Source organism: Papaver somniferum, chromosome 5 (genome assembly GCF_003573695.1).
Source record: "Papaver somniferum cultivar HN1 chromosome 5, ASM357369v1, whole genome shotgun sequence".
Classification (NCBI taxonomy): domain Eukaryota; kingdom Viridiplantae; phylum Streptophyta; class Magnoliopsida; order Ranunculales; family Papaveraceae; genus Papaver; species Papaver somniferum.
Window position 1 is genome coordinate 68,123,800 of NC_039362.1, and position 72,089 is coordinate 68,195,888.

General features: G+C 37.4%; 4 protein-coding genes and 1 non-coding gene across 6 annotated transcripts; 4 read left to right on the forward strand and 1 right to left on the reverse strand.

Annotated features, from left to right (window-relative positions):
- Window positions 1-10,207: 10,207 nt before the first annotated feature.
- On the forward strand, window positions 10,208-15,282 carry LOC113281823 (asparagine synthetase domain-containing protein 1-like). The gene is made up of 14 exons (XM_026530692.1): window positions 10,208-10,386; window positions 10,494-10,809; window positions 11,248-11,441; window positions 11,542-11,677; window positions 12,352-12,540; window positions 12,673-12,770; window positions 13,038-13,152; window positions 13,283-13,388; window positions 13,492-13,585; window positions 13,787-13,962; window positions 14,238-14,337; window positions 14,425-14,541; window positions 14,725-14,781; window positions 14,937-15,282. Exons 1-14 carry the CDS (start codon window positions 10,291-10,293, stop codon window positions 15,045-15,047), a joined length of 1,905 nt encoding a protein of 634 aa, XP_026386477.1. The 5' UTR covers window positions 10,208-10,290; the 3' UTR covers window positions 15,048-15,282.
- A 244-nt stretch (window positions 15,283-15,526) lies between these two features.
- LOC113281824 (cell division control protein 48 homolog B-like) lies at window positions 15,527-22,120 on the forward strand. Of its 2 annotated transcripts, none has more exons than XM_026530693.1 (14): window positions 15,527-15,797; window positions 16,358-16,497; window positions 17,680-17,838; window positions 17,950-17,994; window positions 18,076-18,131; window positions 18,231-18,380; window positions 18,485-18,592; window positions 18,838-18,937; window positions 19,095-19,379; window positions 19,468-19,637; window positions 20,298-20,426; window positions 20,839-20,926; window positions 21,078-21,155; window positions 21,392-22,120. In XM_026530693.1, the coding sequence occupies exons 3-14, from the start codon at window positions 17,686-17,688 to the stop codon at window positions 21,845-21,847; spliced, it is 1,818 nt and encodes a 605-aa protein (XP_026386478.1). In that variant the 5' UTR covers window positions 15,527-15,797; window positions 16,358-16,497; window positions 17,680-17,685; the 3' UTR covers window positions 21,848-22,120. The 2 variants fall into 2 exon arrangements, with proteins under 2 accessions (XP_026386478.1, XP_026386479.1); XM_026530694.1 differs by having other exon boundaries at window positions 16,409-16,497.
- Window positions 22,121-22,899: 779 nt separating this feature from the next.
- On the forward strand, window positions 22,900-24,892 carry LOC113281825 (transcription initiation factor TFIID subunit 8-like). The gene is made up of 2 exons (XM_026530696.1): window positions 22,900-23,126; window positions 23,304-24,892. Exon 2 carries the CDS (start codon window positions 23,393-23,395, stop codon window positions 24,500-24,502), a length of 1,110 nt encoding a protein of 369 aa, XP_026386481.1. The 5' UTR covers window positions 22,900-23,126; window positions 23,304-23,392; the 3' UTR covers window positions 24,503-24,892.
- Window positions 24,893-28,438: 3,546 nt separating this feature from the next.
- Window positions 28,439-28,545, forward strand: LOC113284757. The gene has a single exon (XR_003328373.1). It is a non-coding gene; the product is annotated as a U6 spliceosomal RNA (small nuclear RNA).
- LOC113277495 (p21-activated protein kinase-interacting protein 1-like) lies at window positions 28,462-29,688 on the reverse strand. The gene has a single exon (XM_026526575.1). It carries the CDS (start codon window positions 29,686-29,688, stop codon window positions 28,717-28,719), a length of 972 nt encoding a protein of 323 aa, XP_026382360.1. The 3' UTR covers window positions 28,462-28,716.
- Between the last annotated feature and the right edge of the window lie 42,401 nt (window positions 29,689-72,089).

A 72,089-nucleotide genomic window follows, 5' to 3' on the forward strand; every position in this document is an offset into this window, starting at 1 on the left:
AAAGGGGTCGACCGAAGATGGGGGAAAGCGGGACAAGTAGCGCACAAGCCAAGACAAATGTTTCAAACGTTCCTTCACACATTGATAATGAAGAGGCACCAACTAAGAGGAAAAGGGGTCGACCAAAGAAGGGAGAAAGCGGGGAAAGTATCGCACAAGAGAAGACAAATGTTTCAAACGTCCCTTCACAAATTGAAAATGAAGAGGCACCGGCTAAAAGGAAAAGGGGTCGACCAAAGAAGGGAGAAAGCGGGACAAGCGCTCCTTTGCAACATGAGGATCCAATCGCTCTTCGCAACATGTGGATCCAATCGATCCTTCTTAAGAGAGTCAAGCGCCAAACAATCTAATCGTTCATTCTCAAGAGATTCAAGCGAGTACAACACGAGTATCAAGGTTACGTGCATGGAAGTGACAAGCAAGACAAAAGGGTTCTACGGTGACTCTAAGGGACGCTCTTGGTGATGGAAGCACGCCTAGGGATGAACGAGGTAGACCCAATCGAACGTGTTACACCATAATCGAGGAGTATTACTCGAAACTTCCTGAAATCATTAAGCCATATGTGTTATCCACCGACGACGTGGATGCGGATGGGAATTGTGGTTATCACGTTGCGTCGGAACAAATATGCCATATAAGTTTGGCGGACGATGAGAACCTAACCCAATGTCAATACTTTAGAAAGATGATGGCCTTGCGCTTAGAAGAAGACAAGGAATTTTACATGTCGATGATGAAGGAAGGAAAAACAAGACAAGACAAAGAAGGGATTTTTGAAAAATTGGTTGCTAGAGTACAAGGGCCAATGGGGAATGGACCAATTACCCGATATCATTGGATGCGTATGCCTCTATGTGGTCATCTCTTGGCGGAAACGTGCAGTTGCGTTGTTCATCTATTTGGTAAGGGATCATGTTATACATACACACCAAAATACACCATTTGGGATGAACCGCTTAAAGATCGAAGAATTATTTTATTCAACCATAACAACATACATTATATCCTTCTTAGAGTACGTGATGATTGTCCATTACCACCGGTAGATAGGTTTCATGAGGTCTCGAAGGTCACCAAGGAGTGGATAAAAAAATACGATCCCAACATGAGGAGATGGGAGGAATTGATCGAGCCAGATCAATTCGATGGTCTCCATTTGTTGGAATGAGTATTTTCCTTATGTTAAAAACTTGATCTATCGGATGCTTATATTTTGTCGCTTTATTATATTATATTTTGCAAACTTGAACCAAGCTTAATGAATGAAAGTGGTTTTATTTTTTGGGTACCTTGGACTCATCAAATTTGTAACAGAATCGGACTTCTAACACATTTATAAAGTCTGATTCTGAAGGTAGTTTGCTGCAGATTTTTCAGAATCGGTTTATATGGATGATAATGTAGTCCGATTAATGGTACAGAGATTTTCAACTACACAATCAGAGTACACATGGTCCAAAATGATCCAATAATAATCCAGAATCGGTTGATGTGTGCACTAATGTAACCCGATTGTAGTTGATGTGCATCACATCAACCCAAAATCGGGTTATGTAGGTTCACAGTAAAACCCGATTACGAGTACAATCAGATTACTATGGTGAACATATAAACCGATTCTGGGTGGATTTTCAGAAAACTTGATGAGTGAATTTTAAAGATTTAGAGGTAAATCATTGTAGAGTATCTCTTAGATGGAATGGTTTAAAGAGATTTAACTCAATCACTTGAATTGTCTGTTTTTGGGGTTTCTTTTTATTTAACAAAAGGAAATTAGATTTTAATTGTTGTTTGTGATTGATTAGGATTTAGTTTTAATTTTGATGGAAACTGAAAAATAAACTGAGTTTTGATTAATGATTTTTGTATTTGTTGGTTAAGTTATGATTTAGTATTTGTATTTGTGTTAGAATAATTAAAGTTTCTTTAAGGGTTAATTTAGTATTTTTAAAATCTTTTAGACACCCCTTATCATTATGTATTGGGGGATGAAGTAATCTATAGGCCCCAATTAAGTGACATATGCCCCAATTTATCCAGGTAACAAAACTATAAAAGCCACTAAAAGAAGAAACTTTTGGAGTGATAATTAGGGGAAAGTAAAGAGGCTGAGAGGAGTTTTCATTAATCAGAATAATAGGGTTACATGGAATATTATCCTTATATACATGCGAAAGGTATAACGAAAAGGCTCCCGTTTTGGACCGCACATCCATGGGCATGGGCCCTTCGACACTCCCCCTTGTGAGGTTCAATAATGGAACTCCAGATGTAGTGCCACATATAGTGCTTTGAATGTAGTTCTTCAAATGTCGTTCTCTCCTTGATGACTTGTACCGAAATCAATTGCCTTACTAAAACTTTGACAAGGAAAAACCCAGTGGGATAAAACCTTGGTACAACTCTTCACATGTAGTACTTCACATGTTGTCTCGTACTTTACATGTAGTTCATCACATGCAATACGATCTTCAAAGATCGACGAGTCTAATTTAATTGTCTCGTTAAAACTTAGCCAGGGAAACCCAGAGGGACAAAACCTGAATTAAAGAAAAAAAAAGAGTACAATATTATGCAAACTTAGAACGTAGTTGGACTCGAATATGTTGCCTCATTAAAACCTTGATAAGGAAAACCCAGTGGGATAAAACCTTGACGAAGAGAAAAGAGTACAACGTGACAGATGCAAGTAAAGGTCATCTGTTGCAGATGATCACTTTGTTCCGTTGAAGTTGATTAGTTGCTTCACTACTCCTAAGGCAGAAAATCCTTGTGGGAAATACAATAGCCTTAGTTGGGAAATTACTTCCTGGTGTTTGTTGTTGTCTCATTAAAAACCTTGCCGAGCAACAAAAACCCTGTGGGAAAAAGTAACCTCGGTGAAGGAAAAGAGTTCAATACACAATTAGATGCTCCCCCTTATGTCAAACAATCTTCATTAGTCTAATGCATTCAAAAGGAGTTTATCACGCTTTACTTTGGTAACTTGAATATTTATAAGACCATGTTGTTGATTCTGGAAGCTACATTGCTTAACAAACTATCACTTTTCATTTCTTTGATTCAGATATTTTCAGTAATATCAACGCGATCTTTATGTCTTCAAAGTTCAACATACTTGATGTTTTTAGTATTGTCTCACTAAAAACCTTGTCGAGTAACAAAACCCTTTGGGAAAAACTATTCTCGATCGAAGGGAAAAAGAGTACAACACAGCTCCAATTTCGAGTAAAATATGTCGACATCATATCCTTGGATTCTCCCCCTGATGTCGGCATCTCCCCCTGATTACTTTTAGAGTTGTTCCAGACTGTTCCTTTAGTCATGTACTTTTCGAAACTGAATATCGGTAATGACTTAGAAAATAGTCTACCATATCTCCCCCTGATTACTTTCGCTGGAGAAGATATTATTGTTCCTTCATAATCAACAACCTTTGGATTGCAGTTCCTTTAGCATTCCTTTTCTATGTCTTTACAGGGATAAAGCAAACTCATTTCAATGGTTACTTTTAAGTATATGATTACATTCATTATACCATTCCAATGACGTTGCGTTGGCGCTGAGCTATATCTAGCTAACAAGTTCGCTGAGGATGTAACATTTGGTCAATTATATTATGCTAAGTATATGCGTCTATTGTACTAAGATAAGGGAAATTCATATCCCGACACATCTTCGTCATTTTCCTTTAGACGAATTGGCCATTTACTTACATTTGAACCTCGACTAATCATGTGAGTGCTATCAGGATGCATGTCTTTATTAAATTGCCTGAAAACTTTAGACGAATGTAAACTGGTGGAATAATATACCACAAGCTCGGCATTCGGTCGAGCTTTCCCCAGATTTTTCATCTCAAATTCGGATTTCAAATAGCTTTTAAGGTCTCTTATTACATCAAGAGTACCCATCATGTATGTACCATCGACATAGATAGCTACAATTCCAAATAAGGAACTTTCTTTTGAATACGCAATGAAAATAACTTACTTGTCTATCCCCTCCAAATCAAATAGTCACTTAGACGGGTATACCACATCCGCCTGATTGTTTATATTTGTAAGTGAGCGTTCTATCTAACTGTAAACGCACTTTGTGGTTTAGAGTCACTTGATTTGGGTAACAAAAGGCTATCAAGTACTTTTGTAAATATCTTCTATCTTTTTATTCTTTCAGAGATACGTAACAACCACATACATATGCTGCATTTCAAGTCCTTTTGAAATTACCAAGCTAACTGAGTAGCGAAACACTTTGAAGTTCATTACAAGAGAACAACTCCAGGGATTTGTGAGAAACCTCGCGCCACAAGGCGAGTCTTTATCCTTTAAGACTTCTTTCTTCCCATTATGCTTTCTGACAAATTAATCATGTATGTCCAATAGGATTTACACTTGGTTGGTTAGCACTACCACACCAAATACCTGTATATTTGTCAAAGAACCAAGTTTTACCTGGATTGTATAGGCCAACTATGCTATTTATTTGAAATTACTCAAAATAAAACATGGTTCGATCTCATTTTGCTCTACTTCTGGAGCAACTATTTATGAATTATATCATCATTGTGCACACATGATCCTTCCATTGACTCATATGCATTCTCATAATCCGTCAGGATTTCATTGTTCTCTAGAATCATTTAAAACTTCGGAGCGTCCTCCAGTTTGATTCATGGACATATTCAGAGACAATCTTATGAGATGATTTCTAATGATATAAATAAGTTGTGCCTTACTCACCTACTTCCTTTCTAGGTGAGGATTGATCGAACCAAGTGGTCTCTCCAACTTCCTTTATGGATCCACGGCCTTAACCACACTTCCACTGAGTGTAGTTGCAACACATTAGTCTATGGTGTATATCCCGTATTGAGGATTTGTAACTTTGCAGGTAGGTTTGCAGCCGGTATGTGTGATCTCATCACTTTAGCAACATCAGTGTACATTCTGAAAATCGAATATTCTTTATTACTTCATATTTACATTTGTGGAGTACAAGAATCAATATGAGACACAGTGGGAACACACCATGACAATTCCTTTCGTTCCCTTAGAAAATATTTTTTCTTATCTCCCCCTAACGACGGGAAGACTGTCTCATTAAAGTGATAACCCGCAAATCTAGCGGTAAGAGATCTCCTGCCAAAAGTTTTAAAATGCGGATAATTGTTAGGAACTCATTTCCAACATAACTACTTAACAGTTTTGAAGAACCATCATAGTACGATGTGGAGTCGTAATGGCACATATATAGTGCAACCAAAAATACGTAAGAACACGAATGTCAGGCTTAAATCCAATTACCAACTGGTACGCAGAAAAGGTTGACTAATATTGGGTTCTAAAAACGAATTAAGTAACACGCGTGTAATATTGCATATCCCCAAAGCAATAAAAGATAGGTTGGTATGCATAACCTATTCCTTAGGCACCATCTGTAACCTTTGATGGTAGCCTGTGCGAGACCATTGGGTATAAGATGCTTTATATTTATCCTATTAAACATGCAATATTCATCAAGTCCTTTTGATGTAAATTCTCTAGAATTAATAAGGGTGGTGAGCCTTTGCACTTTGTATTGTGTAATATGTGTTAGGAGTTTTCAAACGCAAATTTCTTGGGAACTATAACTAGTCCAAAATGTCAAAACATTCACCAGATCCATAATTCACTTTAATGGCCCGCATTCTGGATGAATATTTTTCTAAATTTCACCTTGTTATCTTTGTAATATGGTTTGTTTACCATTTGGATCTTAGGAAGGTCTCGATCCTGTTTTACTGAAGACTTTGTAAAATGAGTGATATGCTCTCTTACTTAAAAACATAATGGGAGGGAGGAGGGGGTTGTGCATCTGGTACTTTAGAAAACACTTATTGAGAGATATGTTGTTACTTCGCATTCTGTCAATCTTTTTCCCGTCGTCTCGTCCACTCAGACACAGCGATGTACGTATGATTCCTTTCAAAACGAAACATCATGTCACAACCAAAGTGCCTTTATGGTTATGTCAAAGTCTATATGAGTCAATTTCCAACATTTCATCGTCGGAGTCAATATGGATTCAATAATCCAAATATCATAGTGAATTGCATTTCACTAGGTTGACTCATTAGTTTCTCTAAAATATATTTCCTTCAAAATATATTAGAGACTATAAAATATGCAATCAATTACCTTCTCATCACTGTGAGGTTCCACATGATATCCATTTTCATGGATTTCTTTGGAATTTAACAAGGTGTGATTATCTCTCGGTACATGTAGAGATTTTGTGACGTCTTTGTTCTATCTCAAAAACAAATTTAGAGTAGTGCTGCTCTCGATGATCCAATCCCCGTAGTCATATTATAAGGAAATAGTTCAACAACTAGTTTAAATTCCTTAAGCTGGTGGGAGGGAAACCACTATCTGTTAGACATTGGGTCTTGAGATATTAAACAAGTGGTGTGACCTTATTAGTAACAAAAGTGAGATTCAACCCAATTACTTTAGAGAGAATGTATGTTACGTTTCATCCAGATATATCTCAAGTACTTTAGAGAATTTATGTTTCTTGGGAATGGTGTACTTTTCATTCCATAAGCGCACATATTGGATCTAGTTCAATAAAATAGTTGATTGGCCAGGCAAAGTTCTTCTTGTCATTAAATTTGATGTCTAAATTATGACCTTCCTATGAAAATTGGTTGCTACTATGGTACCCGCATTACATTGCTTGTACCAATACCAGTAAGAAGATTCATTCCCAACTCATTGGTGAGAGCTAGAATTACATCTTAGCTTCATCCCATGTTCAATTGATACCCGTACTTTGGTGTCATTACTGCTGAGAAAAAAATACATTTTTCTCTCATGATGTATATATGTCCCTTTCACATGCTTTATATGAGTCGGTACGTCTAACCCTCATTACTTCGGGGTTCTTTCCGTTTTCAATTTTGCTACATTTAGCTTAATTTGAGAAATTTCTTTATCTCAACAGGCCAAGAGAATCTCATTTTGCATGTCAACCACTTACTTTAGGTTGAATAGCTTACTAAAAATAGAGGATCTCTTGTTTGCATACTTTCACATATACTGGTTCCTTAGTATTATGAATGAAGTAGAAAAAATGGAAGAAAAATAAATCGGACTCACGTCACTTTCCGTGAGTCCTTCCACAAAAGTTGAGATTCATGTGCTTTTAACTACAACATAACTTTATTAAAGCAGCTACGGATTATAATATAATAATCTAATAAGTGGATTTCATCCCACTGGACATTCATGCTTCGGGGAATATCATGAATGTTTAAAATTTTCTTCATAACATAGGGACATATGGCTCCACCTTTTAAGCGGTACATTGTCATTGGTAGAGAGTTTATATACCTTTTCCATATTAAATAAATAACAGTTCAGGTACTTCTGACCCCTCCAATAAAATTAATTAGAAGGAGTTATATTTGAATCAAGTTGATTCGACCAATTAATAAAAAAATCAACAATCAACAATTCTTATTGGATGACCATTAATTGTTAGTGGATGACCTTTAATTTAGAAATGAAACGGCACTACTGTTTCACAAATTTAATAAAATTATTAAAACAGACGTTACAAACAACAAAATATTAACTAATATAGGCAAGCACATTAAACAAATAGAGCAAGGACACACATCTCGTACAAGTGAATATTTTAAAAGAAAAAAAATACAAGCTTGGAAAACGACGCAAGTTTGATCCTAGAAAAGGGAACTCCGAGCCCTAGTCAGCAATTCGTCATTCGGCAAACGTACGGAACGGCATACTTACGAGTATTATTCGGATTTATAAAAGTTGAGATCGGTTAAAAATCCGGTCAACGACTCGTGATTCGGCAGTAATACGGAACGACATACGTACGTGTATCATTCGTTTTAGAGATATGAATTCGTCGCACAAAATTCGTCCCATATATATAAAAATTGATTGATATTTGTTATCATAATATACTATTTTTTTTATATTTACATTGGTTCCAAGGTGAAAAATAAGTTGTAAATGTGTTATGTTCAAAACATGTACAAAAACAATCAAAACAAGTGCGTAGAACAGTTGGTTCTATGTACTTCTGGTGGAATTAGATTAGGCAGGTTCGAATCCCACCTTGGAATCATCTTTTTTCACCTAGGAGAAGAGGTGGAAGGGAAAGTCAACTCAACTGGTTAGTGAGTCAACTCGGAGAGAGAGTCAAGTCAGCTACAAAACACGTCCGAACGAACCTAGCGAATTATTCGCCATTTCGGAAAGTACGCGCATTATTCGGGAGACTGGTATTATACGCGTACTAGGTTCGGAGTTTGATCCAGACGCGAATAAAACGGGTAACGAATCAGTTCGGAATAATTCGCGAATAATTCGCGAATTATACGCTGAATTGCTAACTAGGCTCCGAGCCTTTCTAAAGTGTTAAAAAAAATTTGATCACAAACAGACAGAAAATTGTATGATGTCAAGAAATTAATTAAATATATCAAATACATAGCCCAACACCATAAACATAAAACACTAAAATATGGCTTCCCATGGCTTGTACAGTATGTAAAAAGAAATACAAAAACATGTGTTTTCAAGCAGTAATCCTACATGATCAAACATATCATGGCAAACAGTTCCCATGGATGAATCAGACAAATACTAGAACAAAAATGAAGAATATGGGTACACGAGAATCAACAAATAATAAAAAAAATATTATTCAATCAATCACAATTCACAAATCATAACACACAGACAACTATATTTTTAGCTTGCATATATGACAAAATAAGTATATACACATAACAATGAATCATACGTCACGTTCGAAAAGAGGGTAAATTCTTGTCCATTAGAGGACGCATGAGCCTAGTCAGCAATTCGTCATTCGGCAAACGTACGGAACGGCGTACTTACGAGTATTATTCGGATTTATAAAAGTTGAGATCGGTTAAAAATCCGGTCAACGACTCGTGATTCGGCAGTAATACGGAACGACATACGTACGTGTATCATTCGTTTTAGAGATATGAATTCGTCGCACAAAATTCGTCCCATATATATAAAAATTGATTGATATTTGTTATCATAATATACTATTTTTTTATATTTACATTGGTTCCAAGGTGAAAAATAAGTTGTAAATGTGTTATGTTCAAAACATGTACAAAAACAATCAAAACAAGTGCGTAGAACAGTTGGTTCTATGTACTTCTGGTGGAATTAGATTAGGCAGGTTCGAATCCCACCTTGGAATCATCTTTTTTCACCTAGGAGAAGAGGTGGAAGGGAAAGTCAACTCAACTGGTTAGTGAGTCAACCCGAATTGCTAACTAGGCGCATGAGACCAAATTAAACAGAAAACAGAGAGAAAAGAAAACAAATAATCACATCCATGCTTTTGATATCTAACCTAATATCATGTTATGTAACACACAAACTGAAAAGAAAAACGTTTAGGTATTACCTCCAACGTGTTTGATTAAAATTGAAATCCCAAGTAAGACGAAGATTCCTAGAAACGGTACCCGATGAAGGAGATCGGCAAAGTCAATAATCGAGAGCTTTTTGATATAGTACTACTCACTTCACGGATGGGGACAAACAAGATCTCGCGAACTCTTCTTTTCCCATGGATATCAACAACCAGCGGTAACCCATACAAATATATTAGCATTAGAAAATGTAAACACAATCTTGATTCCACGTGTACGATCAAATTAAAAGAAAATTCTTAATGATATTGGATATGCCAAACCAAAATCAAAAATAGGGGAAAAGAAAGAAAGATCATAGAGGAAAAAGTAGATGTAACTTAGTTGTGATTTGATTCCAGCGATTTCCACATTAGCTTGACGATAATTACATAGCCGCGTTGATGTAAATCATCCATGTAGAAAAAAAATCTTCCAAATCCAACCTAACTCTGCGGCATAGTATCGTGCATGATAACGTTTTGGAGTGATAATTAGGAGAAAGTAAAGAGGCTGAGAGGAATTTTCATTAATCAGAATAATAAGGTTACATGGAATATTATCCTTGTATACATGCGAAAGGTAGAACCAAAAGGGCTCCCGGTGAAGATCGAACTCACGACCTTTCCCTTAGGGAGGGAAGGCACTATCACTACGCTATGGAAGCGGTTGGTGTATCAGGCTAACTAAAATTAATTAGACTCTAAAATCTCAAAGGACTTCAGAGGAATAAAACCTTCAAGGGTTTCTTTTCAACTCAGCACAGACTTTCGCGTAAAATTACAGACCAAAGACTAGAGCCAGAGATGTGCGGAATCGCTCTCATCATATCTGGTGTCCGAATCGATTTGTCATCCTTACGTCCAGATGTTGCATCTCAACTTACTGAAGCTGTGAAACCAGTAAGTCAATTTTGCCTTCAGTTTTTTTTAGCTCTCTAATGAATTTAGGTAAACTTCATCTAATCTTCTTCATATGGTTAAAGCAAAGAACTTGATTATGCATGCAGGCGGAGCATTCAAAAATTTCAGTCGAGGGTCTTAAAGAAGCTCTTCAAAGAAGGGGTCCTGATCACTTAGGAAGCAAGAAGTTATTTCTTCAAATAAAAAATGAATCTTTTCTGAATGTAGAACAAGTAACTGAAATGGTTATGTCTACTGATACAATCATCACTTCATCGTATGATGTGAAACAAGATAATGGCATAGATGGGATCAATTCAGTGGCGGAGCTTGATTTTTTTGGGGCAGAATTGCAACTTAGAGGAATAAGTCCTGTTTTTCAGCCTTTGGTGGATGCTTCTGGAAATATCCTGGTATATAATGGTACTACTAAACATTACTTTTAATGTGGAATCATCTCTATTTGTTTCGTCTCCACGAATTTGTAACATTGTTACAGCCTTTTTTGATTGTCTTTTGTAATGTGGAGGTTGATTTGAATGTGAAAATCTTTTGAAATTGGCAATTTTCTTTCTTTTATGGTCACATTCATTAATGCAGTTGAGCTTCTACAGTGTTGCTTATTTAATCTTAGCTTTCCGTGGTGTTTGCTCGTTGAAGACTTGTGGATGATTTCGAAAGCTCAATATGGCTGAATCCTTTATGTTTAGTGTTACATATATGATTAGAAAATAAGTTATAGTAGCTTGCTTAGATAAACGGGATAATGTGCTCCAGTTTTTTGTCTTGGTAATGTAATTTGTTAAAATGCTCATAAAATTTGACACGAAACAGCATCTAATTTCGAAAATCTTATTGTAGGTGAAATATTTGGGGGGCTATATGTTGATAATGATTGCAATGATGCCGAGATTCTTGTTCGTGTTCTCGGGAAGTGCTGTTCCTGCACCTACCAGGAACGCAAGAGTGCATGCTGTTGTGTTGAGAAGGAAGAGATTTCCATACCGCAGCTTCTTTCAACAATAAGAGGGCCATGGGGATTAATCTATTGGCAGGTACATCTACTTGGTCAGATAAGTTTTTTCTTTGTTATGATATCAAATGATTTGAAAATTTCTATTCTAGAATATATCTCCATTAATTTATGGAACACAGGATAGATTAAAAACCTTATGGTTTGGTCGGGACGCATTTGGGAGGCGGAGTCTCCTTGTTCATTGGCCAACTTTGGATGACCCCCGGTTAATGTTATCTTCCGTATCTCCATCTTCTGATACTAATGAAAATTTTGGTAGGTGGTGGATGCTATTAACTCTAACTCCTCCTCGTACATTGTATTCTTTTATCTCCTCTATTTGTGCATTTCCTTGCCCATTTAGCTGTGTTACAACGATACGCCTAAAAAAAAAGTTCAGCCGTATCGATACGTATTTACACGGATACGCATACTAATACTCCCAATACTTCAAGATACAACTCAGTTAGAAAACTTTGACTAAATATTAGAAAATTTAGATATTTTACTAGATTCTATGAGAAGTTTTAACTATAGTGACAAGATATTAGTTCCAAATCTGTCCACTGATCTTGCTCTAGAGTTTCTTCCTTCTTATCCAGACTTTTTCTCTCTCCAGTGAGGTTAATCATACAAACTATATTTTGATCATGCAAACACATGTTTGTATTTTGTTAAGTTTCTATCTTATATATAATATATATCTATGTTAAACTACCGATCAATATTGAGTATGCCGTATCGCCGTATTTTAGTTTTTCAAGTTGGTGTATCATAGTAGCGTATTGGTATCTTGTATCCGATACCGTATCCGTATCGTTGCAACACAGCCATTTAGTTATACTGCAACATGTGTAACGATCATAAAATACTCATGGCAAGTTCTTACAAATGATAACTGGTAGTCTCATTTTGTTACTTTGTAAACTGATATCCTAAATTGGATGCAGATTCTGGAGCAGAAGATTTGGTGAGTGGCATTAACTTCTGGGAGGAGCTTTCTTGTGGGATATATAGCATATGCTTCAATGCTTCAGAAACAAAAGAATGCTTAGTTGGTGAAGTCAAGAAGCATGAATGGACTGACCCCCTTCTGAGTGAACTGATTAAGTGGGAGAGAAGTGATGTAGAACCCAAAGGTGCGTCCATACCTAGAAACTGGGAGATACCTTATTATTTAAGTAATTAAGTTTCAAGGTTCACCTTAAACTTGGGTTGAGAATTTGGAGAATCTAAGAGAATTGCCTGACTGTAGCTTTCGCTTTGTTCAGGGATCATTCCACCTTCAGTTTCACTGCCAGTGCAAAAGGTGCTTAATGTTCTCAGAGAGTCTGTCATGCGGCGTACCATTTTAAACACAGTGTTTCAGGTATGAAACATAACTCATTCGTATTTCTGATTTTGTTATCTGCTCTGTTTTATAGTTTAGTCATCTAATACTATATTTGTGTTCCCTGATGAGTGCCTAATTTCATTCAAATACTGTAGAAAAATTCCTATGTCTTATCCATGCATTTATGGAATACTTTGACAAAGAGTTGATGAGATTTACGATTTGTCGATTATCTTTTCTTTTTAATTTACTCTTAGAAGAAACTTTTGTGATAAAGACAACTGATTATGAATTAATGTGCAGGAAATTAAACATGAAACCCGAGTAGAGACCTTTGTTCCGATAGCAGTTCTGTTTTCTGGTGGAATAGATTCAATGATACTCGCAGCATTACTGGATCAATGCCTAGATCCCAGCTGTAGGTTAAAAAAATCCAACTAGATTATTGCAAGCAAGGCTTGTCATTTGATTTTTCTCCAAATTCATGTATCATGCTGTATGTGCATTTCTCTTCACTGCTATTGTAGTTAATGAAATTTTGTTGATAGATGACATCGATCTGCTAAACGTGAGCTTTGATGGCCAGTCTGCTCCAGATAGAATATCGTCCAGGGCAGGAGTGAAGGAACTTCAGAGAATTGCACCTTCCCGAAGGTTGTTTAATTGATTCCTCCCCTAATACTTACTTTGCCTTTTTGCATGGAACATTATTCTACCATTTCAGCGCGACAATTAAATTGCATGGTTGGCTTTTCAGGTGGAACCTTGTGGAGATAGATCATGCATTGTCAAACTTGATCTGCGAAACAAAGCATGTCATGTCACTCATATATCCGTCTAATACATACATGGTAGGATATATACAATCTTGTTTTTTTAATACATATACAATCAAGTACCATCTAAAGCAATCGTTTAATAAGTAAATAACAGTGTCTTGCTATTAATGAAGTGAAACTTTCAATCTTGATAATGCTTTAAGAACACACTTCAGACTGACACATTCTTTTATGAAAGTCAGCTTCAGCTAAACCTCACTCTTTATGTTGTAGGACCTGAACATCGGAATAGCATTATGGTTAGCAGCTGGTGGTGATGGTTGGGTAGAGAAAGACAACCATCAGCGTGTCAAGTACAAGTCTGAAGCCAAAATTCTCCTTGTTGGTTCTGGTGCTGACGAGCAATGTGCTGGGTATAGTAGATACAGGACTAAGTATCGATCAGGAGGGTATGCCTTTATTGAAAAATTGTATTTTTTAATTATTTCTTTTTTGTTTATTTTCCTTTGAACTTTAGTTTAGTAATTTCTCCAACATCGATGTTTGTTACCTGTATGGTTGGCGTTTATAGATTTTTGCGACATGCCTTTTCTACCCTTATGAACTGAAAAATTACTGTTACTTGTGATTGATTACCTTCTTTCATCAGTCGTTTATGGCACTTGTGTTTCTTGTTCAATGTAAAATGTTCTACTCATTCTGTTTGATTTATATAATACTGCAGCTGGCTTGGGTTGCACAAAGAAATGAAGTTAGATATGCAGAGAATTTGGAAAATAAATCTGGGAAGGGATGACAGATGCATTTCTGACAATGGAAAAGAGGTATTGTTAAAACACGTGTCACACCCGCCACCCGCAACTTGTTTTGAGATGTTTCATTTCCTGATTTTGCTTTTTATTCTTATCTAGGCTAGATTTCCGTTCTTGGACGAGGATGTTATCAAGACTCTTTTAGAAATTCCACTATGGGAAGTTGCTGATCTAGAACAGGCAGCTGGAAAAGGTGATAAGAAGATTCTAAGAGAGGTACATGTTCTCCCTCTGTTGGTTAGTGTTGAACATGCTTTTTTAGTTTCTTTCTCTTCATCCTTCTAGAACATTTCGTAGAAAGCTAGTGACCCTTCTCAAAATGAAGTGCATGTAAGAGGCTAGCTATCCTGGTTAACTCTTACACAGTGAATGATTTTCAATTAACTTGATTTTGTGAAGGTCGCACAGCTGTTGGGTTTAGAAGCAGCAGCATTTCTCCCCAAGAGAGCAATCCAGGTACATTTTCTCTTTCTGTATTAAACAACAATGAATAATAGAAGTTCTTATTCGCGGTCAAGAAAGATGATGAAAAAGAGTTGATCAAGTGGTTGTAAATATGTACCAGTACCGCAGTGTTGCTTATTGGCTTCTCTTTCTTTTCCTCTGTGCAGTTTGGCTCTAGAATAGCAAGGGAATCAAATAGGAAGAACTTTGGAAGCAACCATGCTGCAAATCAGGCATCTGCAGGGAGTGTTGTAGTCCACAATCCATCAACAAAATAGCATGAAAGTGGCGCTTCTCAGGATAGCAAAGTGGAGTATCTTGGGTTCGACTTCCCAAATGATGAAGATAAGACGTTTCGGTTTAACTTGTTCAAACATATGTATTCCTTGAACAGTCCTAAAAAGAGGATTGATGTAAACCATGGTATTCCAAGAGTTTATCTGTAGGATTGTTTATCAAACTGATTACCAGTTTAGAAACTAAACAAATTTCAGCCACCACTTCAAGAGTTCACTCAAGGTGGAATCTAGTGCAATTTTGTTTACACACCTTCACAGTGTGACCTCATTAATTTTCTTACTTCGTAGTAAAAACTGCGTCTCAGATGTTAGATTTGGCATCCATTTATGTGCATTTTTGTGATATGGGCTTGGAGGTGGGTGCTCATTGTGCCGTCACATCCATTTACGTGCATTTCAATTTTCAGAATATTGTGCGTGCGAGTGATAGTGTATTTTCAGTTTCACTACGAAAATTTTCCCTCCAATTCAACCTGGGATGAAATTCAACCAGGAATAGTCTCTCAGAAACGAAGTCAGAGATCTGAATCAACGCCGCTGGTAACTTTTTCCGACAGAGGGAAATGACATAAATACCCGCGTTTCTTTATAAAATGTTCGATTATAACTTGGGGGTTCCATTTCAAATTTTGCGGCGGTTTTTCGTACTACCAAACTCAGTTCAGCTGATTTGGATTCATAAGTTTCGAGGTTTTTAAAGCTCAAACCTTCAGTCAAAACTTCGGCAAGGTAAGTTGGATCATTTATGTTAAGTTGTACCTGTAATTTGTTTCTTGATGCACGTTTAATGTTTGGTTTTGGGACTCTAAATAAATAATTTCTGTCTCGACAGCGTGCTGCTTTGCTTCTTTTTGAACTTCAACTGTTTGACAATATACCCGAAAGAAACAATTTCTTTCTACTTTCAAAAGAAAAACTCATCTTTCGATCATTTTGGTTCTGTGGGTTACGATGTGCTGTAGAGTTAGACAAGACAAGTTCTGAATATTATTTTTGTGCTGTCTTAGTAATCTAGAGCAGTTTTTCTATATGAAATAACTTCAATCAATGAACACTTTTTATAGATATTTTTTGTTCCGTTCTCTTCCAGTGGAAATACTTATGTGGTTGATGGCACTCACTCTGGAGTCTAGATTACTCTGAAGAATAACACTGCGATGGAAATTAATCCCTACACACATATCATTAATAGATTTAAATGTCATCTCTGCATATAGTGATCAATTTTTCGAACTATATTATTCATTACCTATGAAGATTTCCAATGCTTTCACATATGTTGCGTCCAGGACATGTGTATCTCACCAATCAAAGTTTTTTTGTTGCCGCAATTTACTTAGTCAACGAGGTCACAGAAGCTTTCGCTTTAAGCTTGCATCGGATAAAGATACTGGCCCTGCTCGAGAACTTGTACATGAAAGTGTAGCTGGTAAGTTAATCCCTTGCCTCCAGAACTCCTTATGTTTGGCTGTTTATAAATATTTGTGTATCTGCATATATTTGTAGGGTAAAGTTATAATGAAGCATGTTTATGATCAGCTGAATAACCTTAGTTATTGTTGTTTTTGCAAAGAAAACATATATTTAGCACAGAAGACAGTTACACCATAGCATACTTACAGAAATGATACAGAAAATGAGGAGGATTATGCATCCAAATATTGAGATTACATCTCTTTGCAGCATGCATAGCGAAAGCGTAGGCAACCGCAACCCTATTATACCTTAACATGACTGCATTACCAGCTGTTTACATGACCTGGACAGATATTTTACAATAAATTCCTCCCACTTGGACATACAAAATGAAGGCATAGAATTTGATCTATTATAGTTTCTACAATTGCTACCGTTGTTTTATCACTTACAAGGGTAGCAGCGTTGAATTGATCAAGAATCATTTCACAGCTCCTAGTAAAACCGGGGGTTCTGCCTGCCCTACATATTAGGCTGATGCTCTATTAGCTCTTGCCCGTAGGTTTTTCATGTTCCATAAATGATGATTTTAAATTGCATACGTGGCGTTTCTATAAACAGAATATCAATACAAACAGTATAACAATTTATAGTAGGGCAATTTTAAGAACAATTAAGTTACTGCTTGTGTTGGTTTGATGATAGATTCCTGCTACTATTGCTACGTTTTATAAGATAATGTGGTGGATCTGTTGCAGGATTGCAATTTTTTTTTCATTTATTATTATTAATTATTTTTTTAATATCCAAGAGAAGTTGTTTTGTGGTCTGATGGTTGTCAATCCAATTCAGATGTTAGTTGTCTGTTTCTGAATAATGATTTGTGTGTAGCACTTGTCTGCGGCTAGTCAGTATATAGTCGTTAGGTGCATTTTAAATTCTACCGTCGGTTAAAAAAAAGATCATATAGCGGTTCCAATTTCTTTTCTTGATGGGATATAGTGGTTATACTTTAACAATTAGTAAAACGAAAAATCTTCCATCAATTGAACAAACGTTAGACTTCAAAAGTGTAACAAGTAAAATGTTTGGGTGTGAATAACCATCTAACTTTTTTCAGACTTTACGGGCTTTAGTGTGTTATGTTCTTCTAGATAGATGATCATTTCCCTTTCTATTGATTGTTGGATTTTAGGGTTCAATGGAAAGTACTAGCAGTAGTAGTAATGTCAGAAACAATCAATGGAAGGCTGAAGAAGCCATTGCTGGAAATGCTCAAGCACTTGAAGCTCTTAGAGAACTCATCATCTACCCAATGCATTATTCTGAGGAGGCTCAAAAACTCGGTCTTAAAGTAAGATATTCTTGTTCTCATGATGTCAACTCAAATTTCACAATCCAATCCCATTATTGAATAAAGAAGAACTTGATTCTTGAAAGATTGATTTCATTTTCTGAATTGCAGTGGCGGAGAGGATTACTCTTGTATGGTCCACCTGGTACCGGAAAGGTATTCAAATTCTGTGTTTACTATGAAACTGTGTTCGCCTATTAGGTAATTTTACGAATTCGGTTTTGTTCCTTGTTGCAGACAAGTTTGGTCCGTGCTGTTGTTAGAGAATGTGACGCTCATTTGGTTTTGATCAGGTACAGTATTTTAATGGTTGGGATTGATATTAACTGGGTTACAGTCAATTACTGTTGATGAATTGTGTTTGATGTGTTTTTTTGGTTGTGTATCTGCAGTCTTCACACTGTTCACAGACCATACGCTGGTGAAAGTGAGAAAATCCTGCATGAAGCTTTTGCAGAAGCATCATCTAAGGCAACTTTAGGCAAGCCATCAGTTATATTTATCGATGAGATTGATGCGCTGTGTCCTCGTCGTGACTCAAGGTATACTACAGGGTTTAGTTGTAGATTATAGAAACCTTAAGGGTGAAAAGGAATCATATTAATCTTTACATGGTATTGCACATTATAATAATTATTTTATGCAGGAGAGAGCAGGATGCCCGCTTAGCTTCTCAACTTTTTACATTGATGGATTCCCTTAAACCCTCACAAACATCTACTTCTCAAGTTTTTGTTGTGGCGTCAACAAACAGGTTAGATAGATAGTTCTACAACCAAAAACAGTTGTCTTGCATTTCTTCTGTAGTTCAGTTTGCACGGAATTTTCCTATATGCAAAATTGTTTAAGTTCATGCAAAATGGGTCATTTATGTGTGTTCCCATATGCCAAATTACCAAATTTTAGGGCTCATTTTGCCTGTTTCGTATATAATCTTCGAATTTGTTCGTCAAATAATTATGAAATGACTGATTAACGTTATCTGTTTTGGTACTTCAGAGTGGATGCAATTGATCCAGCACTAAGAAGGTCAGGGCGTTTTGATGCTGAAATTGAAGTTACAACACCTACCGAAGAGGAGCGCTTTCAAATCCTCCAGGTATGTAGATACTAAGGTCTAGTTAAATGATTTCTTAGTACCATGCTTGTTACTTAACATTAGGTTCACGCAAATGAAAATTTATGCCCTTGATCGATACTCTTATAGACTAGTATTTGTACGGACCCTGTAATAATGCTTTTGTAATACTATTCAGCTTTACTCAAAAAAGCTTCCACTGGACTCCAGTGTCGACCTGCAAGCCATAGCTGCATGGTGCAATGGATACGTTGGAGCAGATTTAGAAGCTTTGTGTTGGGAAGCTGCAATGTCTGCAGTTAGGAGATCTTCAGACACAAGTAAAGATGGTTCAATATCTAGCTTAACATTGGACGACTGGAACCATGCAAGATCAGTGGTTGGTCCAAGCATAACAAGAGGTGTTACAGTCGAAATCCCTAAGGTGTCGTGGGATGATATTGGAGGTCTAAACGATTTAAAGGTCTATTGTCACTATCTTTATTTGTCGCACTACTGAAAACCTAACTACCTGACTTCTAACTTCTTTCCAACAATTGCAATGAAAACAGAAAAAACTTCAGCAAGCGGTTGAGTGGCCTATTAAACATGCTGAGGCATTTGAGAGGTTGGCCATATCACCAGTACGTGGGGTTCTTCTACATGGACCTCCTGGATGCTCAAAGACTACCCTAGCCAAGGCTGCCGCACATGCTGCTCAAGCTTCATTTTTCTCTTTGAGGTTGATTTTCTTCCCCTTTGGCTTGATAAGATAAAATGGATGAGGATATAGGATATAGGATTGCATGTCTCATGGAATGCTAGGAGGATGGTTCACCAATGACTGATTGTTGCATGCCTTTAGACACTTAAGGAAGTCCAAACCGACACCACAACCCAGTGAGTCCCTAAAAAACATCCTAGGTCAAAGTATAAGTTTGTGAAAACTGTTATGTTGGAGCCACATTTGGTTCCGGGGTCCCTTTGTATATTAGTACTTTTTGTGTTGATCTACCTTTAGCTTTATAAAAGACGATTATCCACTATTAGTCGGTAAATATGGATTGGATTACTTTGTGTTGTGGACCGCCAAAGTTAAATTCCTTGCTTCGCCCTAACCCGAACTGTAAGAGATCTCCCAGAGGCAATATAACTTCAGTCTCAGCTCCGCACGTCATAAAACTTCAATTCCGCTGGGACCTCTTGAAATTGGACATCAGATATGTGATGATATTTTCTCAACCAAATTGTAGCATCGTTGTTTTTGAATCCTCTTAGAAGTAATATAGCTGAAAATATTATTTGCTGTACATTGCTTCCTTTGCTAACCTTGTATCTTTGTTGATTTATAATGCTTCATATAGAGATTTCATGTCCTTGATATAGATAAACTATGTCGCAGTGGTGCAGAATTGTATTCGATGTATGTTGGAGAAGGAGAAGCTTTATTACGGAATACATTTCAAAGGGCTAGACTTGCAGCACCTAGTATAATATTCTTTGATGAGGCTGATGTGGTTGCTAGCAAGCGGTAAGTATTTGACATTGTTTGGTTTAGCAAATCTTTTGAACTTTCTCAGCTGGTAAGACTTACCCGTGGCTATAGGTTTAGTCAAATTCGTAGGAGTGGTTGGATGACCAAGATTCAATCTGTCCCAGTACACGAAGAGCTCCACCTGTCCTTGCTAAAGCAGCTTTGACTCGTGGTCTCATGGTCAAATATTCATCTTTTACCATCAATAATTTCCTTATTTGTAGCTTCAATATATTCCAAAACTATTAGTATGGACAATTGGTGCTGTCAAATCTGTACTTTGTAGGTTTCTTTTGCGAAAATGTAATCTATCTTGCAGAAGTTCATTTCATCGCATGCTTTTGAGTTTCTTATCTATTACATCGTGTTTTCTGCTTAACCATTATGTTATGACTTCAACAAATGGCAGAAGTGATAGCTCAAGCAACAGTGCCGCTATTGGTGAGAGACTTCTATCTACTTTGCTAACTGAAATGGATGGCTTAGAACAGGCTAAGGTAAGTATTCAAGATCATATAACATACACTCCAGTGTAGGATACAGCTGGTAGAAAATCATATAAAGAGAGAAAATGTGTCAGTAACTTTAGCACTTCTGTATGCACCTCCCTCCTCTCTGATTTTTTCTCTCGCATCCCTCTGTCTACAGGGAATTCTTGTATTGGCTGCTACAAATCGTCCTCATGCTATTGATGCTGCACTTATGCGGCCTGGTCGCTTTGATTTGGTATGGTTGCCACGATTCTTTTTTCTCTGTAGCGAACTTTGTTGGCAAGAAAACTGGACAAAAAAACAAAAAACAAAGGCTAATTGTGTGGTTAACCAAATAAATACTCATTCTTCATTTTATGAATGAGTCCTAAAATCACAAAATGATCCACAGTATAAATAATAGCAAACAGGATCAGTTTCTGCTTCTGTTTACCCGACTTCTCATTTACGTTAGTTCATCTGAATCTGCAGGTTCTTTATGTACCACCACCTGATCTAGAAGCTCGCTATGAGATATTGCGTGTGCATACCTGTAATATGAAGGTTAGCGATGATGTTGATCTTAGGCAGGTTGCAGAAGAGACCGATCTTTTCACTGGTGCTGAACTAGAAGGTCTTTGTAGAGAAGCTGGAATGGTAGCTCTTAGGGAAGATATCACTGCAGCAGTAGTTCTCAATCGTCATTTCCAAACTGTGAAGGAATCATTAAAACCTGCCTTAATTAGAGAAGCAGTCGATAAGTACGCTTCTTTTAAGAAAAACCCTTATTCTCGGTCAACAAAGGAATGCAGACTGAACCAGAAGCAGCAGCAGACGAGCAAGTTTCCAGAAAACCTAATGAGTCATATAAAAGTTGGGGCAGTTACCTTTGTACTAGCCTATGTTGGTTGCCGTTTTTTGAAAAGCAGATCATACATGAAAATATAGTTCCCGTCAAATGAGCACCAGTGAAAAGATTATTGGCTGTATAGCTTGTACTCAAAAGTAATCTTTGTTTCAGGTCTGAGTGAGTGTGCGCACTTTTATTTGAATTAAAGGTCAATAGGAGCGTAATGTGGACAAGTTTCTAAAGTGCTCATGTGAAATTCAATCTTAGGTGGTATATAATATCGGCACACTTTAGGTGTGTCAATTGAAGTGAAGTCATGAACAGTGGTCTGGTTACTTTTGGCGACGGACAATGAAATGGGTACTTGGTGACGTTTTTGGGAGATTGACATGTGGAGGTTAGACTTTGATCTATCTGAAAACAGTAGCTTTTGACTTGGTAATGTGTCACTTTCCAGTTAAGTCCTAAATATAGGTTTTTACGACAGGCAGGCATTGATTCTGTTGAGTGGGATCTTCTAACTATTAAGGTTCCGTTAGCCTAGAAAGATTCTGCCGTATTTGAGTCCTTGAAAGGATGACAAAATCTAAAATTTTAACTAAATCCATAGTTTTACCTATTTTTAAATTGAAAGTAGACAATATCACCGATAGTATTCAATCAACATTTCTTTGATGGAGTCGGTAGTGTTCATCAAAATATATTATGAACTGAGCACTTCATCCTAACTTATGTATCTTTCGTTTCAAAATGATAGGCTGGTTTTATGTGATTTTTCTGGGTTCAAAAACATGTAGTATTGGAGATTAAACCTAATTACACATGTTTAACTACTCCTCCTACTATTAATTGAACTGATTTAGTTATGAAAATTCAGATTTATGAAGATAGTAGTACATAATTTCCCAACAAATTTATGGTTGGAAGTTTTGAAACTCGAAATACTCTGTCACAGCCAATTGTTTGGCGTGAGTATCTGTCCACGTGGTCATTCACTATACGTCAGCACAGAAACTATCCACGTCACATGGCAACACGGTAATAACTCGTGAGCAGGATAGCAATTCTGGAACGTCACCACAGGTAAGAAAATATTTTCCCCTAGAAATTCCCGATCTGTGTTAACTAGAAGCGCAGTTCTATAAATAAACACGAGACACAACCTCTAATGGATCTGCCTCTTCTCACCACCACCGCGACCACCACCACCGCCACCTCCTAAACCAGCTCCCTCTTTCATTTTCTTCTAGGGTTTAGTTAGGGTTTTAGATTTTCCCCAATTTTTCATCCCAATTATTCAATCAGAATACAAAGATTAGGGTTTCTTTGGTACGAAGGTGGTGATTCTTGGGTTTTTCGAAACCCTAACTACTACTGGTAAGACACTTCACCTCTAGAAATTTGTTTGAGTTTTCTCGTTTTTTGTTTCTGTTTGAAATGCAATATCAGTCTAGGGTTTATTCTTTGAATCTTATTGTCAGAGAGTTTTTGTTCTTGAATGAACGGATTATTTCTATAAAAAACCCTAAACGAAGATTTTGGTGAAAACCTTAGGGGAGGAGATTTGAGTGAAGAAGAGGACAGGAACAAAGAGAGATATGGTGTTGTTTCTTTGTGGTGAAGTGATATGAAGTGTATTGAATATGAATGATGGAGGTAAGGAGAGTGGAAGTCAGAACAGCAACAAGGGGAAGAAGAAATTATTGCTAAATAATGGTGGTGGTGGAGGAGATGATTTTGCTAGAGCAATTGCAAGAATTGCGGTGGCACAGATATGTGAAACTATGGGATTTGAGACCCTTCATGAGTCTGCTTTAGATGCTCTTTCTGACATTTTGATTCGTTACCTTTGTGATTTAGGGAAAACGGCTCAATTTTATGCTAATTTGGCTGGAAGAATGGATTCTAATATTTTTGATATAATTCAAGGATTGGAAGATTTGGGTTTCTCGCAGGGTTTTGTTAATGCATCAGATATGAATCGTTGTTTAGTTGAGTCGGGTATAGTTAGAGAGATAACAGATTATGTGAATTCAGCAAAAGATATTCCTTTTTCCAGAACTGTTCCACGGTTTCCTTTTGTTAGAGAATGGAAAGCTACACCGAGTTTTCTTCAAATTGGTGAAACACCAGCTGGTAAACATATTCCTGCTTGGTTACCTGCTTTTCCTGATCCTCATACTTATATTCATACTCCTGTATGGAATGAGAAAGTGAGGGATCCTAAAGCAGATAAAATCGAGCAAGCAAGACAGAGGAGAAAAGCAGAACGTTCATTGTTGAGTTTTCAGCAGAGGTTAGCTTCTAGTGGTTCGGAGTTACCCAGCTCAGTTGGAAAGGGTACTAACCAAGCAATAGATACTAATCCTTTTCTTGCTCCACCTGGTAATGAAGAAGAACCAGTACATGTTCATTCATCTAAGTTGCGGAAAGAATTGGTAGGGGAGAATCGGATCTCCGTGCTAGAGACGTTTGCACCAGCTATTGAAGCAGCAAGTAAGAGCGGGTCTTCTGAAGTGGGTGATGGTGTGAGTAAAGCTGTTCTTCCTCTAAACAAGAAACAGGCTGTTCATTTTAAATTTGGAATTGGGAGGAAATCCTTAGGAATGCCTGTAGATTTGACTCTTCAAAACAGCATTGGAAAGCCAATTGTTTGGTTCCGAAGGGATGAAGAGAAAGATGATAAGAAAAGGAGAGCAGAGCAAATTCTGAAGGAAGCTATTGAAAATCCGCAGGATCTTGCTCAGTTGTAAAGTAATTTTTTTACAGGGTTCGCTTGGTGGGAATTTGTATACTTGTTCCAACTTTCGTTGCAATTCATCGGTGAGGAACATTTTTCCCCCCAATCTTTTCAATGAAACACCCATTTAGGTTCTGATTATTTTGAGGAGGGTCATCTATCGCCCTGCTTTGTTTGGTTACAACTGAAACCCCGCGTCCTTGGTGGCTCACGTGGAGATGGTTCAGCTACTAATTTTAGATCAGAATGTTCTCCTTGTCTTTTTTAATGTAAAAGCATTTATATAGCAAGTCCCTGTGTGGGTACTACAAATTCTTTTAGTGGTTTTTGCAGCATGAGATTTAGATAAATATAAATTGCTTGTCTAATGGTATCTTCTTATTATTCATTGTTGGGTCTTAAACTTTTATGTCAAGATTGTGATGCTGTTCCCAAGCCATTTCTGGGCAGCTCAAGTAACCATTTTGCTGCCTTAAAAATCAGAGCTTGGTGCCTAGCTGTTTCTTTTTTCTTTTCCTTTTCTTTTTCCTTTTGAATTTATTATTAGGAAACAGTTACTTCTAGTACTGCAATAACATCCAGGTTTTCGGTATCCTCATTGAGAGAACAGAAGCAAATTGCCTGATTTCCTAACATCAGCAGCTCTACTACCCATGTTATGAATATTATTACGACCCCAAACAACAGTCTCCAAAAGCAGATGCATTATTTCTGCAGTAAGCCTGCTATTGTGCATTAGAAGGAACGATTTTTTGGGGACCATGGTTTTATTTTGGATAAAGACATTAGAAGTAAATCTAGGTCACCCCTTATCTGGATATTTATATTAATACCTAAATTACCCTCCTGATTAATTTTGGGTGATGATTAGTTAGTGTAATGATTAGTGAGATGATTAAGTTAAAGATAATTAGTGAGATTAAAAAATCAGATGTTTTTTTTTTAAAGAAGTAGAATTATTGAGAGAGTAAAGTTAGAGAAGATGAAGAAGGAAAACATGAAAAACGACGGATTTTACCAACCACAATCGGAAGAAGGGTATTTGGGTACCCAGGTGTGCTTCAAATTTAGATAATGTTGGTTAAATTGCTCCAAACTTTCAAAAAAAATGAAAATTTTTATGTAGATTTGGGTCAGTTCGGTTACCATATGTCAAGAACATGTAACCGAACACACCTGAAAGTGTAGTTCGGTTACATTTTCCAAACACGCAGGTTACCGAACTCGCTCGTTAATGGAGGTTTTGGTCGTACAGTGTAATGTTCGGTTACCTAGGATAAAATGGTAGGTAACCGAACTTTGAACTTAACAATTTATTTGGGTACATCTTGTGTGTTCGGTTGGTTCGCAAACTTCAACATATTTTGCGAAGCAACCTAACTGGGATTATATATGCATATATGCAATTAGGCAAACGTTCGGTTACTACGAAATTTATTTCTTGGCGAATTAGGTAGAGTTCGATTACGAAGTTTCAAAGGTAGAGTTCGGTTACAAAGAAAACTTAACATTTTTGCGAACGAACCGAACTTGTGGACTTCTCATTATTTTCGTAAACTAAAGTTCGGTGATATCCTTATTTTGCGAAGGAACCGAACTTATGGACTTATGTTGTTCTAATACAAGGAGTTCGGTTAAAAGTATTTTTTGCGAATCAACCGAACTCTATTGGCTAAGTTCGGTTACTTTGTAGTTTTAAAATTTTTTGCGAAAAAACCGAACTCTATTGGCTAAGTTCGGTTATTTTGGAACTCAAGATAGTGGCCACAACAACACAGTTCGGTTAGACTGGATTTGTTTTTTTTTTTCGGTTCTAAGGGTGGAGTTCGGTTACTTTGTAGTTTTAAATTTTTTTGCGAAACAACCAAACAGAGAGTTCGGTGACTTAGTTTTAAATCCAATAGAACGAACTGTTCTTCGTGTTCTTCATTTTCAAGAAGTTTGGTTAGTAAACTAGGGTTTTTTGGAAAATCGGCCTAACCGAACATGGCTCTATAACTCCTACTAAAATCCTATTTTGATGATTTCTATTCGATTGAAGCAATCAAAATCAAATTAAAGTGAAGGGTTTGTTGGAAAATACCTCCGGAGTGGTCCCATGGCAGAATCAGGCTGCGGCTGGCGTCTTTTATACTCGATAAAATTATCATGTAACAGAACTTAATTGTGATTGCACTAATGTTGTTACATTTCTTAAATAGGCGGTGGTGGTGGTGGTGGGAGGAGGTGGTGGTGGTAATCGGTGGTTGGTGGTGGCGATAATCGGAGGTGGTGGTGGTGGTAATCGGCGGTGGGAGGAGGTGGTGGTGGTAATCGGTGGTTGGTGGTGGTGATAATCGGAGGTGGTGGTGGTGGTAATCGGCGGTGGTGGGCGGTGGTGGTGGGAGGAGGTGGTGGTTATATATATATATAGGTGGTTATTAGGTTGGTTTTAAATTAAATTAGGTTAAGGGTAGATTAGTCATTTCAACGTTTTAGGACACCCCTTATCACTATAAGGAAGGTGGCCTAATAAAACCATGGTCCCCTCAAAAAAAACCATGGTCCCTAAAAAATCATTCATTAGAAGTTGCATCTGTGATAGCTCTAGCTATGATACACGAGTCAGTTTCAAAAGAAACTTTGTGAGATGATGTCTTTTGGCCCATTTGACAGCCCTGAGCACCAAACGTTGTCATTACTCCTCTCCATGCTCTATTGATCATAATTTCACTTGATTCCCCTGCATTTTCCTGCAGAAGTCATAGGAGACGACCATTATAGGAAGGGGGTTTAGCAATTTTGATTTCTACTGAGTTTACTCTTGAATTTTAATACTGGCAGTCATGATCTTGATTCTCTGAGCAGTGGGCTTACCACTGAGAGATTGGTTCTGGAATATGTGAGCACATATTTTCTTTCATATCATCCAAGAAAAAATCATCAAAAGTCGACTCCATTCTCTCTGGTCTTCTTCATCTAGGATTAGGCCTGCTATCCTGGTAGGAAGAAACCAAGAAGAGATCCAATGTGAGCTGAACTCCTGAAATTTCGAAAGAAGCTTATGTTGACATTTACTTCCATCCAGATTCTTCTGGAATACTTGCAGTGGAGAAGAAGATGTTGGAGGGTAACTTGATCTTGTCCACGGAGAGCACAAAGTACCTATATTTTAGAAAGTGCCTACCTATGGTTTAGAAGGAACCACGTCCTTAGAGCATTTCGCTTCACCCTATGAGGAGCTGGAGGATCCTAAAGAGGTTTCCAGACATCATGGTTCACATTATTACTAGTACTAATAGAGCTGTGGACAGTATTATAAGCACTTTTGACTGAGATTCCATTTCTGGCTGGTGACCAAGTCAAGTGATCTTCATGATTTATATGATGGGGTCATGGCTAAAATCTTGTGAGCTGTTGAGATATTTGATGTCAGGGTTGATGCTGAGAGTTGAGATATTTGATGTTGTTCCATGACACAGTGTTGGGCAGGAAAAGTTCACAGACCAAATTGAAATTCATAGAGTTAGGATGTCAGGGTTGCGAGTAGAACAAGTTTGGAGACCCACTATCCAAATGACCAGCCAAAGAATGATTTCTGACAATATCTAAGCCCTGACCAGAAATATTAAGATGATGAAGAGGATTACCTTGGGAGAGGATTGCAAAATCCTTACCCCACAGTTGGCTGGAGCTGGCACATTCTCCAGGCAGGTTTGCAGTGCCTAAATGGTTTGAGACCTACAAATTTTAGGACTGGTGCATTTCTACTGGGAGGACTAATTAAGCAGACAGGCTTTCGTTTTAATATTTTTCCTCCGTCTATAAGTAATATTTTCTATCCAAAATGAATCAAACATTAAAACTCTCAAATAGTGCCTTCAGAAATTTGTTACATTACCTTTTCTACACCTGCTTATTTTAAACTAAATGCTGTATAAAATGTCCCTTCGGGGACATCCGATAAAACTGGAACTTTTTTTTTACTCGGTAAAACTGGAACACGATACAGAGAAGATTAGCGTGGCACCCGGCGCAAGGATGTCACGCACAAATCGAGAAAATGCTGTATAAAATAAAAAACATGTACTAATTTATGTTGCTCAACATATCAAAACTGAAGGATGATGAATGGAATCAGTAAACCGACCACTATAAAAGATCCTTGATCCTGCAAGAATATTTTTGGAACATGAAACAAGGGGGCTGTGTTGCCTGTTTCTCAGCGACATACTCATTTTCCTCATCTTACTTTGAGGAATTTCCAGCACAGTTCAGGTTTTTGATGGAGGATCCTGCAAGACACGTCAACCTAGATTTTGTGTTCACCTCTGCAAATGGACTTGGCTGCTCCTTTTTAACCATGCGCACATCCCAAACTCTTATGACTCCATCTGACGATGCAGAAGCTACTAGATATGGAGATTCAGAGTTTTCCACATCATCAACGGTACTGCTAGACAGAACTGCAATTCCTTTCACACGGTTTGAATGTGCTTTCTCAATACAATATGCTACCTTCCCACTGGTTGGATCCCATGCTGTCACATTACAGTCCTCCCCACCAGTAGTCAACAGTCCATTAGCAGATACAGCTGCACAAAGAATTCTCTTCTGGCTCGGGCTGTTCATCTCTAAAACCAACTTGGCATCCTCAGCTTCATGAATACAAATTTTATCTTCCATAACCAAAAAGAATTTACTCCCATCTGAATCAAATTTCACCATTGAAGCTTCTTTATTTAACCTGCAGCAAAAACTCCTTCTTCCTCTGACTAAATTCGACATAGCTAAACAAGAATCTCTACCAACACTCAATGCCAACTTTCCAGACTTATGTATACTCAAATCGTTAACACTTTTTCTATGAGCTTGTATACTTTTGTAATGCACAAAAGGATCAGCATCATAGATACTAACAGTGCCATCTTCAGAACCACTGAGGAGATTACGAGGGTAAGAAAGTGAAGATGAGTTAAAGAAAGAGACACAAGTAATAGCCCCTGTTTGGTTCATGAGAGATCCAACTTCTGAAGAAGTGGTTATATCATAAACTTTAATGAAGTCATCTGCTCCACCAGAGACCGCAACCGGACCAGAGATGGCAACACATTTGATTGCTGAGATATGAGATGGGTATGAGAAAAGTGGGACTAGGGTTTCAGATTTGAGCTTGAATCCCCATAGAAACTTCTCCCAAGAACCAGCTATTAGAGTCATGATGTGTTTTCTCTCTGTAGGCGCAAGGGTTTAGCTCCGTCTTTGTGAAGCAGTCAATTTGTAGGGTTTAACTGCTGGAGAAAACGGAGAACAATTCGGCCCATTTAATTTTCTTACTCTCAAGCCCAGGGTTATTATATAATTTGAAGGCTACCCACGATCTGGGTGGCTTACAATTATCAGCCAAACCTACTTGTAATGAACAATTCGGCGATTAGTTACTATCCGAACCTAACTGGTATGGTACAAAGATGAAAAATTTGGCTCATTATGAAAACACGAGAGTACCCAAATATACCTCAATTTAAAACTTTTCCACCTATAAGTCCTTTCTCAGAAAGTGTTTGTCTATGGACTGAGTCGAGACAATACAACTAATCGGTTCACACTTCGTGTGATCGTCTATGAATACGAGATCGAGACAATACGACAACAAGATAACTTGCGTAATTGACTATAGATACAAGATCGAGACAATACAACAACGAAGTATGATTACTTGATAATAACCTCTGACTTAACCAAACACAATAGGATTGCTATCACGTAATTAGGAATTAACGTTTGTGTATCTTACTTCTAATTATAATAAAAACAATTATAATTGCGTAAATAGAAAAGTAAAAGACACGACAAGATTTTGTTAACGAGGAAACCGCATATGCAGAAAAATCCCGAGACCTTGTCCAGAATTGAATACTCTCAGAATTAAGCCGTTATACAAAATCTAAACCAACTTCGTATAGTTGAGACCAAACAACTAAACCTATAGTTCACCTAGTTCCATTAGTATCCCTGCGCCTCCAACTTGTAATAGGTCACACACTTGGAACAATTCATTTGGTTCGTATTCCAAACAGTAAAGGAATAACAAATCTGTTCGGTAACAACTCTTTTCAAACAATGTGATATGAGTTCGACAAAAGACTCTTCCGTTTATCCCAATAAACTCCTTTGTCAGGTTCTTAGATCAATCTATTCAACAACTACCAAAGTAATTGTCTAGACTATGCAATCAATACTATTAATCACAAAGAAATGTATTGATGCCGATCTACTCAACTAATCAATCAAGATTATCACAAAGATAAGACGATTATAGTTGGATCCCCAGCCGATCAAGTTTTGTGCACACCAAAGATTATGAACTCAAATAAGAAATCTTCTTTGTCTTTAAATCTTCTTAGATCTTCAATAAACACCTGCACACAAACAAATTGAATCTCTTGTGATCAATCACACACAAAACTGCGTCTGTTAACGATGGATTATCACAAGACGTCTTTAGATCTACAAACAGTTCTAAAGATCCCCGTCGATTCACAAAACAAGTTTATGAATTGTACTTCCTTTAAACAAATGTAAAACATTGTTTCCTAGGACGAAATCTTCACCCATACCCATACATAATCACAATAGCATTCATACGATTATGTCAATGTCTTATATACGAAGTTCAAAAGATAGACGTTATACTTCTGTTTATGGGTAAAAACTGTTTCTGCTGGTTTTGGTAAATTTGGGTGTGTGGATGAGAAACAAATCTATAAAACAAATGCACTGCACGGGAGTACTTTAGATTCGAGAGATGATGATCTGTACAATCCTGGCCTAAACCAAGAAATGGTCGTTCCAGTCTTGCTTCGGTCACAAAGTGAAGGAGAAGGGTTGGTCTTAGGGAGGCAAGCGAAGAAGGTGTTGAAACCATAATGGTTAATTCTGAAGGTGTGGCTATTTTATGACTTGTATCATAATTTGGAACTGGCTTGCAGAATGAAATCTATCAGTTCTTTGGTAGTTTTCTGGATACTGTGTTGTTGTTCTCACTAAAACTTGTTGTTTCGTTGAAATAGTTAAAACCTATTTATACAAGTCATATTGAACGCATCCCGATCTCATAGAAAGTGGGAGTGATTGAGTAATGGAGAAGTGGGGTTATGTGTAAATGCCAGAGATCACGTTCCCACCATGGAGGAAACTGGTAAGTTTACACCCACTACTTCTTACCGCCACAAACTGCCCTGCTTTCTGACACTTTCTTATAATGGGCGTGTTGCACGCTGCACGCTAAACCGCCAGATCAATACCCTGATGAGCATCCCCCAGTTTGTGACATGTTTGATGTCTCGAGTGTTTTCGTGGAAAACATGTAGCAGATTGCTATGTGTGACAAGTCAAATTCAAGAGACTTTCCACAGGAGAATAGCATGTGATGCTATTAGGCTTGTCTTAGTTGGTCGCCCAAAACTTGCCACAAGCCCGTCAATTCTGTGGCGAATTTGGACGGTTGAGATCGTAACTCATGAGAAAGGGTGGCCATTGATTATGGCCACATTTTGTTGGCGCCTGATGGTAGCACAGTGGCGTCATTGGCTCATGCCAATGGACCAATGGCGTAGTGGCATATAGCGGCATGCCAGTGACATAGTGGCGCCTAGCGCAGCCATAGCAGCTATTTTGGCATATTGGTGTTAGACCCAAATATGGCTCTGGCAACGTTGGCCCTGTTGCTATATGAAACTTAAGGCCTTATGAGAATTACTTGACCTAGTTGGCGTAACAACTTTAGCTAAATTAGGGTTTGTCATATTGAAATCCTAATTAGCGTGTGTGGCATGGCCGCGACACGGTGGCGCTTTATGCAATCGGTGGCATGGCCACATTGAAGGAATTATGGAAGGCCATAATATGGGAATAACTACAGGCGCATGGATGGCCACGGGTGATTATAGAATGACGCCATTTTTAGGGTTTGTCGGGTCCCACATGGCTCGTGGCATGTTGTAGGGCCAAAGTGGCGTAATTGGGACACGACTGGAAATTAGGGTTTAGACTAATGCCATTAAGGCAGAGCCGTGTTTGGAATACCCTAATTGGAATATGTTATGGCGTTTGTCCACGAACAAGAAGTGGGTTAGCACGTTGGCGCGCTATTTATGGCATGTTGACACGATCGGCATGCTACTGTGGCAAAGTGGCACGTTTGGCATATTCGGCATGCTACTGCGGCAAAGTGGAACATTTGGCATGTTTAGCATGCCAATTAGCATATTGGAGCGGCATGGCATGTTCGTCATGTCACTAGCATGTCGGAGCGGAATGGCACGTTTGACATGCACAATTAGCATGTTGGCGCGGCTTTTGGAAAGCCAATTTGGCATTGTGACCATCTGGCGCAATTTCGCCTCTTTTAATACTGTGGCAGGTTTAGAGCGACCTGATTGGTCAAAAAAAGGGACCGACCAAACGTGGGTGTGGCCACAATTCTAGTGTGCGTGTGGCGGATTTAAAGCGATCTGATTGGTCGATGGGAAATAGGGCCGATAAGTATGGGCCCAGCCACAACTTATGTGTGTGTGGCGGGTTTAAGACGACCTGATTGGTCGGCGGGAAATAGGGGTCGGTCGAGCAGCATGGGGTGTGGCCACTTGCAAGTGGCGCCGACTGGCCTATGGCATGGCGACACCTCCCTTTGTTGCTGATCCTATTCCGCGACTCCTTTTATTCCTTGTTTTCTGATTGTGGGTAGGATTTTGCACCTACTAATCCATGGTGGATTAATTTCCTAGTTCGCCTAGGCTTAATTTCGACAGACGAGGTCTAATATACTGCGCAGGGCTCAAAACCCTAATTTTGCAAATTAGTTAGGGTAATATCTGAATCTTGTGAATTATCACAAAATTGATTGAATTCTATGTGTTGACACAAAGTTCTTTAAGTTTATTTCCAGAGAGCAGTATGCTTTCCGATTGAGTTCTTTTATGCAAGGACCTTAACCTTGATACTTGGAAATTCGTGCTACTCTGCTGCGAGTGAACACAAATTTTCATGCCATATCAATATTAAGGGTTCAGCTAGGGAACATAGCATAAGAAAAATACTCGACGGGCACTGGCATTAGTGAGTAATGCAGATAGGAGATTATGTAATCATTAGGCTCTATACTAGTGAACAATTCATTTAAGAGCTTGAGTTTCAATATAATATGAAGAGAGACATAGGCACTCATCAGATTTTGATATATTCTCCAATTTCCCTGCAGAATATAGACATATTAATGTCTACTACATCTGATGCCGGGTCAGGTAGATAGACTTTTGCAGTTTTTGCCCTATACTAAAAACCACAATCAACATTAAGTCCCCTGCTTAGCACGTAATATTGACATTGTTTCGGGGTAAGCATTAGATGGTGACAGACGAAATTAAAATCGAAAAGACGAAGCAGGTAGATATTACCAGGAAAATTCCAATCGGCCTTCGACAACGGGACCGCGCGGCCAATGGTCTTCGTAGTAGCGTGTTGCTAGCTCGGCTACGGGTATGAGTGTTGTGGGCCCAGCCATCCATTCCCGTCCATGGAGCAAGAAGGGATCCTTTTTCTGTTCGATCCTCTTCTGTTTTTGTTGCTCGTATGGCTCCGTGCTTTCGTCTGTAGCATCCGGCTCCTCTTCGTCGTTGTCAGCAGATCCATCACGAGTGTGCCAATCGTCAGCGGCAAGGTAAGTACATCATGTTTTTTCTTCTTCTTTTCGCAAGTATGAACTTTGGTTGTATGCATAACTTTCAAGGTTTTGAAATTTCATCAGAGTGAACTCCATCGATCCTCTCCGGAATGTGTGATAAGGTCATGTCTCCATAGAAATGAGTATATGGCCTCTCTAGTGGATTTAAAAATTTTCCGAACTCCATTGAGCTCAATTGTAAGAGGCCTTAACTTTAAGTTGCTTGGAGTCTGGACTGCTGATCATCAGGAAGGTCCTGCAGCTGACGTCGTGTTTGGTTTTGTTCAAAGGTGATACGACCATCAGTATCTATGGATCTTCCTTTGGTATCTTTGATGCGTGTACGGCTTCATGTTGAGAAATTCCTGTGGCTCGAGCCTATTTCCTCTTGGAAGATGTACTTCCATTGCATTTGCTGGTAAGGTGACTGGCCAATTGACGAAAGCGGAAATCTCTTGGATCCGTCATTTTTTGATCAATTTGGGAGTCGCACTTGACAGACCTGTATTGCATCCAAACATCTGGCCGTCCATGTACCCTTCCCATAGGAAATTGAAAATCTAGAAACACCCAATCTGACTTTATCGTCCGATGTGGCAGACATGAGGCGGTTGGTCTGTGTGGCTTGCTGAGGCGTTGAAGCGGCTCCGGATTCTGAAGAGGACGTTGAAGCGGCTTCTGAAGAGAATGTTGAAGCGGCTTCTGAAGAGAATGTTGAAGCGGCTTCTGGAGATAACGTTGAAGCGACTTCTGGAGAACTCTAGTGAGGGCGCCATTAACCCTTGATTTCGAAAAACGAGTTCTTCCCTTTCTTGATAATCCACGGTGCAAACTACGTGCTTCTTGAATATTTGTGGTGTGCCGGCTAGGTATTTAGAAGCATGGACGCATTGCCACAGAATAAGAAATCTAAAATCTATGTTTTTTAGGTGAGGAGGTTTCATCTCCAATTAGTGGCGCGTAATTCGACGCGCAATTTCTGAAGAGGTAGTTGCAAACCAGAAGTGTTATCTGTGCTGACTTCAAATTCATTGCTTCTTTGTTCCGTGAAGAGGATTCCAAAAATCCGGAAAACTGCAGACAACAAAACTTCTTCTAGGAATTTCGTCAGGCGAATATTTGAAGCGGGCTGCTCTTCGGATGCGAAAGATGCTTGCCCCTGAAAGAATGTGTCGCTGCTTGATGATCTTGTGTCTTCTTTTTCTTTACATATTCCCCTCTTCAGTATTTTTGAGACATCTCTTACATGGCTTGATTTTTTCTGGTTTTTAATTAATAGGTAATGATTTTTGTGAGGGTTTGGGTTAACTCGATACTGTTCCTTGAGATGATTCAGGAGTAAAGAGATTTTTAAAAGGGAAATGATACTTGATTAATTGACAAATCGAAACCCTAATTGTGAATGCAAGCAGTGCAATTATTTTGGAGGAATTATAAATATTGCATGAAAAGGGAAATTGCTAAAGAAAACACTAATGAGAACGCTGGAGGAAAAGAGGAGTACGACATATTAGGTATCGAAAGGCTTGAGCCATCGTGAGTGCATTACCATGCCTTCTAGCTAGTTTGTCAGCATTGATAAGCTTGCAGTAACCTCCTAAGATAACTTCTGCCACTAGGTACGGCTCATCTTTTCCTTCTGCGGAACCGGGTGTGGGTTGAGCAACAATCCTTACAACTATATCTCCAACTTGGAATGGGTTTAGGCGTTGCTCAGTAACTTGGCTATTAGACTCATCATCCTTGACTGAGATAGCTTCTAAATGTTTGATAAAATATTTGAAAGGACTAGCATCCCATTCATACCTCCTAGCGACAACTGGGTTGATAACTCGCTCGAGTCTCCAGGCTTTGACGAAGGGAGGAGTGACTGGTTGCAAAAAGGGTTGTTCAATGAAACTTACTTGTGTTTGGGATCTGCGAACATATGTCGCCAGGCTCTCTCCAGGCAATTGGGTCACATTGGCAAGTTGTTGATGCGGCAGCATATAATCTTCAGGGTTGGAAGGCTTGTTGTAAATCCTTTAAGGTATAAACACTGGCAAAGGACATACTCCTAGTTTTTCTTTGTTGCTATGCATCCATGAGCGCCCCAGAACCATATCATAATTTGGGCATTTTTTAACAATATGAAATTTGGCGTGCGTTAGAGCATCTCCCACCTTGATTTCGAGATTAATGTACCCTTAAGCATTTTTTGATTATTCTTCTGGGTTTTTGATCATAGTTGGGCAGTGCACAACTTCCTGTTTTAAAATTCCTGCGGCTCTCAGAGTATTGATGGTAGTAATGTTGAAGTAAGAGGCCATGTCAATCAGCGTGTTGTCGAACTCGACATCCCTCAGGTGGGAAGTGGTCAGGAGTCCCCAGTTGCATTTACTGGCGGCACCTTCTAGAATAGGTTGGGATTTGGGAGCGTCTTCCCCGACTGAAAATAACCGCTTGCCTGACACAACACGATTGAGGGATGCAATTATGTCTTGACGTTGCGCCTTGGAGAAATACAGAATCTCACATAAATGCTCCATCATAGACTGCACAGTTTTGTGGACGGAGTCCCCAGAAATCATGCAGCTCCTAATGGGAAGAGGGTCTCTGTGAACTCCTTCGGTGCCTAATTGAAGTTCTTTTGCATCTACCTTCTCCTTGAAAATGTGTTTCAATTTGTTGCATTCATTGGTTGGATGATTGACGAACCTGTGGTAATGGCAATACTTGGGATTTGCCATTTATTCCTCAATTGGTAGGCGCCTAACATGAGGTAGTTTGATGTCATCATCTTGAATCCATACTTCCAGGAGTTCAATTACTTCCTTGATCGGGGACGGTAAGTTTGGAGCAGCATCTCCGGTTTCTTGTTGTTGCACAAGAATCTTAGTCGCGACCTTCCAGGGTGAAGCCGTCTGATGCGCTGGTGCCACACGTTTGGGTGGTTGTTCCACTGCTGGAGCTTTTCTCTTTCTTCCTTCATTAGCGATTGACTGGAGGTTGGATGTTTTATTGGAAGGACGTCTGCTTTCATGAATGTATTTACAAGCTTCTTCATTTTAGAACGGTTCAGATCGACTGAGTAAAGCAGCAGCGGATCTCTTAGTAGCTTCTGATGTAATATGGGAATTGATACTTTCCAAAAAAGACGCATATAATGAAATCACCTTTTCATTACGAGGACTCTGATGAGAACGTGATAAATCCCACGAGTCTTATTTCTGATCTTGAGGAAGTATCTCTTGATCTTCATGAGCAGACAAGTTAGGTTGGTGGATACTTTTCCATTCAGCGTGACCATAGGCTTCATCCTCCTCACTAGGAGTAGGAATATGAATCTTGGAAGAAAGACTACTACCATAAGCGTTGATCCAAAATGAATTGTTAATGGCATTTCCTCCAGAATGAATACGTGTTGGTTCCTTTAATAGTTGATCAGTGAGCGCTTTCAAAAGCGTAAATACTTCGTCCTGCGTCTTGACAATAATAGCTTGATTCCCGAAAATATCATTCAGGATTTTCGTCAAATTGTGGATAATTGTTTAATATCGAGACTCCATAGACTCGACAAAGGTTTTCAATGAAAGAACGGATTCATGGATAACATGTGAAGTATTTTCAGTGCTAGGAGAAGTAAAATTGGGATTGAGGGTTTCTGAACCATTCCTAATATCAACCATCTTGGGAAATTTAGGAAATTTAAAATGAAATAGGGAAAATGATTTTTTTTTTGCAACCGAGAGATTAATCTCCCACTGTGGTCGCCAATTGTTTATGGGTAAAAACTGTTTCTGCTGGTTTTGGTAAATTTGGGTGTGTGGATGAGAAACAAATCTATAAAACAAATGCACTGCACGGGAGTACTTTAGATTTGAGAGATCAATCTGTACAATCCTGGCCTAAACCAAGAAATGGTCATTCCAGTCTTGCTTTGGTCACAAAGTGAAGGAGAAGGGTTGGTCTTAGGGAGGGAAGCGAAGAAGGTGTTGAGACCAGAATGGTTAATTCTGAAGGTGTGGCTATTGTATGACTTGTATCAGAATTTGGAACTGGCTTGCGGAATGAAAGCTATCAGTTCTTTGGTATTTTTCTGGATATTGTGTTGTTGTTCTCACCAAAACTTGTTGTTTTGTTGAAATAGGTAAAACCTATTTATACAAGTCATATTAAACGCACCATGATCTCGTAGAAAGTGGGAGTGATTGAGTAATGGAGAAGTGGGGTTATGTGTAAATTCCAGAGACCACGTTCCCACCATAGAGGAAATTGGTTAGTTTACACCCACTACTTCTTACCGCCACTAACTGCCCTACTTTCTGATACTTTCTTATAATGGGCGTGTTACACGCGACACGCTGTAAACCGCCATACCAATACCCTGATGAGCACCCCCAGTTTGTGACATGTTTGATGTCTCGAGTGTTTTCATGGAAAATATGTAGCAGATTGCTATCTGTGGCAAGTCAAAGTCAGGAGACTTTCCACAGGATAATAGCATGTGATGCTATTAGGCTTGTCTTAGTTGGTCGCCCAAAATTTGCCACAGGCCTGTCAATTCTGTGGCGAATTTGGACAGCTGAGATAGTAACTCATGAGAAAGGATGGCCATTGATTATGTCCACATTCTGTTGGCGCCTGATGGTAGCACAGTGGCGTCATTGGCTCATGCCAATGGGCCAATGGCGTAGTGGCATATAGCGGCATGCTAGTGACATAGTGGCGCCTAGCGTAGCCATAACAACTACTTTAGCATATTGGTGTTAGACCCAAATATGGCTCCGGAAACATTGGCCATGTTGTTATGTCAAACGTAAGGCCTTAGAAGAATTACTTGACCTAGTTGGCGTGACAACTTTAGCTAAATTAGGGTTTGGCATATCGAAACCCTAATTAGCGCGTGTGGCATGGCCGCGACACGGTGGCGCTTTATGCAATCGGTGCCATGGCCACATTGAAGGAATTATGGCAGACCATAATATGGGAATAACCACAGGTGCAAGGATGGCCACGGGTGATTTTAGAATGACACCATTTTTAGGGTTTGTCGGGTCTCACATGGCCCGTGGCATGTTGTAGGGCCAAAGTGGCGTAATTGGGCCACGACTGGAAATTAGGGTTTCGAATAATTCCACTAAGGCAGAGCCGTGTTTGGAATACCCTAATTGGAATATGTTATGGCGTTTGGCCACGAACAAGAAGTGGGTTAGCACGTTGGCGCGCTATTTATGGCATGTTAACACGATCGGCATGCTACTGCGTCAAAGTGGCACGTTTGGCATGTTTGGCATGCCAATTGGCATGTTTGGCATGCCAATTAGCATATTGGCGCGGCATGGAATGTTCGGCATGTCACTAGCATGCCGGAGCGGAATGACACGTTTGGCATGTTGCCGCGGCTTTTGGAAAGCCAATTTGGCATTGTGACCATCTGGCGCAATTTTGCCTCTTTTAATACTGTGGCAGGTTTAGAGCGACCTGTTGGTCAAAAAAAGGGGTCGACCAAACGTGGGCGTGGCCACACTTCTAGTGTGCGTGTGGCGGATTTAAAGCGATCTGATTGGTCGATGGGAAATAGGGCCGACAAGTATGAGGCCAACCACAACTTATGTGCGTGTGGCGGGTTTAAGATGACTTGATTGGTCGACGGGAAATAGGGGCCGCTCGAGCAACATGAGGTGTGGCCACTTGCAAGTGGGGCCGGCAGGCCTATGGTATGGCCATACCTCCCTTTGTTGCTGCTCCTAGTCCTCGACTCCTTTTATTCCTTGTTTTCTGATTTTGGGTAGGATTTTGCACCTACTAATCCATGGCGGATTAATTGCCTAGTTCGCCTAGGCTTAATTTCGACAGGAGAGGTCGCAAAACCCTAAGTTTGCAAATTATTTAGGGTAGTATCTGAATCTTGTGAATTATCAAAAATTTGATTGAGTTCTATGTGTTGACACAGAGTTCTTTAAGTTTATTGCCAGAGAGCATTATGCTTTCCGATTGAGTACTTTTATGCAAGGAACTTTACCTTGATACTTGGAAATTCGTGCTACTCTGCTGCGAGTGAACACAAATTGTCATGCCATATCAATATTAAGGATTCAGCTAGGGAACATAGCATAGGAAAAATACTCGGCGGGCTCTGCATTAGTGAGTAATGCAGCTAGGAGCTTCTGTACTCATTAGGCTCTATACTAGTGAACAATTCATCTAGGAGCTTGATTTAATATAATATGAAGAGAGACATAGGCACTCATAAGATTTTGATATATTCTCCAAATTCCCTGCGGAATATAGACATATCAATGTCTACTACATCTGATGTCGGGTCAGGTAGATATACTTTTACAGTTTTCGCCCTATACTAAAAACCACCATCAACAACTTCATATTGTAATTCCTTAATACTGTGTCTAACTAGAGTATAATCATTCACAGCTTCGCAGTTATGTTTTCAATATGCACGACTTGAAAGATACGTTAGGAATGAAACAATTCAAGTCAAATATTACTAACCTCAAGAAGAAGGATGATGTAGTCGATGTAGCTCTTTACTTCTTCACATTCTTCAAGTCTTCACGTAATACTTGTAAGTCTCATATCCTAGTTACTTTCTAGCTAACCTATACGAAGTTGACTATAGTAAATAATCAAGCGACTCTTTAAATGAGTTTTGGTTCACTAAAATATGACAATGAAACTTGACATACTAACGCTTGGTGGGTTCAACCGAGCTATGCTCTAACAGAAACTATAATATTAGAGACTTGATTATCTTATTATGATCAAAGTGTCAAAGAAGAATGTACAAGTTGTTTGACGACTTATGTATATTGAATTTCGAAGTATAGCGGTTATCTTTTGAACTTCGTAATTGCGACATATACACTATTTTTATAAATTGTTATTAGATTGTGTTATGAACTTATGATTAATTTCATTCCTAGAAAACTATGTTTGGTTACATGAGTTTAAGGAATTAGACTTCCGAAAATTGTTTCGTAGTCGAAAGAAATCAATTGGATTGGTGGTCCGGTTCCTATTGGGGATCTATAGAAGGAGCGATCCCTATTACAAATCTCTATCATGACCGATCTTTATTGTGTATCTCTATCAGAACCGATCCCTACCTATTGGGGATCTATAGTAGGACCAATTCTCATGGAAAAATTGATTTGCGATATCACGTATACTTTAGGGTTTGTGTGATTTTGAGAATTGGGTTTACAAAATATGAAAGTTCAAGATGTCGACATTGCGAGTAATTTGAACATGTGTACAAATCTTATCTTTTATTTTTCAAAGATATTCCTTGATAATCAAGGTGAGATCCCAAACAAAAATGTTTGAGAATCTTCTATTAAGATTTTTGAATGTATATGTTATATTTTTCCATCAAGTAAAACATCTCTCTGGAAGATATATTAGTAAAGTATACTTGTATACCAGCTAATATTGAGTTGTCGTACTAAAGGGATTTCGGTGTTACAGTTGGATATTGGTTGGAATTAGACAAAATAGAAAATGGGAATATACTATAAATCTTTAGATATTTTCGGTTATGGAAATTCCTTAGTGTCCAAACTACCTTGGTATATAAATAGTGAAGTTTTTTTTTCTTACAAACTTATCCTAAGGCAGGCACTTTATTTTGTAGTCACTATTTTAGCAGAATAATAGTATTACTTGTAATACTATTGGAGAGGGAGTAACCTAATTAGGCGAAATCTCTTACGTCGGCTAGTTTAAAGACTTATGTAGGATCAACAAGCATTTATATAATACCATTAGTGTGAAACTAGAATTTGCATTGTTATTTTAGTTTTCGGTTATTTATTTGATTGACTAACGGTTGTTAAACCTTGATTGTACCTAGTTTGTTTATCTTGATAATCTAGATCTTGGTTGATTTAACCAAATAAAGTAGTTTATTAGATTTAACGAAATATCCTTTGCGGAACTCAACAATAATCTTTGATTAACTTCTTGAGATTGAAAGAGTGGTTTACCGAAAACAGAGTAGTCCTTTAATATTTCGGAAGACGATCCAAAGGAGTTGAGTGCTTGAAGTCTTCACAGGGAGGTGAAGCAACTTAAGATAGTGAACTCTATCTTAGGATTCATGTGCATTGGACATATTGGTTGTAGGTGCAGGGATACTGAGAAAACTAGGTAACTAGAGGTAGATTGCTTGGCCTCAACTATACGAAATTGATAGTGGTCTTTGAAAAGACGATGGTACCCAAATACACCATAATCTTTTAATTCAACCTTTAAGTCCGATACCAAGTGTGATCGTCTATGGATAATAGTCAAGACAATACGACAACAAGGTATACACTTGATAATAGTTACTACATAAAACTGATTGATTATAAGATCACTATCAAGTGTCTTGGGTTAACGTACTAGTGTATTTACTTCATTATAATAAACAATTATAATGCGGAAGTAAAGTAAATGACACAAACAATATTTTGTTAACGAGGAAACCAAAAATGCATAAAAACCCCGGGATACTCTCAGAATTAAGCCGTTATACAAAGAACAAAAGCCAACTTCTTATAGTTGAGACCAAGTAAACTACCCCTAGTTACTTAGTTCCCTCAGTATACCTGCGTCTTTGACCTTTTGGTCACGCACGTGAATCTCAAGACAAAAATCACTATCTCAAGTTGCTTTACTCGTTTTGATCATATTCCAAACAGTAAAGGAATTTAATCTGTTTGTAACCACTCTATTAAATCTTGGTAAAAGATATGTTTGAGTCGTTGACAAAGGATCATATGTTTAATCTAACAAACTGCTTTGTCTGGTTAGATCAATCCGAATCTTAATTACCGAAATAATCAATTTTCGGATTTGCAATCAAACAATATAAAACTCAAAAAGAAACTATAAAATGATGTTGGTCTTATCAACTAGATAATTACAAGTTTATCAAAGATAAACAAGATCTAGTTGGATCCCATCCAATCAAGATATGTGCACAAAATCACAAGATCCGAAAACTAATTAGATAAATCTTGTTCGTCTTCAAATCTTCGATTATATTTAAAGTAGCTCCACACAAAAACTTGAATCGTCTTGTGATCAATCACGCACAAAACAGAATCTGTTAACAACATGTTAGAGCACTGCTCGGTCGAACTCGCAAGCATTGCTATCTCAAGCTTGTTTGTCAAGTTTAGGTGATCAAAACTATAAGTATTGATTTCTAGTCTACTTATAGCTATGTCTCGGACTAGGATAGAATGTGTAGTTGAGATTTAGACTTCACGACGTTCATCAATTGAAGACAAAGATATACTGAGGAGAGCTTGGAGGAACTTCATCAACAAAAGGTATGTGGAGACTAAACCTTATCTATCACTCAGAAGTCTATTCTATTCTATCTCCTATTGAGAGTAAGTCGTATAGCTATATAGACTTTTACATTATGCACATTTGATATTTCGAGCTGATTTTAACTCGCTTATATCTTTCTCGAAATATGTGTTGGAAGCTTTTTGCTTTAGCTACATTCATCATTATTCTTGACGAGTTTAGTTGAAAACAATTTATTTGTTGGAAAATAAATAATGAGTCAAAAGATGATCATGTGAAAATTTCCTTGAAAAATCTTACATGATTTGTGAGAGACAGTTATTTGATGTCGACTCGGAATGTTTCGTATTGATCATTCGATCACTTGAAAATTACTTGTAAGATAATAGTTTATGTCAGACAGCTATTGTCGTCTTCTAAGGATGTTTCAATGATTGAAATGGGAGTTTAGAACAATTAACCATTGTATGGATATAGCAAAGTATGCATACAAGTATGCAAACTGTTGTGGTATGATTCAAGTCCGGAAACCAAGTTTGCATACCAGTATGCGAACGGTTTTAACAGTTAAAATCCAGGAAAAAAGTTTGCATACCAGTATGCGAACGGTTCTACCTGAGTTAGGTCCGGGACGACAGTATGCATACCGGTTTGCGAACTTTCGGACAAGACCAAAGTTCGGAACTTAAGTTTGTTGCGTACCCATTTGCAAACTGGGTTGGTTTAAGTTCTAAAATCAGAACAAATATATATATATAAATTAAGGAATACAATCTTTGCAAACCGTGGCTTAATGTTCATGAACTGATTCTCTTGAATTAATCCAATTTTGTTTCAATTGTGTCTTGTATACTTCTATGATAATAAAAAAAATTGAACAACTCTATGAGTAACACAATTAGATTCATTTGATCTAAAAGTGTTAGATGAATGTGGTTAATACAAAAGTGTTCATATAGCTAACTTCGGTTAACTATTGTTGAGCTAACTCAATATACACGTTTAGGTACGATTACCCATATCCAAATGAATGTATATTTCATTTGTGTGTAACAAGCTAAGACCATCTAACGGTGGAGAGATATTGCTTCGGTTTTAAGTATACTTAGCTTGAATCTTAAATCAGGATTTCATCTAACGGTGAATATTGATTGCTTTGTTTCAAAGCTATCAAACCCTGATTTGAAGACTATATAAGGGAGAACTCTAGAAACTGGGAAACCTAATCCCCACACCTCATGTGTGATACTAGTTGCATACTAGAGTCGATTCTCCTTTAACCTAGGTTTTTCCTAAAACCATTATAGGTTAACGACTTAAAGACTTCATTGGAATTTTGAAGCCAGACCCAACTATTTTCTCTGTAGTTGCATGTTCTTGTTCTATCGTATTGAGTACTATATTCTCTAAGATTGGCTCGAGATTTATCTCCGAAAGGTAAGATATAAAAAGTAATCACAAATCTCTTCGTATCATTCTTTGTAATTCCATAATAACTTGTTCTACTACCATATAGTTAAGTTATTGTGAGGTGACTGATATTTCTAGGATGTTCTTCGGGAATATAAGAGCGGATTATCAATTGGTTTCCTGTTCACCTTGATTTATCAAAAGACGGAACAAAAACTTCGTAGGTATTTCTATGGGAGACAAATTTATCTATAAGAATAGACTTTTCTGTGGGAGACAGATTTGTTTATAAAGTCTTCAACTTTGGCTCGTAGAAACTCTTAGTTGTGGGTGAGATCAGCTAAGGGAATCAAGTGCATAGAGTCCTGCTGGGATTCAGAGGCGTAAGGAACGCAACTATACCTTAATCAGTGTGAGACTTGGTGAGGGCTCAACTACATTCCAGTCTGAAGTTAACTTGTAGTAGGCTAGTGTCTGTAGCGGCTTAATACAATGTGGTATTCAAATCTGTACTAGGTCCCGGGGTTTTTCTACATTTGCGGTATCCTCATTAACAAAACTTCTAATGTCTGTGTTATTTCTTTTCCGCATTATATTTGTTTATATAATTGAAATATCACAGGTTGTGCGTAGTTCAATCAATTGGTAAATCCGACCTTTGGTTGTTGATTGAAATTGATTGACACTTGAACATTGGTTTTTGATACCGTTCAATTTATTTCTCATATCAATCAGGCTCACAGATTTCTATCTGTTTGATTGCAGATTGTATTGAGAAATTGAGATATAACTCTTGGATGTTTTTCCTTGATTGAGTCTGACTGTCTAGTTGATTCTCTTGGAATTATATTAGAGTTAGTGCATACATATTTCCAGACGAAATATTGGGTGTGGTTGTTAGACCCACGATTTTTCAATTAGTATCAGAGAAGGCAAACACATTAAAGACCTCATAATTCTGTGTTTGTAGCAATATGATTTCTGTTGACTGATATTTATCTCGCAATCACGCACATAGAGATGTCCTCGAAAGTTTTTGACCATGCCAAATGTCTTGGGCTTACCTCAAAGGATAACTCCTTAGTTGATTCTTCCGAATTCCGAGGTAGAAAACTTGTGCTATCAGATTATAACATTCCCTCTAAAGTGACAGTTGACACTATGTCAGAATCTGAAATGGAGCTCATCAGAACTTTAAAAAAAAATCTGCTGAGATTATTTATGTTCAAGTTTCTAAAATTAGATCTCTTGAAGAAAAATATGCTCAGCTTACTGATGAACTAAAGAAGTCTCTTGATAGAGAACGTGTACTCTATAGTATTATTGAGTCTTTTTCTAACAATATCGAAAATCTTATTCAAGAAACTACTCTACAATGCGAAAAGAATAGTTTGCTCGAAGATGTTGTTAAAGAAGATTCAATTAGAGAAAAACGTTTAATCGAGACTCATTCATCAGATCTGAACAACCTTCGTGTTGAAAAAGAGAAACTTGTTGAATCTCTTCGTCTAGCCCAGGAACAGTACAACTCCTTGAAAATGGAAAACTCTGTTTTATTATTTAAGTCTTCTTCCGTGCCTATCTCTAATACTCATGTGGTATTACCAAGCATGGAGAAATTTTCTTCTAAGGAATTTCCTGCTAAGAGACTATCACACGACTTACAAAATTCCAAAAAGGCTATGAGTCTGAAACGAGATGCTTATGGTGCTTCCTATCCATAAACTTGTTCATTCTGTGGGAAAAAGAATCACAATGTTCTACATTTTTTTGCTAGAAAGAAACAGATTTCTGATCTTCAAAATCTACTTCTTTTTACTGTTGACAGAGTAAATCTTCTGACAACTTCTACAATGGATTTCATTCACGCAGAAAACCAGTATTCTCATAAAAGAAGTTTCCAAGGTCACTCATCTAGAAATATCTACAGGAATCGTGTCTCTCCTTATGGTGCAAACACTTACGCCACAAATATACACATTCCTAATGTTTATGAGAATAAGTCTGGTAGACCTAAATCTAGAAGATGGAATTCTCACAATTCTGATCCTCTAGAACCAATATCTAGAGGTCCTAGACTTAATCCTCATAAAAATCCTTCTGATGGATATTCAAAAGGGTTTATGTATAATTCTCCTGGAATAAGATATAACCGAAGGAAGGTAAGGAATACGCCGCACAAACGCTCAGAAGGTATTTACAACTCTTCCCTTCATATTCGTAGTGGGATTAATTCTCACTCTACTACCTAAGTAGGTAATCTCATCCTTGTATCTAGCTTGATAGTTGCAAGGATGATATTTGCGGGATGCTCAAGTTCGTTGTATGTTATCGTCTGACCGAATGGTTTGTGTTAATATTGTTTTCTCCATTTACAAAAGTTGAGTCATGTCTTGACTCCTAATAACTAATGTATCTTTGTTTGTTTCTCTAATTTAAAGCATATTCTAAATTATTTATCCATGAAAAGATATGAGATATTTGAAAACAAAGTGTATCTCCTTATTTTGGATCTTGTCTGATCCATTAACCTTCTGTAACTGGTCCGCGAACGCCCGTGTCTTCTTCTTGAGAGATTTTAGGGTTTTAATTAACAAGGGTTCCTTCTCTTGTTCTTGAGCACACACACATATATATATTATATTGTTCCTTTCATACCTTATAAAAACTATGGAAAACTCTTCAAGACCTCAGGAAAGCGTGAATCTTGATATGGAAGAAGACATTAAAGGATACATTTCGGTTCAAGAACTTGTCTTGAAAAAGATGATTGCAAGGAAGGAGTACAACTCCTGGATTGGTGAATCTGTCAAGGATTTAATTCTTTTTCAGAATGTCTCAAAGGTCGAATTGCAAACTTTCAACTGCAAATAAATCAGCTCACTGATGGTCAGACCAAAATCTTTGAAAATCAAAAGGTCTTTATACGGAACCAGAAGAAACTCTTCTTTGATTTCATCAAATCTAGGCAACTTTCTCGCATTGTTGATCGAAAGGTGAATGTTCTAACTCATGAACACGGAGTTTCTACGGTCAAAAGGATCAAGGATATCAATAAAACCTTTTATGATGGAGTCATGGAGAGGTATGATATTATCAAATAAGTCTGATCTTTTTATCTATGTTTAGGAAACTTCTTATGAGAATTTAGTCTTGTGTTTTAAGAAGGATAACCAGGGTTTGGAATAACAAATATTGTGATTACACATAGCTATTGCCAACGATTTTCATCTTGCAATGTTTTAGATTTATTTATTTAAATTCTAAGTTATTTGGAAGATGATTTTGTAGTATTAACCTTTATGGTTTTATATATTAAAAAAATATTATGGGATATGTGTGTTTACGTCCGTGAACTATGATTATCTCATATATGTCAAAAGTTAAGTTTATTAAGTCTTTATGCAAATTTTGATAAAAGATATAATGAACTTTTGAATATTCTGCAGTATTGATCTTTCCCTGATCCACTTCTATGTGAAAGTAATGTATTGCTCCGTAAGTCTTCTTATGTTGAGCATTTCCAATTAAATTAATCATTAAGGTTCTCTTGTGGTTAATTTATTTGAGTTTTCTGGATACAAATTCATGTTTCATGTGATTTATTAATGTCCAAAGAAATCCTTCTTTTCTCGTAAAAGTAAGGTCGCTCTTGTTGTTCTTTCGGGAGTGACATTTTATGGGGGAGAGTTCTTAATTAACTTGTGCTTAATTGCCAATTATTTGTGGGAAGTGCGGCTGTAGAATATTCTAGGAGTTTTCTTGTATTTTTATAAACTCCTTGATGAATACACTAAGTTTCGACTATGTGAAATCATCGAAAACAAAGTTGATAAGTTCTCTTTTAGTCATGAATAATCTCTTTGAGAATTTCATTATGATCCAGTTAGTTTTCGTACCTTTTCCATTTATATTGACAAAAAGGGGGAGAATTATTTTGTATTTCACACTACATACATATGGTTTACGGATCATTATGTAAGGGGGAGTGGTTTTCATTGTGAGATGAAGTATTGACTAAGGGGGAGTGATACATATCACTGTAGTATTATTGTCAAAGTTGTGATACAATTGAACTTTGATGTTGTGTAATAATACTATGACACTGTATAACAATATTTGAGAACAATTGTTTTCATATTGTTATAGCTACAGATCTTCAACAACAATGATGCTGAGTTGAACACGTTCAGAATCACCAAAGTACCTGGAGTGACGAAGAATTCAAGAAATGTTGAAGAACCAAGGACATCAAGCATGTTGGATGAGAAGCTACAATTAAAGTGTATTTATTTTGTAATCCATATGTATTGATAGTTTTGTCACTAAAATTGACAAATGGGGAGATTTTTAGAGCACCGCTCGGTCGAACTCGCAAGCGTTGCTATCTCAAGCTTGTTTGTCAAGTTTAGGTGATCAAAACTGTAAGTCTTGATTTCTAGTCTACTTGTAGCTATGTCTCGGACTAAAATAGAATGTATAGTTGAGCTTTAGACTTCACCTCGTTCATCGATTGAAGACGAAGATCTACTGAGGAGAGCTTGGAGGAACTTCATCAACAAAAGGTATGTGGAGACTAAAACTTATCTATCACTCAGTAGTTTATTCTATTCTATCTCCTATTGAGAGTAACTCATATAGCTATATATACTTTTACATTATGCACATTTGATATTTCGAGATGAGTTTAACTCGCTTATATCTTTCTCGAAATATGTGTTAGAAGATTTTTGCTTTAGCTACATTCATCATTATTCTTGACGAGTTTAGTTGAAAACAGTTTATTTGTTGGAAACTAAATAATGAGTCAAAAGATGATCATGTGAAAATTGCCTTGAAACATCTTACATGATTTGTGTGAGACAATCATTTGATGTCGACTCAAAATATTTCGTATTAATCATTCGATCACTTGAAAATTACTTATAAGCTAATAGTTTGTGTGAGACAGCTATTGTCTTCTTCTAAGGATGTTTCAATGATTGAAATGAGAGTTTTGAACGATTAACCATTGTATGGAAACCAAGTTTGCATACCAGTATGCGAACGGTTTTAACTGTTAAAGTCCGGGAACCAAGTTTGCATACTAGTATGCGAACGTATCTACCTGAGTTAGATCCGGGACGACAATATGCATACCAGTTTGCGAACTGTCGGACAAGACCAAAGTCTGGAACTTAAGTTTGCGTACCTGTTTGCAAATTGAGTTGGTTTAAGTTCTAAAATCGGTTAACTATGATTTTATACTCATGAATAAGTACATTTATAAATTAAGGAATGTAATCTTTGCAAACCTGGCTTAATGTTCATGAATTGATTCTCTAGAATCAATCCGATTTTGTTTCAATTGTGTGTTGTATACTTCTATGAGAGTATAAACAATTGAACAACTCTATGAGTAACACAATTAGATTCATTTGATATAGAAGTGTTAGATGAATGTGGTTAATACAAAAGTGTCCATATGTCTAACTTTGGTTAACTATTGATGAGCCAACTCAATATACACGTTTAGGCTCGGTTACCCATATATAAATGAAGGTATATTTCATTTGTGTGTAACAAGATAAGACCATCTAACGGTGGAGAGATACTGCTTTGGTTTTAAGTAAACTTATCTTGAATCTTAAATCAGGATTTCATCTAACGGTGAATATTGATTGCTTTGTTTCAAAGCTATCAAACCCTGATTTGAAGACTATATAAGGGAGAACTCTAGAAACTGGGAAACTTAATCCCACACCTCATGTGTGATACTAGTTGCGTAGTAGAGTCTACTCTCCTTTAACCTAGGTTTTTCCTAAAACCATTAGAGGTTAACGACTTAAGGACTTCATTGGGATTCTGAAGCCATACCCAACTATTTTCTCTGTAGTTGCGTGTTCTGATCTTACTTATTCTATCGTATTGAGTACTATCTTCTCTAAGATTGGCTCGAAATTTATCTGCGATAGGTAAGATATAAAAAGTAATCACGGAGATCTTCGTCTCATTCTTTGTGATTCCCCAATAACTTGTTCTGCTACCGTATAGTTAAGTTACTGTGAGGTGACTGATATTTCTAGACTAGTCTTCGGAAATATAAGACCGGATTATCAATTGGTTCCCGTCCACCTTGATTTATCAAAAGACGGAATAAAAACTTCATAGGTATTTCTATGGGAGACGGATTTATCTATCTGAATAGACTTTTTTGTTGGAAATATATTTGTTTATAAAGTCTTCGATTTTGGGTCGTAACAACTCTTAGTTGTGGGCAAGATCAGCTAAGGGAATCAAGTGCGTAGAGTCCCGCAAAACGCGATTGTACCTTAATCGGTGTGAGACTTGGTTAAGGCTCAGCTACATTCCAGTCTGAAGTTAACTTGTAGTAGTCTAGTGTCTATAACGACTTAATACAATGCGGTGTTCAAATCTGGACTAGGTGCCGGGGTTTTTCTGCATTTGCGGTTTCCTCGTTAACAAAACTTCTGGTGTCTGTGTTATTTCTTTTCTGCATTATATTTGTTTATATAATTGAAATATCACAGTTGGGCGTAGTTCATTAATTAATTGGTAAATCCGACCTTTGGTTGTTGATTGAAATTGATTGAAACTTAAACATTGGTTTTTGATACCGTTCAAGTTATTTCTCATAACAATCAGGCTCACATATTTTTATCTGTTCGATTGCAAATTGTATTGAGAAATTGAGATATAACTCTTGGATGTTTTTCCTTGATTAAGTCTGACTGTCTAGTTGATTCTCTTGGAATTATATTGGAGTTAGTCCATAAAGATTGTCGAACGAAGTATTGGGTGTGGTTGTTAGACCTCCGCTTTTTCAAAATGGATTATCACAAGATGTTTTTAGATCTAACAACAGTTCTAAAGATCCCGTCGATACTTTGATCTAGTTTGAGTGACCCTTATGTCATAAGAAAAGGATCTTAAGAATAATCAAACTAGGTGGAATCAAAGTTTCAAAAACCATTAGTCAATCAAATCAATAACCGAAAACTAAAATAATAATACAATTATCTAGTTTCCCACCAACGGTACTCGTAGAGCTTCTTGACCCCACAAATGTCTTTAAATGGGCGGTCGTAAGAGATTTCGCCTAATTAGGTTACTTTCCTCTCTGAATAGACGGCTCCACCAGAAACAACAAGAATGAAGTTTGCCTGGCTCTTAGGATAATTTGCAAGAAATGCAAACTCAAGTATTTATAGACCAAGGTTGTTTGGACAACAAGGAAATTCCAAAACCGAAAATATTCTCAAGATATGCATTAAAGTATCTAATTTAGGTTTTCTTATTTCCAATTAATGTCAAACAATATTTCCGAAATCTCTCTTAGAAATTTTCTATTATTAGTTTAACACATTAACTAATAATCTTTCTCCAGAGGATATGCTTTAATTGCTAGTGATTAAAACATATATAATCAAAAATCATAATTAAATGCTTTTCAATATTTCGGTTTGAGATCACCTTGAGCATCAAGGAATATCTTCGAACAATTAATGATAAGAGTTATGCACATGTTCAAATAATGTTGACATCTAGAAGTTTCCTCTCTTAGCAAACCCTAATTCCGAATTCACACAAAACATAAAGAAATATATGAATTTTGGAAATTCGGTTTGCTCTTGGGACCGGTTATACCATGGCTCCTAAACTAAGTTAGGACTGGTTATACCATGACTCCCATAATAGGTTATGACCGGTTATACCTTGCTTCCCAATACTAGTTAGGATCAGTTATACCATGTCACACAATATAGGTTATGAGCGGTTCTACCTTGATTCTCAACATAAGTTAAGATAGGTTCTACCTTGTCACCTTTCATTGGTCAACCAAATATTATTCAATAAAAAACCGGACCAACACACTTATGATTTCCCTTTCGATTATGAAACAAGTTCATACATCTACTTCCTTAAACCAATGTAATAATACATAGTTTTCTAGAATGAAATCACACCTATATTCCACACATAATCAAATAACTATGTACATAGATTATGTTGATGTCGTATTTATAAAGTTCAAAAGATAGGCGTTATACTTTGTAATTCTATATGATTCCTTGATACTTTGATCATAAAGCTATGACCAAGTCTAATCACTAGAGTGTCATAAATATAGCTTCGCATGTTATGTTCTTAATATAAACGACTTGAAAGGTACGTTAGGAATGGAAACAAGTGAAGTCAGTATTACTAACCTCAAGTGCAAGGATGATGTCTTCGTTGTAGTCGTTACTTCTTCACATTCTTCAGGTCTTCAGAGTAATACTTGTAAATCTCAACATTCCTATACTTTCTAGTTTAACCTAAACGAAGTTGACTCTAGTAATTAGTCAAGCAACTCTAGATGAGTTTTGATACTAAAATATGACAACCAAACTTGACATACCAATGCTTGGTGGGTTCAACCGAGCTATGCTTAATTAGTCTTTGTATAGCGGTTTAATTACGAGAGTATTCAAAACTGGACTTGGTACCGGGCTTTTTCTGCATTTGCTTTTTTAACTGTCCTCGTTAAAAATTGTTGTGTTTGTGTGCTTTTACTTTTTCGCATTAAAGTTATTTAATTGTAAAAGAATTTCCCCTACTCGTATGCCTGAAGACTGTTAGATTCATAAAGATTGTGGTGTACTTGGTACCACCGTCATTTGAAGTTTTCTATCAGTTCACAAATTGTTAATCCATTTGTGTACTCTGGTAATACATGATGTTTTTAGGTTTCGATTTTCACAAACATGGTTTTTTGAACAATAAATTGTTTTTAACCTCAAAAGCGCTATGAACATCCATTGCTTAAACTAATATTTCCAGATTAATCAAATACAAGCTTGAACTCGAAACTTCTTCTTTGCAATTCATCAAATATACTAAAGCCATACGGCGTTGTTTTAGTCGATAAAATAGTAGAAAAAATGAGTAAATAGGTGGTCAGTCTTCACATACATTTGTTGATAAATTCCTTGTAGATGTTTTCGTTATTCTCTAGTCTTCAATCTTCAAGAGTTATTCGGTGGATTCTGTTACTTAACTACCATTCTCTAATTTTAGTCCGAGGTTGACTTTAGTAAACTATAAATAAAAATACAGATTTTTCAAACTAACATTAACAACAAACTTGACATACCAAAACTTGTAAGTTTAATCGAGCAATGCTTTAACATATGAGGATATTCTGAATGAAAAGGACATCCTACAATAAGGTTCTCAGCATGACTCCTTACTTTTTGTATGTTGTTGCATAAAGTATTAGATGAAGGTAGCAAGCTTAGGCATGAGAATATGTGAAAAGGAAGCAAAAAACTTAGTCAATAAACATAAAGTGCAAATCATATCCAAAATATATCCATATTGCCACACCCATATTTTTCGCACGACATACACTCTAGGATGCACCATTGAAAGAAACAGAGCATCATCTCGGACCTTTGGTGTGTACTATGGGAAGCATTATTGATGCATCTCCTCAAGATTATGATGCACACTTGGTAAAGTGATGCATCTTGCTACGAACTCACCATTACGAAATGGTGTGGCCCTTATAATGCGTCGTTAACAAAAAAATGATGTACTATATCGCACTTGTGATGATACTTAGTGCAAGTGATGCATATTGATGTGGATTTACCATTTAACAATGCTGTGTCTCTTATGATGTGTCATTGATAAAATGATATACCACCTCGAGCATATGATGCATACTTTGCAAAAGCGATGCATCAGTTTGGCATTATGTTTAGGAATCATTGTGCTAGTTCCTTACTAAGAAATGAAACATTTACCTATGTTGCATATCCAAAAAGCATAATAATATAAATGTATTGTTATGCTTGTCGTTTGTAAAGTGGCGCAACATTGATCTTATGTTGTTTCTCGAGAATGCATCTCTTTAATGCATTTCGTAGGAAAAAAGAAATATACAACAATTTGCATATGTCCCAAACGTGAAAAATATTTATTTGCCAACTAAGTGGCATTAGTCATGCACAATTTTATGCATGTCTTGCAGAAGTCCCTTAGCCTAAAAAAGTTAGGCGTTGCTTGGCCTTTGTCCTGGTGTCACAAGTTGGTAATTGTTGGTGATACGAATTTTTTATGCATAAGCTTATCCTGTTCGAACGATTGACCCTTGGCATTAATGTTGGATTTGCCTTAATAGTTTTGAGTTGCGTGTTTTAGTCGAGTTCTGTATTCATATGATTTACGATATAATTACGGCCTGCGATTGATCTCTTCATGGTACAGGTACAATACGTAGGCAGCCACATCGCGGTCCAGCATTTTGTTTTTCATATAATATAATTGGAAGATGATTGAAACATATTTTGGTAACTCGTATCATCTGGGTCAGCATGCGAGATAAGAAGTGCTACCGCACTTGATGAGCTAGTTGCAGTCCATTTGCTGAAAGTTCATACTGCTTACGAAGCTACACAATATTTGCATGCACCAATTATGCATTAAACATGACCAGAAAAAAAGGTAACCAAATTGCAAGTTTGGGGAGCTTGCACAAACCATTCACATTACAAGTATGATGCACGATATTTTCATAGTTGTTGCACCCTTGGCAGGAGCAAGATCTGTGCACGCATCCAGCATAAGATTGAAGCAGAGGAATAACTCGGAAAACGGGTATGCAATGGCGTGTTAGTCCAAGGCGTGACCAAGGCCTGGATAATACTTGCAAGTCTGTGATGGATGCAATGTGCATCACCATTGGCCTTTATGGCGTTATACCCTTAACAGAACATAGGCAAGTTGGAACAATATGGAGCTACATAAGAAGAAGCATCATGCTTGTAAAACATGTGTAGGAAGGAAAATCGGCATGTATTTTCCTAGTGAGAAGTAGCCCGATTATGTATTATAAGTGGCGCGTCCAGGAGTTTTGGGAGGCAAAATTTCTGGATATGTCATAAATGGTACCAGTGCAAAGTCCGAAACAATACTAGTAATTATGTGTCTTTGGGTCGTTAGTATTTACTTTGTAATGTGACTACAAAACTTCCTTGAAGGAAAAATGGACAAGTTGGAAGAGTTGACCAACTACTGCTTGTGAAGAGAATTAGTATATATTATGCCCGTAACTTTGTAAATTGTGCTGTACTTAACCGAGTAATGTGAGTTTGCCAATACTTAATTGGCATCCCACCATATTGTTGGTGACCTGTAAGATCATTTGGAATGGTGGATGAGACAAATCGGGATATCTCTCCCGCAACGCCGTGCTGCGTAGGTCGAAACGTCCCCTTGCGTCATTCTGATGAAGATGACCGGGGTAAAGCTTAGCTTGTTTTCATGAAAATGCACGTCGATTTACATTTTCAGACATGCTTATATCAAGCACAGTGGCGAATCCTGAAAAATAATTCAGTGGGCTCGTCCTTTGAAATCATAACTAAAAATATAACATGAGAAAATTTCGTACCCCAATTCAAAAGTAAGTAAAAATACTAGAAGGATTATCTAAATAGAATATACACTCATCATAGAACATTTAAAAAAAAATATTTCGACAAAATAGAGATTGAACCCTGAACCCTGAACCCTGAACCCTGAACCCTGAACCCTGAACCCTGAATCTATTAGAATTCCTTAATTTAATTATTTTAGAATTAGAAGACAAAATATAAATTTTTAGTCTTAAAATTACACAATGAAGATATACACTATATATGGATATCTTTTTATTTTGAAAAACTTGTGGGAGCCGGGGACAATTTTAACACTAAAGATATTGTAAAATGTAGGTGTCTTTATGCAATTGCCAAATAATTATGTCACATGTCCCCCTTTGCATCTGCCCCCGAGAAAACATGATACATGTCCCCCTTTGCATCTGCCCCCGAGAAAACATGATACTCGATACATAGTTTCCATATGTAGCTTCATATTGTTCCAACTTTGTCATGTTCCTTTAGTAGTGTCCATCCCTTGTTAGTTAGACCTTATTCAAGTGTCTATAGCAATTGTACTTTGTTTCTCATGTAGTTGCAGGAAATCCTACACTACACCCCTCATATGATTTCATTAATACTCAACTCATTTTTAGATTTACAATCTTAATTTTATTGATGAATCTTTGAATAATCTTACAAGGAAAGATAAAGGAATCAAGAATAACCTCTGCTCTAGACTTTCTCTCTCCTATTTACTTGTTTCTTACTCAAAAAAGATTCATCTCTTTTCTTCACAGTTGAACGACTATTTATAGGGAAATACATAGTGGATGACAACTAATCTGTCCTTTATTTTCGGATATGGCTTGCGACATTCTCGCAGCCTTAAAAATATTAATCTCGCAAACTCTCTAATTTTCGCAGGATCATCACATCTTTCTCATGATTTTTAGCTGACATTGTTTATTATATCGTTTCTGAAATTGTTCTGCAACGCTGTTGTGTTGTTGATAATTTCGCTGAGATATTATTGTTGCGAGATTCTGATCCTACATCTTGCCTCTTCTCATATCTTCTCTGTGAAGTAGAGAACGATGTGAGAAATGCCGCAGTTATACATTCTTTCATATTCTGCATTTATCACACGTATCCTTTTTCTCATCTGTTTCTTGACACGTCTTTTGTAACTGCTGCTTTTTAACCGCTTATATCTTTCCGCATTTATCTTTTTTACCTTTTCAAGAAAAAATTTCCTCTATATTTCCTCTTTCTTATTCTCTTTTTCTTTCTTTTTATTTTCTCTGCAACTTCATCGTTCTTCTGCAAATTCCATTACTACAACTTTTCTTCTTTCTTCTTCTTTTAATCTTCTTAAGTTCTTCTTCATCTTCATACAGTTCTCTCCGTAGATATTCATCATTCGTAATTTGCTTCGAAATAATCTTCCTGCTATTGTTTTCCATGGATTCATCAAGGTTAGTTTTCTTTTTTCTTCCTTATGGGTTTTGCTGAAATTGATCTTGCTTACTGCCTTATTTGATGCTGCTTATGTGATTCCCATACTATTGTTGTTTCAGCAAAAGCGCCTCCAACACTAAATTTACGGTTCAGAACCCTAATATTCCCAAACCGCAGCATAAGATTGCCGTGCATAAAAGAAAGTCTGCGAATCAGAAGGTAGTAAGAAACATTATTCTTTTCTAACAACAATATTGTTGCTTCTGTTTCTTATCTAGATTGTAATTCGCAGGGTGATAAGGATGTCAATAAACCTCTCAAGAAATCTCGCCACCTTAAAACTGTTGAAACCTCTGTTCCATTCCACTTACTTATCTCTTCTAAATCTCCTGCGACATCTTCGCAAGATAAACCATTATCTCCAATTCGTGAAAAAGCTGCCTCAGACTTCATTTCTTCAACTGACCTTTCAATGATTGAAACCCCCATTATTGATCCTTCTGTGAATGAATCTTCTTCTCTTCCTATTGATAATGTTTCTCAACCTTCTATCGTTGCCAGTTATCTACCTGATCCTCTTCCCTTTTCGAAAGAAACCGTGGAAGGAATAGATATTGCTTTCAAAGTTTTGTATGAAGTCCTGGATGATGGCAAGAAGTCTTCCATTGATCCTGTCAAGTCTGGTATGTGCGAAATTATGAGTAAGTATTTCGGTTCTGACAGAGCTGCTTCACAAACAGCTTTGGAAAAAGAGTGCAATGCTCTTCGTCTCGAAAATCAAAAGCTTCAGAATGTTTTGTTGGATCGTGACAACCTTCGCAAGAAGAATGATGAATTGAGAGGTATGATTTTCTTATTTGTGTCTTCAATTTGCCTTTTAATGGTTTTATCCTTCCCATATTTAATTATCCTTGAAATCCCTCTTTCGCATGTTAAGTCTTAAACCAGAAACGAATAATGGAGAGATATCAATTTGAATCTGCTGTTGAAGAAGCCCGCGTTGATAAAGAAATTTTGTTGGATCAATATAACCAATTAGATAACCTCTATTCATATTCTCTTGATCATATAAGATTTATTAAGTAATGAAATATCTCGCCTTTCTTATTCTTTAACTAAAGCTAATTTAGGGATGGAAACTTTATCAGATGAGAATAAAACCTTATCTCAAGAGAAGCGAACTTGTTTAAACAAGATGGCGATATCTTCGCAACAACTTAGCATTCTTCAGAAAGTATGTGATGACCAAGAGCAGTCTCTTCGCTCTTTGAGAAATGAACTTAAAGAAGTAACAGAGTCATCTATCGCTGAAAAAGATACACTCATTCAAGGTAGAATAGCTTTAAGTGTAAAGGCGAATCAACTTAAAGAAAAATACTCCAAATTAGAAGAATCTTATTCTGCTCTTGCGAAGAAAAATGCCTTTCTTATTTCCAAAGAGAAAAATCTTCAGTCTCGACTTAAAGGTTTAGTTGGAGATAAATTTGATGACGCAATGGACCGTTGGGAGAATAGTTGTCTGACCTTGATTCAACACCTTATTTCGCAAAAGGAAGGTAGTCATAATAGTTTGACTGCCTTAACTATCTTTTTTTTGTCATATCTTTTTGAGTTCTTCATCTTATTGAAATTTTGTATTCTACCTTTCGCAGAGTCTGAGAAGAATCTTCATTCCTCCATTTCTGCTTTGGAGGCTAAATATGCCAAAATTCGCAGAGAAAATGCATTACTCGTCTCTGTCCTTACTAGTTCTCGCGACCGAGCAGAAAGAAGACTTGATTATCTTGCCTATTTTAAGGATATTCAAGATAGGAATCATCAGAGAGCACTTCTTCGTCAAGTTCATCTCCGGGCTGAAGTCCTTGTAAATGATATTTTATTATCTAAATCTCTTCCTCCTACATCAATCGAACCTTTGGAAGTAGATGATGATGAAGTTCCTCGTCCTGCTGATAGTGATTATGATTATGAAAGTGGTGCAGAGGATAATTTCTTGGAAGATGAAGAAGAAATTCCTTCTAAGGAAACATCTGTTGGTTTTAATCAAAATGAAAATGAAAAAGAAATCCATTCTGAAGAAGTAATTGCTGGAGATAATCAAGTTGTTAATCAAGGCGAAGATCAGAATCGAAATGAAGGAGAGGCTTGCGAAAATGAGAACACTGGCGAAGAACGTCTATTATCTCCTTCTGCTGGAATTAATACTGAAGCTTGAGCTTCTTATCTAGTTCTATGTTCTTGAATTGTCTTATCTTTATTACCTTTTCCAAATAATATTCTTCAACCAACTTTGGAATCAATTTTCCCTTTTAGTATTTTGCCGATGAGAAAGATAATGCTTCTTGTTTATTGATTCCCATACTTGCCTCTCATTATCTTTCTTGCGAAAAATAATCTGTTATGAATACTTATAGATATTTTGTTTTATCATGTGGTCTTATTTTGCCTTCCTAATTAAAGGTCTTATTATGCCACCTCTTGTCATTGCGACAAAATCTCAGGACGTCCTTGCACTTTCATGCAAAAACCCATTGATCTTGCCTTAACTTTTTCTTTTGTATTGTGGCCTCTTCAGGAATGTTGCGACAATATGATAGGCCTAAATATTCTTGCGAAAATAAATCCCCATGACATTGCCGTCTTGCGACGAAATCGCAGGACGTCTTCGCACTTTCATGCGAAAACCCATTGATCTCGTCTTGTCTTTTTCTTTCGTATTATTGCCTCTTCAGGATTGTTGCACAAATATGACAAGCCTTAATACCCTTGTGAATAAAAAGCCTCATGACATTTGCGTCTTAAGACACTTATCAGCTCCCTAATGGAGGGTGCCGCCCTTATCTCCCCCTGGTTGCCCCTTCAAGGAGGCGTACTTCTACCGTACAAGGTTAGCTCCTCCCATCCAGTCTTAACAACAACCAGTTGTTTTCGTAGCCTCTTATCCCTTTTACCTATAGGGCTTATGGTTACGAGACTGTACCCTAGGTGGGGTTTTCTTCAGGCCGAGTGCAGTATAAGCCAAGACTTGTCAAGAATGGCAAGGTACGCTTCAAATGCCCCTGGAACTCTTGACTCAACCGTGTACCTCGGCGCCTTGATCAGATCTGCACTCCTTGGGAGAGTCCTTATTACCTTAGTCGCCCAACCCAAGTCATATGCTTAAGCTGAGAATCCAAGGTGCCTCTCCCGGACGGGCTTTATTGACCCCAAATCTCCATGACTCAGGTTCCGGTGGCGGTGTAGACTTTCCCTGATCCATGCAACAGGTACCCCCTTATATGACGTACTTTAGGTCTTACATTTGCCTCTTGCGAAATGTTATTCGCGAACTAGGGTGTCCGCCATAAAGGTTCCCCCCTTTCTTGTATGTCATTGTTCTGTGATTATCTCTGCGAACGTTTCGCACGTCATGATCTTGTTTTGATATGAATAATCTCGCATTTATTCTTTCAGAATTCACAACTTCTCAAAGCTTTTTACGGATAATATTTTTTTAAGTACAACCTGTTCCATGGTCTGTCAAGTCTGTGACCAACATCTCTACCTTATGGATCCATTAATCTATAAGCTCTTGTTCCAACTATCTCCTTAATGATGTAAGGTCCATTCCATTTTTCGCTAATTTTCCACCATTTTCTCGCTGATATATTGGTGTCTCTCGCAGAACTAAATCTCCTGGTTGGAATTCGCGTACTTTGACACGTTTATTGTATTCTCGGGCTAATCTTCGCTGATAATTCTCCATATGTTGTAAAGCTTTTTCTCTTGTTTCTTCTAATTCATCAAGTTTGTTTAAGATCAATCCCGCACTAAGGTTTTTCTCCCAAGCTTCTCTCTTTGTTGTCGGAATAACAACTTCTGTTGGTAACACCGCTTCAACTCCGTATGTTAAACAAAAAGGTGACATTCCAGTAGCTTCTCTTTTAGTTGTATTATAATCCCATACTGCATTATGTACTTGTCCGCACCATGCTATGTGATGTCCTTCCAATTTCTTCTTTAATATCTGCAATTGTTTTGTTTGTTGCTTCTACCTGCCCATTAGCTTGTGGATACAAAGGAGTAGACTTTCCACATTTTATCTTAATGCATTAAGTAACATTTCTATGTTGTCCTTCAAACTGTTTCCCATTATCAGATACCAACTGCGCAGGAATTCCGAATCTGCAAATGATATTTTCGAATATGAATGTAAAGATATCTTTGTCGCGAATATGTGTACTGCCTTCACTTCTGTCCATTTTGTGAAATAATCTGTTGCGACTATTAAGTATCTTCTTTGTCCAGAACCTGGTAAAAATGGCCCCACAATATCTAAGCCCCACTTTCCAAAAGGCCACACACTGGTTGAAGATGACAATGGTGCTCCAGGTGCATGTATTTTCTTTCCATGCCGCTGACAATCTTCGCAACGTCTTGATATTTGTTTTGCATCTTCGTGCATGTATGGCCAGTAATAGCCTTGCATTTTTGCTCTATGTGCCAAAGATCTTCCCCCGCTATGATTGCCAGCATCCCCACTGTGTAACATTTTTAGCACTTTTTCTCCTTCCTCTCGTGTCAAACATCTGAGTGATGGTCCATTAAAGGATTTTCGGTATAGTAGCCCATCTCTTAATTCATAATTCGTTGCACTGCTTTTTAACTTGTGTGTTTCCAATCTATTTCTTGGTGTTTCTCCTTTCGCCAAATATGCATGAAGTTCTATTCTCCAATCTGCGATATTGTTCGTTTGTTCTTCTTCTTCATCGTCTATTATCATCACGTCCACTTCTTCTTCTTCTTTATTGATTGATGGTGACAGTAGTGTTTGTATTTTTATGCATCTCGCAGTTGGATCTTTCGTCATGCTTGAGATGAAAGCAAAAGCGTCTGCGAGTCTGTTATCCTTCCTTGAAATGTGCCTCCATTTTATTTTTGGGATTTTCGCTGACAATTCTTCAACGAGCTTCTTGTATTTCTTCAAGGATGGTTCATTTGTAGTATACTCTCCCTTTATTTGGCGAATAACTAGCTGCGAATCACTAGTGATCCTGGCATTTTCTAGTTTCATTTCTATTGCGAATTTTAAGGCATGTATCACAGCTTCATATTCCGTTTCATTATTAGTGGATGCGAATTCCAATCTGAATGAAAAAGCCATATTTATTCCTTCTGGCGAAATTAAAACAATTCCAACTCCATTTCCTTCTCCATTTGATGATCCATCTACCAATATCTCCATCTATTTGGTTCTGTTAATAAATCTTTTGGATCTCCGTGTTCTTCTTCTATATCCATCATTTCTTCTACCGCTTCATCTTCTTCTACAGGAAATTCTGCTAAGAAATCTGCAACAACTTGTGATTTTTGTGAAGACAAAATTTCATATTTAATATCAAAGTGGCCTACTTGTGCATTCCATCTCTCCACTCTTCCTGATCTTTTAGAATTCTTCATCACTGATTCAATTGGTACTTTTGTTAATACCTTTATCTTATGCGCTTGAAAATATATGCGGAGCTTAAATGATGCATAAACTAATGCTAAGATTAACTTTTCAATCTTTGAGTAATTCTTCTCGGCAGTATTAAAAGTTTTGCTAATGTAATAAATGGGTTTCTCCACTCCTGCGTCTATTCGCAATAACACAACACTTAATGCATGCGACGTCGTCGCAAGATAGATCAATAATTCTTCTCCTGATTCTTTTTGTAAAATAGTTGTATTCATAAGATGTTCTTTGATCCCTTGAAAAGTTTTTCGCATTCATCAGTCCATTTGAATTTCGCACCCTTCTTGAGTATATCGAAAAAATATTTGCATTTGTCTGATGATCGCGAAATGAATCTCCCCAGCGAAGCTAGAAGCCCATTCAACTTCTGTACATCTTTTATTGTTGCTGGTGTTGGCATGTCACGAACTGCTTGCACTTTTTCTGGATCAACCTGTATTCCTTCCTTTGATACAATGTAGCCTAAAATTTTCCCGATGCAACTCCAATAGTACACTTCTCAGGATTCAGTTTAATGTTATACTGCCGCATTTGTTCAAAAATCTCCCTCAGGTTGTACATGGTCTTTGGCTTCTTTACTCTTTACTAACATGTCGTCCACGTATACTTCTAATGTTTTGTGTATCCATTTTGCGAACACCTTCTCTACCATTCTTTGGTATGTCGCTCCCGCATTTCGCAAACCAAATGGCATTTTCGTGTAACAATATAAACCTCTAGGGGGAAGAAAGCAGTATGTTCTTGATCTTCTTCAGCGAGAGGGATTTGGTTATACCCTTTGTACCCATCTAAAGACGATACCCTATCATTTCCCGCTGCGGATTCCACCATTTGAGGAATATCTGGTAACGGAAAACTATCTTTAGGGCAAGCTTTGTTTAAATCAGTGAAATCTATGCAAATTATTCCTTTGTTTTTCTTTGGGACAATGACCATATTCGCTATCCATTCTGGGTATTTAGCTTCTCTTATGATTCCGCATCAAGCATTTTCTGTAGTTCTTCTTCTATTTGGGAATGGTAAGTTGTTGCAATTTTTCTTATTCTTTGTTTAAATGGTCTCACATTTTTGTTAATCTCCAACTTGTGGCATGCAATTGATGGATCTATTCCCGGTATCTCATCCATGCTCCTGCGAAAACGTCTTTATATTCTCGCAAAAGGTTAACAGTTCTTTCTTTCTTCTACATCCATCTTGGTTCCAATTCTCAATATTAGAGGTTCTTCTATAGTCCCAACGTTTATTTCTTTTGTTGGTTCTGCGGCAGTGTAACTGGCTTGGGTTCTCCCATTGGTGTTGGTTCTTTTATTGTTTTCACAGGTCCTTCTCCTTCTTCCGAAATTTCGCTGGGTATTCCTTGCCTTCTTTTGCCCTTATCATATACTCTAAATTCTTCTTTTCTTTGCCTCCTTTGCCAACTTTCTGCGAAATTGTTTCCTTTTTGCTTGTCCTTCATAATGCTTTACTTCAATTTGATGACATAATTTCGCATTGTCAACATCTCCTCTGATTTCACCTATTCCATTTGGTGTGGGGAATTTAATACATTGATGCAACGTTGATACTAAGCTTTTATCGCATGTATCCATGGTCTTCCTAGCAACATATTATATGGCGATTCCATATACCACGCATAGTGTTACATGTGTTTCGATCTCTCCTAGTGGAATTCGTACCACTATTTCTCCTTTAGGTTTTGTTGTGGATTTTCCAAAGCCATGAAAAAATATGTTGAACTGGACATTTCTTCATCTTTAAATCCCATTCCCCTGAATGCATGATAAAATATTATATCCACTGAACTTCCTGTATCGATTAAAGTTCTGTTCAATATCCATTCTCCGTGGATTTTTTGTTGTCTCCTTCTCTTTTCGCGTAATAGGCACTGTAATAACCAATGGAGATGTGTGGTTCAAATTTTCTTTTGGTATTTCTGCCGCCATGAATGTGATTTTTTGCTTTTCCCAATCTTTCAAGGGTGATGTTTCTACCGCCATAACCTTCCTTCCTTCAAAATTTCGTTTATGTATTCTTCCTTTGATGTTTTCATGGAATTCATTAACCATTGTTTTTGTTATCATATTACACTCCAATCTTTTGCATCTTCATTGACTCTAATCATTTTTCTTTTAACTGGTTCACTGATTTATTTAATCACTTTCTTGATTTGAACAATCTCAACAACAATCTTCAACTTTCGATCTTCAGTCCCTGTTTCTAGCGCCATTATGTAGTTGCAGGAAATCCTACACTACACCCCTCATATGATTTCATTATACTCAACTCATTTTAGATTACAATCTTAATTTTATTGATGAATCTTTGAAAATCTTACAAGAAAGATAAAGGAATCAAGAATAACCTCTGCTCTAGATTTTCTCTCTCCTATTTACTTGTTTCTTACTCAAAAAAGATCTCTCCTTTCCTTTACAACTGAACGACTATTTATAGGGAAATACATAGTGGATGACGGCTAATCTGTCCTTTATTTTCGGATATGGCTTGCGACATTCTCGCAGCCTTAAAAATGTTAATCTCGCAAACTCTCTAATTTTCGCAGGATCATCACATCTTTCTCATGATTTTTAGCTGACGTTGTTTATTACATCGTTTCTGAAATTGTTCTGCGACGCTGTTGTGTTGTGTTGTTGATAATTTCGCTGAGATATTATTGCTGCGAGATTCTGATCCTACATCTTGCCTCTTCTCATATCTTCTCTGCGAAGTATGATGAATAACTAGCTGCGAATACTATCCCTTTATTTGGCGAATAACTAGCTGTGAATCACTAGTGATCCTGACATTTTCTAGTTTCATTTCTATTGCGAATTCTAAGGAATGTATCACAGCTTCATATTCCGTTTCATTATTAGTGGATGCGAATTCCAATCTGAATGAAAAAGCCATCTTTATTCCTTCTGGCGAAATTAAAATAATTCCAACTCCATTTCCTTCTCCATTTGATGATCCATCTACCAATATCTCCCATCTATTTGGTTCTGTTAATAAATCTTTTGGATCTCCGTGTTCTTCTTCTATATCCATCATTTCTTCTACCGCTTCATCTTCTTCTAACGGAAATTCTGCCAAGAAATTTGCAACAACTTGTGATTTTGGTGAAGACAAAATTTCATATTTAATATCAAAGTGGCCTACTTGTGCATTCCATCTCTCCATTCTTCCCGATCTTTTATAATTCTTCATCACTGATTCAATTGGTACTCTTGTTAATACCTTTATCTTGTGTGCTTGAAAATATATGCAGAGCTTAAATGATGCATAAACTAATGCTAAGATTAACTTCTCAATCTTTGAGTAATTCTTCTCGGCAGTATTAAAAGTTTTGCTAATGTAATAAATGGGTTTCTCCACTCTTGCGTCTATTCGCAATAACACAACACTTAATGCATGCGACGTCGTCGCAAGATAGATCAATAATTCTTCTCCTGATTCTGCTTTTTGTAAAATAGTTGTATTCATAAGATGTTCTTTGATCCCTTGAAAAGCTTTTCCGCATTCATCATTCCATTTGAATTTCGCACCCTTCTTGAGTATATCGAAAAAATATTTGCATTTGTCTGATGATCGCGAAATGAATCTCCCCAGCGAAGCTAGAAGCCCATTCAACTTCTGTACATCTTTTATTGTTGCTGGTGTTGGCATGTCACGAACTGCTTGCACTTTTTCTGGATCAACCTGTATTCCTTCCTTTGATACAATGTAGCCTAAAAATTTTCCCGATGTAACTCCAATAGTACACTTCTCAGGATTCAGTTTAATGTTATACTGTCGCATTTGTTCAAAAATCTCCCTCAGGTCCTATACATGGTCTTTGGCTTCTTTACTCTTTACTAACATGTCGTCCACATATACTTCTAATGTTTTGTGTATCCATTTTGCGAACACCTTCTCTACCATTCTTTGGTATGTCGCTTCCGCATTTCGCAAACCAAATGGCATTTTCGTGTAACAATTTAAACCTCTAGGGGAGAAGAAAGCAGTATGTTCTTGATCTTCTTCAGCGAGAGGTATTTGGTTATACCCTTTGTACCCATCTAAAGATGATACCCTATCATTTCCCGTTGCGGATTCCACCATTTGAGGAATATCTGGTAAAGGAATACTATCTTTAGGGAAAGCTTTGTTTAAATTAGTGAAATCTATGCAAATTCTTATTCCTTTGTTTTTCTTTGGGACAATGACCATATTCGCTATCCATTATGGGTATTTATCTTCTCTTATGATTCCCGCATCAAGCATTTTCTGTAGTTCTTCTTCTATTTGGGAATGGTAAGTTGTTGCAATTTTTCTTATTCTTTGTTTAAATGGTCTCACATTTTTGTTAATATCCAACTTGTGGCATGCAATTGATGGATCTATTCCCGGTATCTCATCCATGCTCCCTACGAAAACGTCTTTATATTCTCGCAAAAGGTTAACAGTTCTTTCTTCTTCTTCTACATCCATCTTGGTTCCAATTCTCAATATTAGAGGTTCTTCTATAGTCCCAACGTTTATTTCTTTTGTTGGTTCCGCGGAAGTGTAACTGGGCTTGGGTTCTCCCATTGGTGTTGGTTCTTTTATTTTTTTCACAGGTCCTTCTCCTTCTTCCGAAATTTCGCTGGGTATTCCATTTCCTTCTTTTGCCTTTATCATATATACTCTAAATTCTTCTGCGAAATTGTTTCCTTTTTGCTTGTCCTTCATAATGCTTTACTTCAATTTGATGACATAATTTCGCATTGTCAACATGTCCTCTAATTTCTCCTATTCCATTTGGTGTGGGGAATTTAATACATTGATGTAATGTTGATACTACAGCTTTTATCGCATGTATCCATGGTCTTCCTAGCAACATATTAATGGCGATTCCATATCTACCACGCATAGTGTTACATGTGTTTCGATCTCTCCTAGTGGAATTCGTACCACTATTTCTCCTTTAGGTTTTGTTGTGGATTTTCCAAAGCCATGAACAAAATATGTTGAATTGGACATTTCTTCATCTTTAAATCCCATTCCCCTGAATGCATGATAAAATATTATATCCACTGAACTTCTTGTATCGATTAAAGTTCTGTTCAATATCCATTCTCTCGTGGATTTTGTTGTTGTCTCCTTCTCTTTTCGCGTAATAGGCACTGTAATAACCAATGGAGATGTGTGGTTCAAATTTTCTTTTGGTATTTCTGTCACCATGAATGTGATTTTTTGCTTTTCCCAATCTTTCAAGGGTGATGTCTTTTCTACCGCCATAACCTTCCTTTCTTCAAAATTTCGTTTATGTATTCTTCCTTTGATGTTTTCATGGAATTCATTAACCATTGTTTTTGTTATCATATTACACTCCAATATTTTTTTCATCTTCATTGACTCTAATCATTTTTCTTTTAACTGGTTCACTGATTTATTTAATCACTTTATTGATTTGAACAATCTCAACAACAATCTTTAACTTTCGATCTTCAGCGTCCCTGTTTCTAGTGCCATTATGTAGTTGCAGGAAATCCTACACTACACCCCTCATATGATCTCAACTCATTTTAAGATTTACAATCTTAATTTTATTGATGAATCTTTGAATAATCTTACAAGGAAAGATAAAGGAATCAAGAATAACCTCTGCTCTAGACTTTCTCTCTCCTATTTACTTGTTTCTTACTCAAAAAAGATCTCTCTCTTTTCTTCACAGTTGAACGACTATTTATAGGGAAATACATAGTGGATGACGTCTAATCTGTCCTTTATTTTCGGATATGGCTTGCGACATTCTCGCAACCTTAAAAATGTTAATATCGCAAACTCTCTAATTTTCGCAGGATCATCACATCTTTATCATGATTTTTAGCTGACATCATTTATATCGTTTCTGAAATTGTTCTGCGACGCTGTTGTGTTATGTTGTTGATAATTTCGCTGAGATATTATTGGTGTGAGATTCTGATCCTACATCTCACATGATTGTCCTTTATATCTCTTTTTTTGTTACTATCATGAAAATAACAAAACAATTTCTTTCCTTCTTATGCTTCGTATGTTTCCTTACAATCTCTTTTATCAGATTCTCTATCACTTTCTCTTATCGATATCTCTATCTTCTCTGATTATTTCAGTGAACCTTCCTAGAACCTTTTGTAAGTGTAACTGGGTAGTTTATAATTCTATGGGTTCCCTCAACGCATAGACGGTTTTAGAGTTGACTTCTACATATGGGCTTATGACGAGTTAGGGTTGGTACCATACCATTTGGTATGAGAGCCAACTACCACGACCCAAGCCCGCTCCACGAAAAGGGTGATCTATAGCATGAATTAAGATGTGGGGAACTTGTTTATGGGTATAGTCGTCACCATATAGATCTCTGGTAGTCAAGCGAATCCGTCATAAATAAAATGGCTACCTCCGGGACAATATCGATATAGTGGGCCAACGAGGACGTTGGGTTTAAAAGCTTGGTGGAATGTTGGTGCCTTGGTCCCACATCTCTAAGATGGTATAATCGGATAGTTTATAAGTCTATTGGATCCCTCAAGTTGTAGACCGATTATAGAGTTGAATTCTACCCAAGGGATTATGAATGAATTGAGGTTGGTACTGTGACAAAATTACCCTTGTTTTGCGAAGGGTACAAAGGCCATAAAGACAATGATGATGCATTTGGATGAATCACAGACTCACGAGTATTTTACAAGCATTGGTCATGCCTCGGGGTATCATATAAACATTGCAAGCCTATTTATGCATCCATTATTCCCTTCAACAGTGAGTTGGATGCGTGCACTGGTTTTGCTCGTTCCAATGGTTGACAAGCCAGGATCATGCCTTTCATGTCGTCCTTTCCTGGCATCATTATAACACTCGCATTTTTCACCTGACTCACACTCAAAGTGCGTCATTGGATGAGATGAATCTTCACCCATGATTTTGTTGCATGTTAAAGGCATATTAGCCTATAGAATAAGTTGCACAATCATGATGCATTACGCTAGTGGTATGCTGGCCAAGAGTGAAACTATACCGCTATGGTGCAATTTTCAACTTGAGCATTGGACAAGAATTGAAATTGCACCACTATGGAGCAATTTCCGGAACCCGTTGCCGCGAAAGCAGGTGGACTTGGTACATATTCATCTTTTCCCCTTTTTCTACTTGTAAAAATGTCATAAGACATATATAGGGAAGGGGTGTTGGTTGAAGGTGCGTTAAAGGAAAATGCACCGGTAAGCTATAAAGGTTATCCAGTAAAACATATATGATGTGGAAGCATCACTTTGACGTGTTGCTTACTCAAGAGAGCTTTATGATGCATATGCATCATCATTGCTGCGTTGCGAACGCATCGATATAATGCATTCCAAGGGACAGGTCAATGATACACATTCTTGTGCATCATTTTCAAAGGACCCTATGACCTATACAGACTTTTTTTTGCTTTAGCTTTGGTCTTGCAATATGAGTTGGCTTTAGTTGCTAGTCCCAACATGGATAAACTATGGTATGTGCTTGCTCCATTCGAACTATGAAGTAGGGTACGTAGGCAGCCATGATGAGTTGCACCATTAGTGTTCTAACACCTTGCTGATCATATCATCTTGTGAGGTAATTGTGACATTTTTGTAAATCATATCAGCTAGGCTCCGCAATGTGAAACGGGAGATAATTATTTCCATACTTGATGAGGTAGTTGCGATGTATTCTGTGGATGCTCATACTTCCTATCAAGTTACACGAGGAAGGCATGCACCAATTACAAATTGAGCATGGCTGTGAAAGTAAGTTCAACCATTGCGCAGGTTAGGGGATCTTGCATAAGCCACTTGCATCACAAGGATGGTGCAAGAATAGAATGGCATGAGCATGGATGATGTACCTTTTGCACGAGTATATTAGTGCATGCTTTGAGCTAAATATCGAAACGAAGTAAGGAAGCTGGAAAGAGGCTTGTAATGGATTATCTGGAATTCCATGTGCCCGGAAAGGACTCGAAATTCAGTGATGCATGCAAAATGCATTAACATTAGCCTTTATGGCCTTGCACCATTTGCATAACAAAGGTAAGTTGAAATAGTGCGGGTTGTGAAGCTATGTGTAAAACTACATTTAAGGCGACATGCTTGTGAAATATGTTTGCAATCGAAAGTCGACGTGTATTTTTCTAATGAGCTTAGAATCTTTAACTTATGGTCACTGCATTGCGAGTGGTGCATCAGGGAGCTTGCATGGCTTGGCATTGGGGGCGTAATTTTTCGGTTAGTCAAAATCTCCTCTTGATGCAAGTATGAAAATACGAGCGTACCCAAATTCACCATAATCATTTAAATATAAACCTATAAGTCCTATACCTTGTGTGACTATCTATGGACGAGGTCAAGAAAATACGACAACAAGATATTTACTTGACAATAGTTACGGTAATAAAGCCGATGGACTATTAGGATTAATGTCAAGTAATTCAGAGTAACGCACAAGTGTATTTACTTTATAAAAATAATGCGGAAGTAAAGTAAATAACACAACACAAGATTTTGTTAACAAGGAAACCACAAATACAGAAACCCCCGGGACCCAGTCCAGTTTTGAATACTCTCAGAATTAAGCCGCTATGTACAAATGCTAATGCCAACTCCGTATAGTTGAGACCAAGTAGACACCCCCTAGCTACTTAGTTTCCTCAGTATCCGTGCGCCTTCGACTTCTAGGGTCACGCACATGAATCATTAATCCTTTGGATCGTATTCCAAATAGCAAAGGAATGAATGTTTTTGGTAACCACTCTAATCAGTCTTTGGTAAAAAATATGTTTGAGTTATTAACAAAGGCT

What these genes read in the sequence shown, in the direction of transcription:
- LOC113281825 (XM_026530696.1), top strand. Translation starts at nt 23,393, where the DNA reads ATGAATGATGGAGGTAAGGAGAGTGGAAGTCAGAACAGCAACAAGGGG.
- LOC113281823 (XM_026530692.1), top strand. Translation starts at nt 10,291, where the DNA reads ATGTGCGGAATCGCTCTCATCATATCTGGTGTCCGAATCGATTTGTCA. An exon ending in AAATATCCTGGTATATAATG is followed by an intron (nt 10,810 to 11,247) that starts GTACTACTAAAC and finishes ATCTTATTGTAG; the next exon opens with GTGAAATATTTGGGGGGCTA. An exon ending in TCAATGCCTAGATCCCAGCT is followed by an intron (nt 13,153 to 13,282) that starts GTAGGTTAAAAA and finishes TTTTGTTGATAG; the next exon opens with ATGACATCGATCTGCTAAAC.
- LOC113277495 (XM_026526575.1), bottom strand. Translation starts at nt 29,688, where the DNA reads ATGACTCTAATAGCTGGTTCTTGGGAGAAGTTTCTATGGGGATTCAAG.
- LOC113281824 (XM_026530693.1), top strand. Translation starts at nt 17,686, where the DNA reads ATGGAAAGTACTAGCAGTAGTAGTAATGTCAGAAACAATCAATGGAAG. An exon ending in TGTCCTCGTCGTGACTCAAG is followed by an intron (nt 18,381 to 18,484) that starts GTATACTACAGG and finishes TATTTTATGCAG; the next exon opens with GAGAGAGCAGGATGCCCGCT. An exon ending in GTTGTGGCGTCAACAAACAG is followed by an intron (nt 18,593 to 18,837) that starts GTTAGATAGATA and finishes TTGGTACTTCAG; the next exon opens with AGTGGATGCAATTGATCCAG.